This window comes from Vigna angularis, chromosome 2 (assembly GCF_016808095.1).
Source record: "Vigna angularis cultivar LongXiaoDou No.4 chromosome 2, ASM1680809v1, whole genome shotgun sequence".
Lineage (NCBI taxonomy): Eukaryota > Viridiplantae > Streptophyta > Magnoliopsida > Fabales > Fabaceae > Vigna > Vigna angularis.
Genome location: NC_068971.1, coordinates 33,709,786 through 33,781,874, shown reverse-complemented (window position 1 = coordinate 33,781,874; position 72,089 = coordinate 33,709,786). Strand labels below are relative to the sequence as shown.

Sequence of the window (72,089 nt, the reverse complement as noted above, 5' to 3'; positions counted from 1 at the left end):
TTATAAAATAAATGGGAAAATGAAAAGGTCAATGTAGTTGGTGACTTCTTCAGTATTTTCTTTTTGAAATAGGACTTTGTCGATCTTACACTAACATATACTAATATTAAAATAAGCTATTTCTTCTGTATTTTAATCACCAACTTTTTTGCAATAATCTCATTGTGTAGGTTTAAAATAAGCTATTTCTTCTGTATTTTAAAATTTTAATTGTACATTTAATTTTCTAAAATTTTCTCATTGTTGCTAATATGTTACAGCTTGTTAAACCTTATTAATTAAGTAATTGATTTGCTATCATTTATTTCTGATAATAATAATAATAATAATAATATGGGATAATATATTAATGGTGGACTAAAATCACTCAGTGTTAATGAATGAAGAAATGTATAATTAAAATTTCATTGGACTCAAAATTATAGCTGTAGGAAAAAAATAGTTTTACTTTATAAAAAGAGGTTTTTACTTATATTTCTAAATTCGTCGTTCCATACAATAAACAATTTTTATCATTTTTAAAAAAAACTATATATTTTTCTCCAAATTTCTTGCTTGAAACACTTTCTACAGTGAAACTAAAGTTACTCTTCATAAATTTTTGGACATCTATCTTTTGTACAATAGATCTTCCTAAAATTATTTTAGGAGTATAAAAACTTCTTGTTATATAGGTCTACAAAATTTTTAAAGTATTAACTATATAAAATATATCAAAATTAATATATATATATATATATATATATATATATATATATATATATATATATATATATATATATATATATATATATATATATATATATATATATATATATATATATGACCGGATCCCTTAAAAAAGTAAGGTCCGCCACCACTCTATCTTTGACTCTGGGCTTTTTAAAATATTAAAAATACATTTCTAAAATATTACAAGAAAATAATAATGAATTTCGTTTTTTTTTTTAATTTAGACCTATACTCAGAATTTTCGTATGAGAGTTCTATCATTATAATTATTTAAAGCAAATCTGCCGCAAATAGAGGAAACTGTGAACTATGGCTATTTTATTTTGTAACTTCTGACTTCACTCCAAACCATTCAAGAAATTTTCTAAAGAGGAATATCCATTGGATATTCTTGCAATTGAAATGGATTTTGATCGCACCGAAATATTCCTTTTTCGCAGCAAGATATTCATTTAAAATATGTACAATAAAATATTATATTTTATTCTCAATAGCATTTCACATGAAATTATTATTTTAATCAAAACATACCATGAAATTTTTAAATTTGATTTAAATACAAAATTAGGTCTCAGAATTTAAAATTTACTGTATATTAACGCCGTTAGATCGCTCTGTTTCCTATCTCTATATATTATTTTATATTAATTATATATAATACACATTAATATATGGGTAATATACAGGTAACACATGATAATATTATGAAATACTATATAATTACTAATTGGTCTATTTATAGGTTTATTTGGATAAGAAGACTTACTATCCTTTTGATTAAGACTTGTTATAAACTATAATTTTAAGCAGATTTATATTTTAGTAAGCAAACAGACATTTGACATATAAAAATAAGTGACATTATCTTTAAAAAAGAGACTATAACATACAAATAGGTTAACTTTAAGTTTATATATATATATATATATATATATATATATATGTATGTATGTATGTATGTATAACTTTTACCAAATAACAAAGTCTATTGAATCTTTTTTTCCTATTTTCTTTAATATACTATCACTATAAAGACGTTAATAATTAGCTACCATAAAATATTGGTGGAAGTGGATGAATGGTTGATGAGAGAGATATGCAAAAACAACAATTTGATTATATTTCCTTTTATCTTATTTAATTTACTTTATATTCTTCGTAGGAGTTTCAGAATTTATGTTTTATGTTTGTTTAAGGAGTTGTATCAACAACATCTTTTTGAATTTTTGGTTTTGTTTGACATTATTGGAAGAGGTGAGCCATGAGAAAGTTGGACCATGTACTTTCTTTGTTTTTTATTCTTTTTTTCTTTTATTTTTTATAAGGATTGGAGCAAAGACCTACGCTAAAGTTTAATAAATTTTAAAAATAAAAACAAGAAGCAAGTGTGACCTTGCGAGATGCATACACGTGGACAGAACAACCATGACTTGAGGGTTACTCCCTATACCATCCCAAAATGCTTTCTGTACCACCACATTTTTTAAAAATTCCAAAATTAACATTTGTATTTTAAAAAATCCTATACCCCTGTTTCTTTTCTTCAATGGATATGCCACATCTGTCAACGGATGTGTTCACATAGGCTTTATTTTTTTTAGTTTTTAGTTAATTAATTTATTGTATTAATAATAATTATTTAATTAAATAAAATAAAATTAATTTATGTAATATATTATAATAATCTATAAATTAATTAAAAAATATTATTTAAATAAACTAAAAATAAAAACAAATAAAAAAACTTAAACAGATGTGACACATCCGTTGATTATAATTAATTAAAAAAATTATAATTTAATTTAATTAATAATTATTATTTAATTAAATAAAATAAATTAATTTATTACGTAATTTAAGTTAATGGATGTGGTCACATCTGTAACATCTCCAAAAATATAGCTTTGAACTATACTTAAGAGTCCTTACATTCATAATGAAATAGAACAGTTTACAAGAAGAATAAAGTTAATTTACAGCTATCCTAGAATAACTATAAATTTACAACTTTACAGAAACCTATACTAACACAACTCATAAGATCAAACTGATAAGTCATACAAGCAACGTATTAAACCGAACGGTCTTTTACTAATACAAAACCAGCACTAGACTGAACGGTCTTACCCTACCAAGAACCATCTTTTCCTGTCATCGCCTGCTCCAGAAAAACTTTAGCTCCTTCTGCTTACACCCACAAGGTGATCATTGCAAGGACGAGGACGACCGAAAGGACAACCAGACAAGACAGGAAAATAAGGGTAAGCTAGTGTAATTTAATTAACAATGTAAACATATTACTCACATAAATCTGATATAAATCAATCAGTCCATCATGTAACAAACAATCATACATGTCCACCCATAATCATACCACAATGCATGCATTGACTGTTCACTTTACTCTGACTGCCCAGACTGTATGAATTATGCAGATACGACGTTCTTGCACTCGTGGAAAGGTAATATGGAAAACCATCAGAATTACCATAGCTGGAAACCCAAGCCGCCACACGAGGTTAGCCCTTCATCCCTCATTGTAACTGGAAACCCAAGTCTACACGTGAGTTTAGTCCGATAGCTGGAACCCCAAGCTATACGCAATCAGGCCTCTTGCTATTCTCACCACATGCGCCACCATTCTCTACTTGAGACTCGGTGACCATTAGAATGTCAGGATGAACGACAACTTAGTCTGACCATATTCATACTTTACCATTCAATAACCAATATTGAGATATTCCTGCCTGGAATACTCTTTCATGCCCATATGATTTCATGTGTATCACAATTTAAATACCATACTTCATTAACAACATATTTTCTCATTCGTCATATCTTTAAATACATATCACACATCACAGTGAAACAATAATCCCACCTTTAAACCAGACCGAACGTGAAAGTTCAACATAACCTATGAACAAGAACGAACAGGAGAGCACTCCCAATATGAGAATATGACCGAATGGTCATTTTAAGAATAAGACTCAAGTAGGAGTCGAACATTTGAACTTATATCAAGCACTTATGATTTGGAACGAATAATATCGGCTTAGATCGAACACTGTTAACTTAGTATAATTTACGATATTGAGCACCAGTACATGACCGAGTGCTATCACTAGCCTAACGGCTAGTTCAAGACTGAGCGCTATCACTAGCCTAAGAGCTAGTACAAGACTGAACGCTATCACTAGCCTAACTACTAGTACAAGACCGAGCGCTATTACTGGCCTAACGGCTAGTACAATACCGAACACTCTTTAAGAAACCGAGTATCAGACTAAGATCGAACACTCTTTAAGAAACCGAGTATCAGTATAAGACCGAACACTCTTTAACTTAGACTAATCATTATAGGCTTAGGCTGAACACTTAGGGCTCATGCCGAACACTAAGAGCTTCGACCGGACATCAATACCAACCAAGTACCAATACAAAACCAATCACTACTGAGACCGAGCGGAAGTACATAATAAGCACTACCGAGACCGAGCGCTACTAAGGCCAAACGGTCATGAACTGGGAGGACTTCAAACACACCAAACCCAATTAATAACCGAACACAGGAGAAGACCAAATGGCCAAATCAGAGCATGGCCGAGCGGTCAACCCCGAACCCTTAGTGAACTACATAATTCTGCAGAATAACTGCAGAATAATGATCGACCCCAAACATTACCAATTTCACTATACTCGTCCAACCTCTAATCCTCCAAACATATATCAAACACTTCTTTATACTGGACTGATATGGGTGTCGCGACCCGTCAAATTTGTGCATAAAAGAATGCAGTATATTACTAGGAAGTGACTCCTAGGTCGTCTCTCAAGGACCAATTTTGGTGGTTCAGTCTCAGATTTCAAACACGAAGGGATGGGGGGTTGTTTGTGATTTTAGGTTTTGTGCGGAAAAATAAAATTAAAACTGGAATTTAAATAAAACAGAATTTAAAACCTTTTGAAATAAATTTTAAACACTGTAAAAACTGAACGGTAAAAAGACAGTAAAAATAGAAAACGTCTGAAAATGAACGGTAAAATGCAATGACAGAATTTAACGGTACAGAAAACCATAAACGGTAAAATAAACAGATAAAATAAAAACACTTGAAAATGAAATTCATTAAAATAAAATGACTGAACCAGTACAGATTAAATGAGTAAACTACACGGACACACTACATTTTTCTGAAATAAAATTTTGCACAGTGTTTGAATGAAAAACTAAGAGAGTTTCTACTGGAAAAGGGAAGAGGCGAGAGCCTTTCCCAAGGCCGTGTGTTTCTTACACTACACCTAAACTACACTAAAATCTCCTCCTTGCTTCTCTGATGCTGCTACCATTTATAGCCACTTCTCACAAACTCCCGTGACTTCTCCATTTCAGCCAATTTTTCCACCTTGGTTTTGTTTTGTTGCTTCCTTTAAATTAATTCCTTAATTTGCTTATTGTATTCCTTGGACGTGGGAAAAATCTTGTCTTCTTCTTCAATGCCATTCTGGCCGTGGGCTCCCTTCTCTTGCTACAGAATTACACTTCTCTTTTACATCAAAACGTGACAACACTGCTGGAACGTTGCACTTATTCTGCTGCTAGTTGCTGGTGGAGGACGCGGATGTGCTCCTCACTTCTTCACGGTGGCGCATCCACACACATCCCAGCTCTCTTCCGCGCATGCCATAGTGGAGGCCGTGCGTGTTGCCGCTGCTCCCAATGCATCCAAGCTTTGCTGCTGGAATGGAGAAGACTCATTGATTGTTGCTGCTTCTATCTTCAACTGGATTCCAGCCATGGCAGTGTGCTTCCTGAGGCCCACTGCTTCTGCTGCCGTGACATCTCTGCAGTCATCCGTGAGCTGCTGCCGATGGAGGTTTTGAACGTTGGAAAGTTGCAGCTGCTGGGATGCTTCTCTTCCTCTCCGCACGCCAAATCTGGATGCGGCTTCTCCCTGGGCCGTGTAGGTGTGTCTTCATCTCCTTGCTGCCAGCGTTTTTAGTGAGCATGGATGAAGAAATGAAGGCCTCTAAACCAGCTGCTGGATTGCCGAGAGATGCTAAGTGCTGAACGGTGTGAAGATGGTGATGCTTGGACGTTGTATGGAGGTCTGGACGGAAGCTTGCTGCTGCAATGGGGAACCGAGGGCTTGGACGTGTGCTGAAGCTGCTGGATCAGCTGGACGATCTCCATCGTGGTCCTGTCCCAGCACCTATTCTGGCTATCTTCTTCTTCTCCAGCCGAGTTCTTGTCCCCGTGCAGGTCCACTTACATTCTTTAAGCCAAAAATGATTCACTCATACCGCAGATCATGCAAAACCGTGGGCTGCTTCCCATTATGCCAAAGTGTATTTTGTTCTTTGCCAAAATAAATTCTGAATGGGTCGTGACACCTTTCCATTAATAATACTAAACCAATAAAGTTCAACACTTTCTCGTGAACTTTTACATTGGTGCCTCCCATTGCGTTGTCCAAAACATATGCTTAGCCAAATTGAATTTACCGAATTTAGTCTGTCGTGTGGTGTTGTAATTGCACCGATAATTATACTTTAAAATGAATGACTACCCCTTTCACATCTAAGACCATTTTCACGTCCAAACACATGTGTAATTTTGGGTTGCTGCCAAATTTCTTTGTAAAGGAAAATCCATTCCGAAAATAAAATGTGTTGTACATCAAAATAAATCTCCACCTCTCGATTCAATTGCCATTTTTTTCATTAAACCTTCAAATGTCCCAAATTGTATCTCCAAAAATTTCCTATAATTACTAATACAAATAATTAGCTTAGATAATTCAAATTAATCAAAATAAGAATTTCTAATCAAATTAAGCACAATTAGTAAAAATGGAGAAATATTGGACAATTAAGCATAATTCCCTAATTAAATCTAGTACAATAAACTAAATGAAGTGAAGAAAATATTCACTCATCATGGACTAAGATTGCTTAAACTTTTCTAACATTGCTAAGAGAGTTTCATCACAGATTTGAGAATCAATTCTGCAGAATCATAAACTCAATGACCGGGAATCAGATTTCCTATACAGACCAAACCCAAACAATTTCCCAATTTCAATACCAGACTACCTTTCAATTTCACTCGGCCACTGAACCATAATCATGCAGATACAAAATTATCATAATCACATCATCAATATTCCACACCAACAACACCGAACATCCAATTCATCCAATTTTACACTCATACCGCTTTATCCAGATCAGTTTCATACACATGCATAATTATCAAACAACATTTTCATACATCAAAATCAAGTAATTAAATTATCTAGCTTCCCTTACCTCTTGACCGGATCGAACAATGATTATTCTTTTCCAGACTTTGCTTCCTTCCCAAGATTATACCAAGAACACCTATACTTCACCGAACGGTGAAGAAATACCAACCCAAATTACTAGAAAAATAGTCAGAACTAAGAAGAAGGAGCTGATGAACACATGCAACCAGGAACTTGGTTTGCATGTGCCAGGAAGTAGAATATCTAAGAAGAGAATGAACTTACTTGACTCTAAACTTGATTTTGATCAGTGTGGATTGAAGATCTTGACTCCCAAATTGCTCAGACGGTGGCTGTTTGAGGAAAAAGTGAAAGGAGATGGAGGATTTCTAGAGAGAAGGAGGAGAAAAGGTAGAGGTTTGAGTTTTAGAGAGATTAAATTCAGAGAAATGGGATGAGCTGTGTTTTGGGAAAGCCATATAAAATACTCAAGCTCATTTTTTTTGAGACATCTGCCCCTTTCTTCCACATGTCATTTTCAGGGGTTTGACAACATCCGTTAAGTTTTTTTTTTTAGTTTTTAGTTTATTAATTTATTGTATTTTAAATTAATATCTAAATATTATTTAAATTTTTTTAATATTTTAAATTAATTTATAAAGTATTTAATTTTTTTGTTTTTTATAGTATATTATGTAAATATAAAATATTATTAAAATAAAATCTAAAATAAAAATAATAAACTTAAATATAAAAAAAGTTAAAATATGTAAACGAATGTTGACATCCGTCTGTTATAGGTGAAACAGATGTTGACATTCGTTTTATAGCAAGGATAAATTTAGTATGAGATGGTACAAGGAGCATTTAGTGGTGGTGGTGGAGGAAGCAACACTCCCATTACTTTCCTTGGCATGAGCTTGTACCAAATTGTTTCTTATTATTTTATTATGTTATGTATAAAAAATTACTATTATTACAATTAAAAAAGTAGAATATATGCATATTAAATCTATTATTATTAATTGAATTTATGCATTAAAATTAATTGCTAAACAATAGGTAATTATAGCATAATTAATGTAATGGGTATCTATATAACATAATTACTTTTTATTATTTTTAAAAGATAATTTGTAATATACATTGTTGAATAAAAAATAAACAAATATAAATACTATATGGTAATAATAATAATTTATTCCATGATTCAACTATGTTAAATTTGATTTAAAACTATCGGAAATTGCATGTATTCTTTTGAGATTATATTAAAGCACACTCGTCTCACTAATATTTTTAGTAAAATGATATTAATCTTCCTTTTAATTTTAAAATATTCCCATTCCTAATAGTTTAGATTGAATATTTAAAGCTTAAAATATATGAATTTGACATTTGCATGGAGTAAGTAGATGAAATTGGAAATGAATGGAGTTATGTATTAATTATGGAATATAACGGTTTATCGAGGATTTTGGTTTGATATAGTCTAAAATGTTTAAAAATACATCAAATCAATTTGAAAAATAAATTGGCATGCTTGGTAGGACGTAAGCAGTTTTACAATAGTTATTATATTAATGTATTTTTCTTTTATTTTAACTTTAGTTTAAGTGTTAGAAAGGATGAAAACAGATAATTCAAGTGTAAAATAAATGTGACAATGTGATTACAACTTAAACACTTTTAGATAGTTGCAAATATTAATGACAAATTTAGTTATGAGTGTAGCAATTTACATAATTGATTTCATAAATTTTCTTTACTGCACAACAAGATATAGTAAATATACGGATGAAAATTTAGATTTATTGATAAAATGCAATTAGTAAGAAAAGTTATAGATGGATTTTGATAATTCATTGAAGAAAATTAGTTAATGACTTAGGTTATTGTTGATCAATTATTCGTTATTAAATTTCTTCGATAAGTTTGTCAAGATTTTTTTATTGATGGATACAATTTGTCGGTAATTGAGTAGGAGAATTAAAATGAAATTTCAGATTCAGAGTTTTATCTATCCTGAATTCGTGAGGTCTTCCTTAAAATTCTATGTTTAATTCTTCTCTTTCCGAAAATTCTCCATTTCTCCAAAAACCTCCTTACGTCTAACCCTAAAGACAAGGTGACATTATATGACACCAAAACCTGGTTACCTGCATTACTATTGTTACTTGATTTTGTCATACCTCTAAAAAGGATGACTACTTGATCTTGGCAGCATTGCAGTTCTCTCATAAGCACACATGATTTCACAACTCTTGTAAAAATTTTGTGGAAAACTTTGAACAACTTAATCTCTTACATATAGTGTGCTAGTGATGATTCAATGCTTTGGTTTCCTCATCGTTCCTTCTCTCAATGGCGACTCCTCATTCTTGAATCTTCATAACTCTTCCCAATCTGTTGCTTCAGTTTCCACAACCCACCTACTTCCATCATTCACATCTTATTAGATCTAACATCCCATCACTCAAACTTCTTCGTCGGAATTCTACTCAATACTAGAGGGCTACTATACTTATAAGGTTATCGCTAAAGATAACAAATTTTTTGTAATTTTTTTTTTTGCAAAATCATACATGTCGACTACTGGATACCGACACCATATTTCTACAACTTAACTACACATCGAATACTGACATTCTTTGCATGCCTTCAAGACATGAAAGACTAAGGTTTAGTATACTGTATGTGGTAGAAGACCCTTCAACCTTATCAACTATGACCTTATGATGATTGACTAACCAAACATAAACAAGAAACCTCATACCGGATACCTAATACCAGGTACCTTATGGCTAGTAGGGATTGCATGTCAATTACCAAATACTTTGTAAAGATTAAGGTGCCAACCTGATCAATCCTCTAGTTAGGACAAGCCAAATCTAGAAGGAAAAATGCCATGTAAGCTCACGGATGGAGGTGGCGAAAATGGATAGTGTGGAATGAAGTTTAAGTTTCTCAGCCATGGTGGATTGCATGGTGTTGGGTGATGTGTTTAAGGGTTCTCTAAGAGAGGTTGTGTCAACTCTTGGAGGAAGGTGGCTAGAGGAGGTCACTTGAGTTGCTCTAGCCTAGGGTGACCTAACAAAAAGTATAAGTGCACAAAATGACAGCATAATATTACAAAAGAGTCACCTTGGTTAGCTTTGAGAGCAAGGAGAAATCCTCTCCAATAAGACGAAGACAAGTGGCAAAAATCCTCTCCAATAAGAGGGAGACATGTGGCCACTACCTATGGAAAAACTCTCAATTCCTAGAGTGACATGCGACGACTAACTAGGTGGAAAAACTCTTCAATAGGTTGGAGACACATGTCTAGGACGAAAATAAGCTCATTGTCCTCCAAACTTGGCCAACAATGTTGACCCCTTGGTCAACTCTTCCCTTTGGACGTCCACCTTGTTCAATGTTGGGCTTTTGGCCCTTTGTTGACTTAGGTGGTCAAAACCCTACTCTACTTGACCCAAAATACAAGGCCCAAAATTATTCTTACTCTGTAGAGTCTTCATGATGGCTTAAGATGGCCTAAGAGAAAGAGTTTAGGTCCATCTTCCATAGATGACTCCAACTCTTCTTGAATGTTCTTAACCATGGCTAGGGAGTATGTCATCCTATTCGAAGACTCAAGACTACACCCCAAAAGACCAAGCTCAATATGTTATATAGTGGATAACAATGGATGGACACTGGGTATCGTGTTCCCCTAATCAAAGTCTAGGTGCCATCCGTTGAAAGACACACTCCTCACTAGAGCTGGGTGTCGCCTACCGGTACCTATCCCTACTTGCCGAATACACAAGCATATCAGTAACTTCGCCAAAACTGGTTGCAGATTGCCATAGGTAAAATGACCATTAAGCCAATGGGTCCAAAATCGAGATCTATCCAAGTAGGGCCCATGATTAGTAAAATACTCCTATAAATATTATTTAATTGAGTTTCGACTTTATTTTTGTATTAATCATACTTTAACTAAAATTTTTGATTTCAAATACTGACTTGAGCGTCTAAGAATCTTTTGAGACATTCCACCTGTTCATTTTGTAGAGAACGAGTACGAGAAAGACAAAGGGGGTTTGGAGAACTATTACTAGTTGGTTGTGTACGAGAGTTATAATGCTAGATAATATGTTTCTGGTCTCAATTTTACTTTTCATGAGAAACACCCGTGTATGTTTGGCAACACTACAACAATGAAAAGGTACCTGTGACTGTGAATGGAAGGGATAGCAAGAGATTCCCAAATGTCAGCATCATGAATAAGATCAAAAGCATGAAGAGAAACAGATTCACATGGTGGCGTTCAGCTAAATGACATGTATCACATACCTTGTTTATTAAATAGAATATACTAAAGGTAAACCTTTACAAATACGGTGGAAAATCTTATCAGAAGGGCGCCCAAGTTAATGGTGCCAGAGATCAATAATAGATTCTTTGTTATTACAATATTATTGACAAAAACAATTTTAGATGAATGTGGTATAATAGGTTCACATAGGCCCTTATGCAACTCAACTTGCCCAATCATCTTCAATGTGACAATATCTAGAAACTGACAAACGTTATGTAAGAATGAAGGATTTTATAGATATTAGTGGCCCCTTTATCCAACATCCAAGAATATTCAGTGGTTTTACCTTTTCCAGGTTATTGAGTGGAAGACTCACCAATGTACCCTTTAATCTAATTGATGCTGTGTGAAAAGTTAATCATTTAGTCTTGTAGCATTTCCAAGAGAAGTTGGACTTGTTTTGATTTTGGTTGGAATCTTGCATCCGAGTTTGTAGTAGTGATTTGTTGAAGCACCAGGGGAAAGACATGATTAATGTTAAAAGGATTTTCGTCTTGAAAGCAACAAACATTTCCCCAGGACTTTTCAAGAAGCATGACATATTTAGAATCTTTATATTTAACCATGACTTTTACAAGATCATGGTTTCATTTGGTGTTGCATGTGTAGTTTTTGGTATTGTCCTTAAAGATTCCAATTCTTCCCATAAAATCTTCAAATCGACATAAAAATAAGAATATTTCTTTCTCTGTATGAAGAAATGGCTTAAGTTTTAATATTTTATTCAGTAGGTTTTTATAGTGCCCTTTAGCACTGAAATATGCCAGCACTTAAATAAAATACATGAATGGATCAAATTTAGGCAATGAAGATATGGCTTCTATGGCAGTGCCTAAAGGCCATGCTGCTTCCACAAGTGCTTCCTGATATTCAATTTGATTTGCCATTGTGATCTCTTGCAATGGATCTAAGCCTGCCAAATATGAAAACAAAAATAAAATAAAAATTCAGTATATTAGGACAATAAATAAAGTTGCAACACATTTTGGAAAAAACTTCATTGGAGAAACCTACCAAATCCATCAGTAAACAATGCATACTGGTATGTAAGGTCCAAGCATACATATGGAAGTTTATCAGCTGAAAGAAGTGGATAAGTGTATTTGGCATCCTCAAATGTTGTTTCACAAGCTCTCTTTGCTTCAGTCTTCAAATCCAAAGGATGAATCTTGGAGTTGGGTTTATTTGGATTAAACATACCAATCTAATGTATCCAACATAACATAATTAAAATGAGCATGTGCAATAGTCAAAATAAGAACCTGTAGACACAACAAATTTGACCAAATATAATTAGATACCTCCGAAGGCAGATAATAGAAAGATGAAGTGCCGAAAAGAATGTTTTGTCCACTTCCCTTTCCACCATCCCATATCCCTCCAAAACTACAATTTCGGTGGGGGCAAAACTGGTTCACTTTCAGAGCTTGAAGAGCTATCTTTCTGCATTCATGGTAGTTGGATCCAGAAATGGGAGCAAAGGCCTTATAGTCTTCTCCAGAATATGTGTAGGTCCCTTTCAAGGAATAAAATCGTGTACTCTGTTATTGTCATGCATGATAAAAATATTGGAAGATTTTTCACCATCAATTAGCATCTGGGCATGTGTAAATGCACTTACCATCAAAGCCATATAAAATACAAGGGTTAGCAGAACCATCAGTGACCTTCAAAACCTCAGCACGAAATGCCTCTCTACCATAGCGCAAGTAACTGAAAGAAGAATGTTAAAACTACATATTAGATAAATAGGTACCTATTTATCTAGACTTCAAATTGAAACAACTCGGAAGGCTTGTCCATGAGGTTTTTCTATCAGAAGTTGTACTGCACAGCATCTACTCACACTTCAACACTTACTAGTATATCAATAGTTAGAAAGAAGAGAACCTGTGAACATAGAGGTCATATTTCTTTCCCTTGAGGACAAGTTTCTTTATGTAAGGTTCCTCTCCTTCTGGTGGTTGTGGAGCATTGTTTGCTGTGTTCTTTGAGACAGCATATGTCATTTGAACCGATCCACCTCCAAGATCAACTACTCCCACTGTCTTTGAAAAATTCTTCCCCAAATTCCCTAGTAAATAGTTTACTGTCACCTACAAAATAGTTGAATGGTAAGAGAGACGAAATATCATGTTACTAATGTTTCTTTGATGATGTTTCACAGAAATGGAATTATGTAAAATTTATAATTAACTATATGCTAAAAGTTAAAGTACCACCTACTCCTATTAATTTTTACACTAATACAATAAAGATACCTCCACAATTGGATGAATAGTAATATTGTATTTTATTGTAACCAGACTTTTAAAATGTGATTGGATGAACAGTATTTTAAAATAGCATATACCAATATAACCAATAATCATCAATAACCCAAAATTAGAAGAGTTTGTTTTAAAAGAGCTGTAAATTTTTTCGTAACTAAATCGTGTTATTCTGCAATATATATAATAATATAACGATAATCGATTTAGTACAATTAATTTGGTTAGTAAACACTAGAATAATTTGAGACATTGGTGCGTAAAAACAAGTCACATCAACATATGAAATGCTATATGACATTAAGAAGACAGAAAAACTATAAATATTATTGTAAGCTAAAATAAATTGACAGAATTTACAACGGGGATTAAGTGGTCAAAAATAAAAGTGATTAGTGCAGATTTTGATTATTTTTTCTTTATCACCATAACAGATATTGATAAGTCGTACCCATAGATAAGAACCTTCTTGGGTTCCATCAATTATAGCTACAGCATCTGGTTGAACGCTGAAGGTACTTCTGTTCTTGAGCAAATCGCTAACCTAATTAAACATAAGAAAAATCAAAACCTTAGATTTTGAAAGCCTACACGAGAAAAAGATAAAGAATTTAAGATCCTTTATTTAATTACCGCTTGCAATATCCTTTCAGAAGCATCCCCATCCAAAAGCCTTAGACCTGCAGTCGCCTGCATATATAGCATAAAGGTTACTCAAAATACAGTACTCATTACTCCCTTTACATAGTAACAAATAATTAGACATTTCTAATTATATTCAAGACTTAAACAAACATATTATGCATATATCTTGTCTACTCAAACAAGGTTTTCAATTACCGTCAAAACTTCAATTGCTGATGAAATATTTTATATGGGAAATTCTATGTTGCAGATGTTACATTCAGTACAATTAAATAAATTTAAAATATAAACAAATGCAAACTTTATTTTATAAATTAATTGTGTAATATTGAATTAGATTTACAATTTTTAAGATATATAAACTTATCTTAAAAAAATGTATATGGTCATATGTTGTTGGATTATTATTATTATTTAATTTTACATTTGATATACCTATGGTTCGACATAAGAGAAATATATTGGAAATTATGAGGAATGAGTGAGAAATAGAGAGGCATAACACGAACCCCAAGTTTAACAGGTGTGGTGGGGTAGAGGTGCTCAGGGACAACACTTTCAGCTTCCTCCAAAAGTGGAAGCAGAGATTTTGCTGCATTTTCAGGATTATCCGCATATGCACTCAAACCAGGTGTCACCTACACCACAAACATGCCAAGAAGTAATGAAGAGAAACCCATGATTCACATGAACATGTATAAACTATAATACTTATGAAGCTTAATTTTCACCTTATCATAAAACTCAATCTCGTTGCCTATGTGAAGAAGATCTAAGTTCTGGTCGAAATGAAAGACATGGACACGGCTACCAGTGCTACCGGCATCAAAGATCACAGCGTACGAAGTAAGTTCTTGTTGTTTGGGGAATATCTTGCGATGATTGAACAAGATATTGTTCCCAACATATATGGAAGAAGAGAGTGCAGGCAATAGTAACAAGAATAGAAGTGAAAAGAGAGTTAAGTCCATGTTCTTTGTCCCTTTTCTTGACCACACCAAAACCATTCTCAAACCAGTCAACTAACTCTCAACGCTGCAACATTCACTCTCAAACATATAAATAGACAAAGTCTAGGGTAATGTTTGTTTCAACGTAGAATCAGTTATCAACGTTGTCTGATGTTTCCGAGTAAAATATAGTTTAACTTAATTTGCACACAGTCACCATGTTTTTTATTAAAGCAAAGTTTTACCTGAGTTAATTTCTTATACTGCAATCCAAAATGTAAAACTTAAAACATCACTTCATCCTCTATATTTTATTTCTTCTCTTGCTATACCTATTTCATTCATTACCTTACAATTGGTCAAAATACCCATCCTTCAATTAAGAATGACAAAAAAAAATGTCAAATTCAACGTACTGGATAAAAGAGACAAGGCTGAGACAGAATTTTCAACTTGGAAGTCCAATTTATCCCAACTCACCAAGCTCGGCAATATCCGTCGATATATCTTAATTTTCGACGGAATTATCGACGGTGTTTTTAATGTTTTTTACTGACGGTCAAAACTCTTCGGTAAGGTCATCGGTAAGTGACATGCGCATTACTGATGGATTTACCGAAGGCTTTCGGCCGTCGGTAAGTGACATGCACATTACCGACGAATTTACCGAAGACCTTGGGCCATCGGTAAAAAGAGCGGGATTTTTCCCATCCATTATTTCGCGGACGACATTACCGACGGATTTACCGAAGGCCTCTGACCGTCGATAAAAAAGCGGAATTTTTGAGACCAGCTTCGCATCCAGTGCCAATATATGTGGCAAACACTCATTTCTCCTCTCATTTCTCTATATCTCAGTCTAATACTTCTTCCTATCGTTGCTCTCCACCGTCACTGCTCTCCACCGCCGCTGCCCTCCACCGCCGCTACCCTCTACCACCGCTGCCCTCCACCACCGCTGCCCTCCACCATCGCTGCTCTCCACCACCGCTGCTCTCCACCGCTGTTCTCCATCGCCGTTGCTCTCCACCATCGTTGCCCTCCCGTCGCTGCCCTCCCGCTGCTGTCCTCCACCACCGCTGCCTTCCACTACCGCTGTCCTCTACCACCGTTCTCTCCACCACCGCTGCCCTCTACCACCGTTCTCTCCACCACAATTTTACGATTAGGAACATTTTTTTTACAAATCTGAGAATTGTAGAAAAACTCTCCATGATTCCCTATAATTTTAACTATTGAAAATAAATTGGTTGTTTGATATTTTGGAAACTAGTTTGTTACTCGCGTGATGCCGTTTTGGTGGTGGAGTTAGTGTAAATGAAAAAACAAATTGACACAGCGACGAAGGAAGAGGAAGAAGATGAACCAGGTCGCGACATTTACCGACGGATTTACCGAAGGCCTAGATCCTTCGGTAATTACCGAAGGCTTTACCGACGGCCAAAAGCCTTTGGTAATTACCGACGGACGAAAAATCCGTCGGTAAAGTTTACCGATAACATTTTTACCGACGGTATGTTGGTCGTCGGTAAGCCGTCGGTAAATGCTAATTACCGATGGATTTTATACATTACCGACGACTTATGACCGTCGATAATTTCAATCATTCTTGTAGTGAACACAATAACTTTGACATCCCAAAAATCTTATCACTTGACAGTTCTTTACAACCCTGTATATATATATATATTATTAGATTTATGGTTTAATATCTTATTTGGTCCCTAGTTTAGGACAATATGTTCAAAGTGGTCCTATTCTTTTTCGAGAGTTTACTATTGTTCCATATTTTGTAAAAACGGTTTAAGTTGGTTTTTTTGCTTACGACGTTAAATACCTATAACGATATAATTGCTCATCTGGCCAAAAGTGGATGAGGTGTCCAGTTTTGTAATACGTGACACACCAAGGTCAATTGAGATGTAAATTTTAAAAATAAAAATTTATGAAGTGGAAAATTTGTTTAACAGAGGGTTAAATGAAATCGTGGTTGTACCGTTTTGCTACTGCTCGTGAAATTGTTGTTGTGTGCCATGACTAATTGTAGGGTGGAGGAAGTAAAGAAGTTCCCTTCTCCTTCAGCATGCCCATCATCTACCATTTCTTCACCTTCATCATCACCATAAGCCTCTATTCTTTTAACACAGATATTATCACATCTCACCTGCACAAATAGAAAAACAACAACCCATTACCCCTTTCTTCATCCCGAACCCACAATTAACACACTATTCCGGCACCATCATTTTTCAAGTTCAACGCATACACAATAACACTCTCAAAACCCACATGATCATCATCCAAAATCTCCATTCTCTTTCCCTATCTCCTCTGTCCATTCACGCATAGAGAATACAAAAAACAAAGAGGAGTCGCCATTCCACCACCACCTAACACATTGAACGCGAGAATCGCAAAGCAATTAAAAATAGGGAGCAAGGTAAGGAGAAATCCCAAATTGCAAGATAATGAACACCAAAACCTAAAACGCGAAATCAATCCAAGAAAAGGAAACTCAATTCGCAAACAAAGAAAAAAACCTCCACTACAAGAAAAATCGCGATTATATATGGCCAAAATCCGTATATAACGTCCAAAATCCGTATAAAAAATCGTATTATATACGGATTACATACGGCCAAAAATCCGTATATAAAAAGGCTGTAGCTAACATTATATACGGATAATCCGTATATAAATTACATACGGATAATCCGTATATAGGTTACATACGGATAATCCGTATATAGGTTACATACAGATAATCCGTATATAATTTACATACGGATAATCCGTATATAATTTACATACGGATAATCCGTATATAATTTATATACGGATAATCCCTAAAATCCCTAAAAACCCTAAAATTTGTAATATTTGACATAAAAATCAACTCTGATTCAAAACCCTAATATGAAATCCCTAAAATTTGTAATATTTGAAACACAAGAAAAGGAACCCCAAAACGCTGCAATCTGAAATCCCCTTCTTGCAAAACACTCTCGAACCACGAATCCAATTTTAACACCAATTTCAGCAAAATATTCAACCCCAAATTACCCCAAATCATCCCAAATCACGAATTGATTTTAACTTAAAGGTAATTTCATTTACTCTATTACAAGTAATCTACGTCATTAAGTTTTGTTTTTAAAAATTGACACCTTAATTCACCTCAAAGTTCCACGAAATGATAAACTGGACACCTCATCTAGTTTTGGTCAGGTGGACAACTCTGTCATTAACGTTTTTAACACTGTAAGCAGAAAAGAATCCACTTGAACCACTTTTTACAAAATATGAGATGTTTCTAAACATTTAAAAAAGTAGGATTACTTTGAACAAACCTCACAAACCACCGAGAAACCAAAATATGTATTAAACCTAGATTCATTGATAGAAATAAAAAATCAAAATTGGGATCAACTTAGCTTGGGACAAATTATAAATTTCAATCATTTTCAATTGATAGGCCAAACCAATCTAGTCTTTCTTATGGGTGAGTGCTTAGGCTTAAACGAATTGACCCATTTTACCATCTCACATTCATTCAATCATCTTGAACAACCTTCTTTTCTTGTTTATTTTGACCATTTTTAACTATTCGTTCCTTTTAATTTACCAACTTTTTATCTCTAAATTATTTTTTAACAATTTTAAAAAACTATTAATAGTTAATTTTACCCTAAATAAAATATTATTTTTACTTAAATTTAGAACAAACAAATACTGTGTCATCGTCATTTTCTAATAAGTTAAATAAACGAATCTATGCCATTTCGTGATTAATACATACCTATGTTTTGACAAACATGAAGCTCCATCCATTATTCCTTTTCGTGTGCTACCATTTTGGTTAACGACGGAATATTTTACATCATTAGACGTAGACTAGACAATATAAAATTATTTATTTTTACACTAAAAGTAGTTTCCAAGTCATGTGAAAGCTATGCCCTTATTTATTATTATGAGTATGATACATGATTGATGCAATAGTCGTATTTTAATGTTCAAAAACACTTCTTTAATATATCTTGATCTGAACGTGTTCCACGAGTTCTTATTATTTTAAGGCTTTAGAATAGGTTAATGATGAATAAAATAGAACATGATTAAAAAGTTTCATATAGTTTGATTACTTAAAAGAAAATCTCTAACTTTTAAATTTATTAATGTTTACTAGATTTGAAATGATTTTTTTTTCCATTAACTATTAGCATGATGTATAAATAATTATATATGTCCATATTGTAGGGTATAAAGCATCATGATACCCAATAAGGAATGGTGAAAGTGCGAGTTTCATTTTATTATTTCAATAAAGGTGCTTTTAAACATTGGAATTTTCCTGAATTCTCTAGAAGCTTAAATGAAATACATTAATCGATTAAATTTAGGCAAAGATGATATGGCTTCAATGGCAGTTCCTAGAGGCCATGCTGTTTCCACAATAGAATTTTGATATTCAATTCCTTCTGCCACTGTAATCTCTTGCTCAGGATCAAGCCCTGCCAAAAATTGAATCAGGAGTCAGTGCATAACACAAAAGAAAATATAATTTTATAATTAATATTTTTTTTTTTGAAAGAAATTAAAACATACCAAATCCATTAACAAGCAATGCATACTGGTATACAAGATCCAGGCATACAAATGGAAGCTTATCTTTGGCAACATTTGGAAAAGTGGATTTGGCTTCCTCAAATGATAGTTTACAAGCTTCTTTAGCTGCAATTTCCCACTCCACAGGACGATTTCTGGAATTGGGTGGCTTCACAAAACCAACCTAAGACCATAAACAACCTAATTAGCATGGATTAAAGATTTAATGAAAAAAAATGTAATTATTTTATGAAGATTAAACTTTAAATTTAATTATATATATATATAAATTTATCTCTGACACAATATTTTTACTAAAATTAAATATTAATAATGATTTGATAATTGTTTAATAACATGTGTCACCATATGTTGAATAAAATAACAAATTTTGTTAAAAAAAATTTTGTATGATTCTAATATCATTTTAAAATGTGTTTAAATATAATTTAATTTATAAAATAAGATTTATATTTATTTATATACTGAAAATTCATCAATGTGATCTTCAATATTGAGTATGTTTGTATTATTTATCTAAATACCGCAGTTTCTAAAATAAAAATTACATATATTAAGAAATTAACATTAAATCTAATTCTTGTTACTTTTTAATGTGACTTACTTTTCATAGTTGAAAATTATATATAAAGATTAAAATAGACTAAGGAGGTTGTGTAGAAATTAAAATGGATACCTCTGAAGACCTATAGTAGAAAGATGAAGTAACAACAAGGTTTTTCTGTCCACTTCCTTTTCCACCGTCCCATATCCCACCAAATGTACAATTTTGATGGGCACATGGCTCATTCAGTCTCAGAACCTTCAGAATTGTGTCTCGGCATTCATCAAAGTTGGAAGCAGAAGTAGGGCCATAGATCTTGTATGTTTCTCCAGAATATTTGTATATACCTTTGAAGAAGAAGAAAAACTCACATGTTATCGTCAACAGTGCTGAAAAATAGCCCTATATAACATTGAACTTGAAATAATTAGAACTAATTAAAATAGTGACCAAACAGTTAACATGTAATTTTTAAAATATTAATAAGGGTCGTTTAGTATCTAAGAAGCATTATAGGGTTTGTGAAAAAGAATGCTTTATTTACCTTCATAACCAACTAAAAGGCAAGGACTAGCAGCACCATCAGTGACCTTGAAAATCTCAGCACGAGCTGCATCGTTACTATAACGCAAGTAACTACCAAAATTAAGACCTCTACATTAGCCATTGCATCACTCATGTATATATTTATATCAGTTATACTAACTACATATCTAGAATCTATATTTCAAATTAAGGTGTGAAAATTATTTTTCTCATAACTGAGGCCTATAGAGTTTTTTCCTTTATGATATTAAAAGCATGCATGCTTAACCCTACCATCTTTTGATATCGGTAATAAAGTTAGATAAGTTTTTAGTTCTTCGAATTTAGAAAATATATACCTCTCTGGCTTCTAGAACTAGACATTATGATAATTGAAGCTGAGTGTATATACCTGTGAACATAAAGGTCTTATTTCTTTCCCTTGAGTACAAGTTTCTTGATGTAAGGATCCTCTCCTTGTGGTGGTTTTGGGGCATTTTTAGCTGTGTTTTTTGTGACAGCATAGGCCATTTGAACTGATGCACCTCCAAGATCTATCACTCCCATTGTTTTTGAAGCCTTCTTTCCCAACTTTTCCGAAAGATAGTTAACTGCAACCTAGACAAAATTCTCAAAATATCATAAGACAAGCTAAATAATAATACTGCTTCACATGCATTTGTGGTCGTCTCATGAATGGTGAAAGTTGATGTCAAAAATAGAAGAATAATGATACTTTTAACTTAATTATATTAAAAGAACTATATCTATTATTTTTAATTGAAAATTAAAATATATTAAAATTCTGCTAAAAATGAATTTTAATTTTAAGTCAAGGTTTAGAACTAAAAACATATATAATTATATGTTTTAATGTAATATTTAGCTAATCCCATCAACAGATAAAAAACATAATGACTTTAATTACTTGTATAAATTATAGTCGAGATTCATCGTTCGGAACATACACATAGAAACAGGGTTGCATGTTTAAAAATATTATGATAATGATGAATATCTAGTATAGCCATGGATATCTTTTTCACATCATGCTTCCAGTATATATAATAATTATTTATCAATTTTTCAATTTATTAAAAACAATAGCAGTTTGTTACCATGAATACTTTCATAATTGATAAAATAATAATGTATTTAGTATGCCGTGCATTAATTGTCCAGATATATATTATATATAGCATGCTTTTCTTGTTCTCATTTTTCTTTTATTTATGCAGTGAACCTACCAAAATGAATCCATTTTTTGCAATATAGAAATGTGAAATGAAATTTTAGTTTGGCATCATACCCATAGGTAAGAACCTTCTTGGGTTCCATCAATAACAGATACTGCATCTGGTTGAACGTTCAGTGTATTTCTGTTCTTGAACATTTCCCTAACCTTTGACATAAGAAAACGAACACTTAAGACATTGAAAGCATAGTTAACAAGATAAAAACATGAATTAATCTCATGGTTACCACTTGCAATATGTTTTCAGCAGCATCTCCATCTAAGAGCCTCAAACCTGCTGTTGCCTGCATTTCACATTCAACATTGAAATGGGTAATGCTTATTTTATTTATGTTTTCACCAAGATATTTCCAAATAGTTAGTCAGAGATTAATTGTTTTTAGAATATACAGAGTTTATCAAAGTGTGAGTTTTTGTCTCCACTGATATTGTTTCCTTAAAGCAGTGAATATTACTGTCAGAACCATGTTCTACATCATATGAACATGTTTAAAGAGCTTTTCATTTGACTTTGTTTGTGGATAAGGGTCCAAACCAAACCCTTAATAATGTGGATAAGGGAGATGAGAAACAAACACTCACCCCAAGTTTAAGGGGTGTCTTGGGGTGCTGTTCCTGGGGAACAACCCTTTCAGCGTCCTCTAAAAGTTGAATGAGAGATTCAAATCAGGTGTGATCTGCACCAAATTAACGAAGAGGAAATGTAAGAGTAAGAAATGAAGAGAATAGAGGATCATGATTAATGTTTGAGATGAACCTTTTTAGCAAACTCAAGGTCATTGCCAATGCGAATGATCGAGAGTTCTTGTCAAAATGGAAGACTAGTATAAAAGATGGCAACATAAGAGGTAAGGAGTTCCTGTTTGGGGAGTATCTTACGATGATTGAGAAAGATAGTGTTCCCAACATATTGCGGAAAAGAGTGATGGCAATGAGAAGAGTAGAAAAATGATGAGGGATAGGAAGCTCATGCTCTTTGATTTTGGAATCACCAAATTCATTTCTACTAGCTCCTTGTACTACTCATAACTCTTGTCATTATTTATAGATGTGCAACATGGCCATTGAGATCCACATCGATCAGAAGATCATGTGAGATACTTCATTAAATATTATTTTGGGAGTGAATTAATGTAAGAACAGTCTCTAAATAGCAAGATTTTCTTTTCAAAAATAATGTTTTCAATATTTCTCGTACCTATGTTCACATGTGGAGGGTAGATGGATATTAAAAGAAGAAAGTAGAAAAAAATATAAATAAATAAGAGTTGACTTAATGTTTGGTTAAGTTTTAAAATTTTAATAAATTTAGATATTTTTAATTATATTTTTATTAATATGTTTCTGTCTTTTGAATTTTCAAATTTATTTTTTATAGTTTTTAGTTTATATAAAAAAGAGAAAGTAGAAAAAACAGAGTTGATTTAAAGTTGAATTAAGTTTTAAATTTTTTACAAATTTAGATATTTTAGTTGAATTTTTATTAATTTTTCTATTTGTTTTCAGTTTTTTTAATATTTTTTAATTAAGTATTTATTGGACTTTCAATTTTCTTATATTTTTTAATTCACTTTTTACTGTTTTATTTTATGTTAACTAAGTAAGGTAATTTATAATTTATAATTTTATGTGTAAATCTTTTTATGTTAATTATAATTAAGAAATATAAAACTTATGTAATTAATAAAATAATCTTGCAAACAAAAAGTGCAGTATAAAAACCTGAAAAATAGAGTATTAGAATTGATAGATGTTTTAAATAACGAGACCCAATATTTTATTTTAAAATAATTTAATAATATAAATAGAATTTTTTAAACTCGTCCCATTATTTAAAACATTGTCTATCTCTTTAAAACTCTTTCTTTTTTCTTTCTCTCACATCTCTTTAAGATTTCTCAACCTTTGATCATCTATTTGATAATAAAGAAGTTCCTAACACAACTGAGTTATCTCCACATCTAACCATCAATTCCTGTCATTGGGCAAATAAGTTTCGACTCCTCTTTCCTCTTTAATTTTTAGAAGAAGCAAGTGTCGTTGCATGTGTAATCATACTTCTTCTACTCGTTCTTGGTTAATCCAAAATCCTAAGGACTTTGTCTGCTTCCAAGTTGGTGTTTCGTAGGTTCGTCTAAAAATCTCTTGTGTTTCAAGCAATAAGTGAGGCGTCGTTAGAGTTGGGTTGTTCGTTGTGAGGTAGGGGAAGCTAGACTTTTTCTTTAATTGATGTTTGTGGTGTAAGTTTGGTGTTTGTATGAGTATTAAATTGATTTAGTGTGATTTATGTTGTTGTGCTAGTGTTAACTCATTTAAATGGGTGCATTTGAGTATTTGATTATGAAACTCTGATGTGAGATATCTTGGATGATAATTTGGTCATGAATTGTATGTGAATATGTTGTATTACTTTTTGGAATGTGTGTTTAAAGTTTATGGAATAAGGAGTTAAAAATTTAGGAGTTTTTGTAGTCAAAATGGAGGTTTTGATATGCACTTTAGTGAAGATGGAGAAATTTGGTATGACAGGTTTGTTTATATGTCATTTGAGGATTTTTAGCACCATGAGTTGGTATAAATATGATAGAGAAATTGGTATGGGTCAATGTGATGGTTTTAGAAGGTTTTAAGTTCAAATAAGGGGGTTTTAACATGTGAATTTTGATACAAGAGTTAGGAAGAAAAAACAGAGGTTTGAGGGTTAGTTATTTGGTCATTTTGAACTGGTTTTGATGTTAAGATGGGAAATCTGATGTAAGAGTGTTTGGTGGTTAATAGGTGGAGTTTAGCTTGGTTTTGAACTAGTTTTTGGGGGGTTTGAACTAGTGAGAATTTGAATTCTAGGTTCTGTGTCTAAATGTTTATTTTGGAAGGTGTTAATAAGTCATTTTTGACATGTTGGAATCCATAAGTTGTTTAAAAATAAGCTATAATTTGTGGAATTCAATATTTAGGTCTCTAAAGTGAGGTTTTGGTTAATTTTGGATTGAAATCTTGTGGCCAATCAGTTTAAAATGAGTTTAGGTTGCTTTAGATATATTTTGTTAGGTCAATTTTAGTTTAGAATACAATCTAAGAGTGTTAGAAGATGTGAAAGATACATAGAATAGGTCATAAGTGGTTGAGAGGTGCAAATTTTGCAGTTTTGGTGTTGTAGAATTATGCAGTCTAATTGAGCGAGTGTATTCTAGTTGAGCGAGCATAACAATTCTAGCTGAGCGAGTGTAGTCACTAAGCGAACATAAACCACTATTTTTGTTTTTGCATAACAAGCTTGGGTGCTGAGCGACCAGTTTAGAACATGTTTTGATTCTTTCTTTCTTTGTTTTCTGATAACTTTGAGCTATGCTTTGATTTTGAGGATGTTGTAGAAGTATCTATTGTATTATATGATGATTTATTCTCAAGGTTATGTATGTATTTAATGTATTATCAGTGATGTTATATGTTGGGATTCAATGTGAACGTATATGGATATATGTATGACTTCAAATGGTTTCACTATTAGTAAAGTTAGTTCCAAGGAGGGACTCTTCGATGTGGTTTGAAGTATCTTTAGAATAAATGCAGGTAGCTCAGTCTTGGGAGTTTTTCTGACATTCTAATGGTCATATATTCCCAAATAGAGAGGTTTGACACATGTGGTGAGGGTAGTAAGAGGTTTTAGTCTAGGTGCTTAGCCTACGACACAGTAACAAACTAACCTTGTGTGAGTGGTAGGGTGAAATTCATTGGCAATGACTTTGCAAAGCAGTAGAGGCCACCATAAGGACATAACCCGCCATAGCTCGACATTCATTCTAAGTCTGGAAAGTCGGTTTAGGTCTTTGCATATTAAGATGTTTGGATTGATATATGTTATATATATTATAAATGGTGTATGACTTGTTTTGTAATCTAACTTACCATTTTGCTTTTATTTGTGTTTGTATGTGTTGTGTTCTTTTCTTTTTTATGATCATCCAGTAGGTGTGAACAGAGGGAGATCAAGTTTTCTTGGAGTAAGCATTAGATGGAGGAGCAACTGATGTTTAGTGATTTTAGCTGGTTACCTTGTAAATAGTTTTGTTTAATTACAAGTTTACTTTATAGTTATATTGAAATAACTATATTTTTTTTGTTTTGTTAATATTGGAATTGTGATTACTCATTTATATAATTTAATACAATTTAATACTATATTTTGGAATGTTAACAAAAAAAATAGTTTTCTTGCAAATAATATTGTTTATATTAATCATAATATCTCACTTTTTTATATTTAGAAACAAGAAATGAGATAACACATAAGATTAGATTTATGTAATCTAATTATAAATAAATAAAAATCCAACAAATAAAAAAATATTAATAGAATCTCGATTAAAACTATATAAATTTATATGAGATTTGAAGTTTAATTAAGTTAAATTTTTATTATATTTAGGATTTGAATACTTATTTGTTAGAAGGATTTATAATAGTAGTTTTTGTAAAAGTTATACTACAATGGAAAAGCAATCCAGAAAACAGATCCTCTCGTGGCAAAGAATTTGGGTCCCAATTTCGTGTCATCGATCTACACCAACGACCAAAATCGTTTATATGAGCAGGCCATTAGCACATGAATCATTACTTATTTATTTATTCAGGATAATGATATTTTGAAATCTAAAAATTCATTTCATACCATTTTTTAATCTCTCTTTTTTCTTTATAAATATAAAAATTTAATTTTTAAATAATCATTTTAGCTCTAAAACTAAGATGTCAAATAGATGTTACAAAATCATTTTCCATTCATTTCTTTATGTGAAAATAGTTTAATACTATTAAATTTATAGGAAGAGTTTGTTTTCACATACCATATTAATTATCTGTATCTTAAAATCACATTATTATTTAAAAATACGTTTCGCTATTTTCTTTTTATTTCTAAGGTTTTTTCAAATTTTGAAATGATTGAAAAACAAAGTTATATGTAGTTAGGAATAATTTTTCACATTTCTGTAAAGCATAACTTATCCACTACGTTGTAGTGTAGGGAATAAAAATGGTAAGAAACTTTAATGAAATTAACAATAGATTGCCGGAAAGAGAACATAGATGCTCAGATAATTTTTAATAACATTTTAATAAATATAGAAATATATATTCCATTTTTACATGTTTAAGAATAAAATCAGAGAAATAATATTTATCACTTTTTTCAGATAAAATTATGGTTAGGTTTGTAAAGTTCAACGACTTATCTTTTAATCTGATAGTTAAGAAGTATTCTTTCTAATCCTTAAATATATTTAGTATGTTTTTAGTTTCTAAAATTTTAGACACTAAATATTAAACGAAATTAAACAAAGTACGTAAAAAAAAACTATAAGAGATTAAAATTATCTTTGTAGAGATTTAATGGATAAATATTTATATAAGGGCTAAGATAAAGCAAAATATATGGAATTAAGATGAGTAATTAATTTCTTTAATCAGTTCCCTTTTCTTTCTTGCTTTTGTTTTTTCTATATTTTTTATTCCACTTACTGGGAATACCATGTGGGAAGAAAGGTACTTTCTTTATTATTTTATGGGTGGAGTTGTTGAAAATGTTTGATCACGCTTTAAGGAAAGTAATTTCATAAATTAATTTAATCCCAATAAAGTAAGTGTACAACTGTATTTTCCTATAAAAAATATATACTTTTACAATATTCTATTGCTCAGTATTATTATAATATCACGTGGAATTCGTGCATTTTCATTTTGCTGCTAAAACGGGATTCAGGATCAAAGACCAAACAATAAATTGACATTCGAATCTCATATGAAATTAATAAAGAGAGTTCGTCAACGTAGACATGTTAGTTATTTCATGAATCGTTCTCACACTAAACAAAAATTTGATTTACTGACATAACATATCAGTTGATAAATATTAAAATATAGTAACATGAATATTTTTGACAGATTATAAATTTGTTAAAAGTTGATAAATTTTTTTATCAAAAATATTTATTGATGAATTATAGTCGTTCTGATAAATAAAGTAATCAAATAGGTTATATTATCAACACAAATATGTAAGAAAATCTGTCAAAAAAAAAATTCAGAATAAATTCATGTGCAAGATCAATATTATTCTTTATTTACAACAATAAACCTGTCATCAAACACAAGTCATAATTTAGACAATATTGAAGATCATAAATTAAATTCATCTGCTTTAAAATATAATTGTAGTGTCATTAATTAAAAAACAAAGAAGTATTAAAGCAAATGCTGGTAAACTTAAAAAAGTCCTAATAATATGCATAATCATTTTAATCAATTTTTTTCTTTTTCATGTGGTTGAGGCGGTTGTTAGGGAGGTAGTTGTTGCTAGGATAGTGATAGGGTGGGTTGAGATTGTCCTTGTTGAGCTAACATTCTCATGACCAAAATTTTCAAATTCTCATAGCGCTTCAGTTTATTATAAATCTGGTCACGAACTTGTAGTTGTTGTTTGACGTGGACAATAGTCTCATCAGAATTGCTGGATACAGATGATTGGTGTTTCAATATGCTTCTTCCAATAGTATAATTGGTAGCAAGTCGTCCTGTTCCATATAGTCATCCTTTGTTTTTTCCACGGACAATGTCAACCCAACATTGTATCCTAATGATGTCATTATCATCAGGATTTTCTTCTAATGCATCATCAGGACATGATACCACCTCTAATCTGGTTTGTGAGAGTCTAGTTGAAAATTCTTCCTATTAAATAATATATAAACCGTCAGTACGAAAGGAGGAAATCTAAAAAGGAACAGAATAAGGAAAGTTTGAAGTTTGTAAAACAACTAGCTTACATGTGTCCTCCAAGACCATTTATTAACAAATAGGCCAATTCCCTTTTGAAGATGAGTTTGCTGAAACACCTCATCAATGTCGACAACTTGTCCCAGCTCTGTTGCCTATAAAATTATACAAGACCATTCATACCAAGTGTTTTGGAAGAGTCCTTGGTGCTTTTTCATCTCTTGGCAAGTTTCCTTTCTTTGTTTGAATTTCACATGGTTTAGACGGTGAGTGTGTCTTGTTAGGAAAAGCTATAAACCTCACCATATGATTCATCTTGCTTGTGTTTTTTTTTTCACGTGATTAGGAGTGACTTAGGCTACAAGAGATTAAAATCTAAGCCTTGTCACATTAGAAGTCCAAAATTAGGAGTCTAGTTGTTTTTAGCTTTTAACTTTTTTTTGTTTAAGTCTATCTTTTAAATTCAAATGTGATCTTATCTTGATATGGTCAAGTAAGTAGCCTAAGACATTTTGGCTAGGTAAGACTTAGTACTTAAGTAACCTTTGACTCTCCTCTTGATAGGTGTAAACTTTACTTGTTTTTGTTACTTAAAATGTTGTGTTTTTTAGTAAGTTTAAGTGTTTATTCTCATGAAAAGTATATAAATGTTGATGTAAGTATAGTTTTGAATGTTTAAATGTGTTTTGATGCTTTTGTATGTTTATATCGAAGTAGAATAAGGGCTGGATAATATCAAAGACTTGGAGTGCGTCACTTGCCCAGTCAGGAGGATCAAATAGCCCACCCAGCGAGAGGACGTTCGTTGCCCAGTGAGAGGACGCTCGTCGCCCAGCGAGCAGTGGTCACTCGCCCAGCGAGAGGAGGCTACTCACCCAGCGAAAAATCACTTAGAGCCCTTCTCTTTAAAAACGCGAACCAGAGGCAGAGAAGGCAGTTCTGGAGGGAGGAGATTAGAGGGGACTCTGCTGCTTACGTCCAAGCTCGTTTCTAGGTGCTTCCAAGGTGGAAAACCACCACTTTCCACCGTCCAATCCATCATTTATCGCTTCTTAGATGCATATGTGTAGCTAAAACTCCATTTCACTAGGGTTGAGAGTAAAGTTCTGAAACTCTTTGTAATTTTTCTATTAATGCATGATCTTGTATGAATTTTGTGTTCTATCTTTATTATTCATGCCTGCGATGGGAATCTGAGCTAATTGAACAGTTAAATAATTGGGAAATGTATGAGACCGCGGACCTAGGATAGAACAACTAAAGGATTTCAATTCCTAGACATAGGATGGAATTTTTAGTCATCTGTGACATTGTGTTTAAGACAAATCTGAGAACTGAATTAGCTAAGGGATTAGTAATTTAGTTTGAATGATTCAGAAACTGTCATCTGAGGGATCAGAGGCTGCATGCGCCTAGGATGTCGATGCTTAATTTTAAGGAATTGTGTTAGTAGAAAATTACCTGAGTGATGAACTTGAATTTCAACCCCAGTGAACTTTAATTCGACTGTTTTTACCACTTTATTTCACATCTGTAAGCTAATCTTAATTGTGTTATAAAAATACGTTTAATAATCGCTAAATTAGTAAACTTTAACAATCAGTGAATCTGAACAAATCTCTTGGGAAAACGATATCTGGACTTACCAGTTTATTACTTGAACGATCCGGTACACTTGCAGAGGTCTCAACAAGTTTTTGGCGCCGCTGCCGGGGATTTGTTTTTGTTTTCGTTGATTGTATGTTGTTTATCTGGTTTAGTTGATTTTAGCTTTCTTTTATCTCTGAAGAAGTTTTGAACTTTTCATCTCGTCAAGAAAAAGAAGAAATGGAAGATAATCGTACTAGAGAAGGTTCTGGGCAAGGAAGACGTACTCTTGCAGATTATAATACTTTCTCAGGACCTCTGCGCTTCAACAGTATTGCAAGACCAGTGGTGAATGCTGCTAACATGGAGATGAAGCCAACTCTTATTCATCTGGTGCAGAACAATCAGTTTCATGGATTATCCCACGAGAATCCATACACTCACTTGGCTACTTTCATGGAGATCTGTAATACAGTGAGGATTCATCAGGTTCCAGATGAAGCAATCCGACTCAGCTTATTTCCATTCTCATTGGCTGGTAATGCAAAAATGTGGCTGAATTCCTTTTTAGAGAATAGTCTGACAATCTGGGATGATGTAGTTGCTAAATTTCTGAATAAGTTCTTCCCTCAGTCCAAAGTCAATAAGGGAAAGCAAGAGATCTCTTCTTTCCAACAAGATGCTGATGAAACTCTAGGTCAAGCATGGGATAGATTCAAAGGCCTACTGAGAAAAACCCCTACTCATGGATTTGATGAGCCTACAATGCTAAATCTGTTTCTTGGAGGGTTGAAATCTCAAACAAAGTTAATGTTAGATGCATCAACTGGAGGTAGTATCAGATGGAAGACGCCTGAAGAAGCACATGATCTGATTGAAAACATGGCTGCAAATGATAATGAAGTTCAGAGTGAAAGAACTCAATTTCAACAAAAAGGTGTTCTTCAACTTCAATCTCAAGATGCTTTACTAGCTCAGAACAAGATTATGACTCAGCAACTTGAGACATTAATGAAGAAGTTATCTCAGCTACCTAAAGAACTGCAGAATGTTTCTCAAGCTCAACATCAGATGGTTCAAAGTTGTCAATTGTGCGGAGGAGATCATAATAATGGTCAATGTGTAGTGCAAAGCAAGTCTCATGAAGAAGTACATTATATGGGAAATCAAGGTCTTCAGATGAATTATGATCAACATCAAAGTTTTAATCAAGGATGGAGACCTCATCCAAGTATGGGACAAGCTGTTCCGTTCAACAGACCACCTCCACAGAACTTTCAGCAACAACCTTCTCTGACAGAAAGAACTTCAAAACTGGAAGAAACTCTTCAGCAGTTTATGCAGGTATCAATTTCCAACCATAGAAGTACAGAAGCCTCACTTCGGAATTTGGAGATTCAGGTGGGTCAATTAGCTAAGAAGTTGGAAGAAAAACTAGAGAAGGAATTTGGGGCAAACACTGAAGTAAATCCAAAGGAAGACTGTAAAGTTATTACTACAAGATCAGGAAGAATTCTGGAAGAAAGAGAGAATGAGAAAAAATTGAGTGAAGAAAAAGATGAGATGAGTAAACAGGGAGATAAAGAAGAAGAGAAAGAGGATAGAGAAAGTGAAAAGAAGAGAGAGGGAGAGAAAAAGAAAAAAACAGGTGTACGAGAAACCTCTTCCATATCCAAAGGTTTTCTCTAGAAACGAGAAGGAAAATGAGTTCAAGAGTTTCATTGATATTTTCAAGAAGTTGGAAATCAAGATGCCATTCTCAGAAGTACTGAAACAAATACCTTCTTATTCGAAATTCATGAAAGATTTGCTCACAAAGAAGAAAAAATATATTGAGGAAGAAACTATAGAAGTACAGGGCCAGTGTAGTGCTATCATTCAGAAGTTGCTCCCACCAAAGTTTAAAGATCCAGGCAGTTTTACAATTCCATGCACCATTGGTAAACTGGCTATTGGGAAGGCGTTAATTGATCTTGGAGCCAACATCAATCTTATGCCTCTGTCAATGTTTAAAAAGATTTGAGAATTAGAGTTGAAGCCCACACACATGAATCTACAATTGGCAGATAGATTGATCAAATATCTGCATGGAGTAGTAGAAGATGTTCTGGTAAAGGTAGACAAATTCTTATTTCCAGTGGATTTTGTTGTCATGGAAATGGAAGAAGATACAAAAATTCCTTTGATTCTGGGAAGGCCATTCATGAAGACTGCTCGAGTGTTGATTGATGTTGATGATGGGAAGCTTAAAGTGAGAGTTGAGAATGAAGAAGTAAATTTCAATGTTTTTGAAGCAATGTCTCACCCAAATGATGAAGATACATGCTTTCAAACTGATGAACTTGAGGAAGTCTGCATGATTACACAGAAGACGATGCATATATCATCACCTCTTGAAAGGACTCTTATTGATGCTTGTGAATTCTTACTTGCAGATGAAGAGAAATTAATTGATGAATGTATACAGAATCTAGATGCTTTAAAGGAGACTCCATCTGATGAAGAAGAGATAAAAGAAAAGAAGCTGGACTTGAAGTTGCTACCTTCACATTTGAAGTATGTTTTTCTTGAAAAAGATGATAATAAACCTGTGATCATCAACAATGCTTTATCCACTCTGGAGGAAGAGAAATTAATTGAAGTCTTAAAAGTGGACAAAGGAGCTGTAGGTTGGTCAATTTCTGATTTGAAAGGAATAAGTCCTTCTTATTGCATGCATATAATATTCATGAAGGATGATTTCAAACCAGTGGCTCAACCACAGAGATCTTCTTAGTGTCAAGCTAAAGACGTTAAACAAGCGCTTACTGGGAGGCAACCCAGCTTTCTAACTCTATCTTATTTTTTTGGTTTCAGTTCTTTTGGTTGTGTGGATTGAATCTGAATATGTTTGGTTGTGTGGATTGAATCTGAATCTGTTGTGGCTGTGTGGATTGAATTATGATTTTTGCATTGATTTGATTGTGAAATGTTTGTTGGAAGTGTGTTTATGAGTTTTGAATTCTGTCCATGATAACTGGCATGATTGTGAGATTGTTATTGCAAAATCTGAGTTTTAGAACTTGTGTTATGATTATATATGATTTGTTCTTGAATCTGATTGATTTTGACCCAGAAGTTGAATATCTGAGTGTACTGAGAAAGCTTTGAGAGCAAGTGAGAAGATATTATTGCTATGAATTTGGTTTTTGCATAATTCTTATTAATACATATACATTCTGGTTTAGAAATGAGAAAGGCAGTTTTGTTTGATGAAATTAGCTACTTGGCCAGATGACTGCCCATATGTGAATACTCATCCTTTGTTATCCTGTTTGATCCTTATATATTGTTGTGAACCCTGAGCATATTACAGAACAATCTACCTTATCCAACACTCTAGAAGAAGAGAACAAGAAACATATTTGTCAAGAGATAGGTAGAAATTAAGTTTGGGGGAAATTATAATCAGTTGAGTCTTAAACTGATGAAAAACGATGTATGAAAAAAAAAAATTTCAATGCGTTATGTGATGAATGAAGAGGTAGTTGATAAATAAAGTTCAATGTTGTTATGTTCTTGTTCTCCTATTCTTTAGTGTTGTTTTGTTTCCTTGTAAAACCATAGCCAAGCCAAGTTATAACCTGAGAAAGTCCTTTTGATTTAAATCAGAATGTTTGAATTGTGTATGAGATGACTTGCAAAAGTTGATGAAGTAGTTGATGACAATATGAGTGTGAATTAGAGTGTAAACACTTGCAGGTTGAGATAAACACTGGTTGAGCATAATTGTATTATTCTTTTTCTGGTTGTCTTATCATTTTGGATTCAAGAACTTGTTAATATAGATATTATAACATTTGATCTGAATATTTGGAGATGTAGGTACAATCCTTACTGTTGTGACAGAGATTATGTGATGGAATATTAACTCCTCTTTTGGGTTTGTTTTCTTTTGTTATTGTTTATTTTCATGAGGACATGAAAATATATAAGTTTGGGGGAGTTTGATAGGTGTAAACTTTACTTGTTTTTGTTACTTAAAATGTTGTGTTTTTGAGTAAGTTTAAGTGTTTATTCTCATGAAAAGTATATAAATGTTGATGTAAGTATAGTTTTGAATGTTTAAATGTGTTTTGATGCTTTTATATGTTTATATCGAAGTAGAATAAGGGCTGGATAATATCAAAGACTTGGAGTGCATCACTTGCCCAGTCAGAAGGATCAAATAGCCCACCCAGCGAGACGACGCTCGTTGCCCAGTGAGAGGACGCTCGTCGCCCAGCGAGAGAACGCTCGTCAACCAATGAAAGGACGCTCGTCGCCCAGCGAGAGGATGCTCGTCGCCCAGCGAGAGGACGCTCGTCGCCTAGCGAGAGGACGCTCGTCGCCCAGTGAGCAGTGGTCACTCGCCTAGCGAGACCACTCGCCCAGCGAGACCACTCGCCCAACGAGAGGAGGCTGCTCGCCTAGCGAAAAATCACTTACAACCCTTCTCTTTAAAAACGCGAACCAGAGGCAGAGAAGGCAGTTCTGGAGGGAGGAGATTAGAGGGGTCTCTGCTGCTCACGTCCAAGCTCGTTTCTAGGTGCTTCCAAGGTGGAAAACCACCACTTTCCACCGTCCAATCCATCATTTATCGCTTCTTAGATGCATATGTGTAGCTAAAACTCCATTTCACTGGGGTTGAGAGTAAAGTTCTGAAACTCTTTGTAATTTTTCTATTAATGCATGATCTTGTATGAATTTTGTGTTCTATCTTTATTATTCATGCCTACGATGGGAATCTGAGCTAATTGAACGGTTAAATCATTGGGAAATGTATGAGACCGCAGACCTAGGATAGAATAACTAAAGGATTTCAATTTCTAGACATAGGATGAAATTTTTAGTCATCTGTGACATTGTGTTTAAGGCAAATCTGAGAACTGAATTAGCTAAGGGATTAGTAATTTAGTTTGAATGATTCAGAAACCGTCATCTGAGGGATCAGAGGCTGCATGCGCCTAGGATGTCGAGGCTTAATTTTGAAGAATTGTGTTAGTAGAAAATTACCTGAGTGATGAACTTGAATTTCAACCCCAGTGAACTTTAATTCGACTGTTTTTACCACTTTATTTCACATATGTATGCTAATCTTAATTGTGTTATAAAAATACGTTTAATAATCGCTAAATTAGTAAACTTTAACAATCAGTGAATCTGAACAAATCTCTTGGGAAAACGATATCCGGACTTACCGATTTATTACTTGAACGATCTGGTATGCTTGCCGAGGTCTCAACACCTCTCTTACTTGGGAATTGGATGGTGAACACTTAAAACCTTTTCAACTTAGGAAAACTCTTGAAATTAAAAGATGTAAAAGAAAATATCTCACCATAGGGAAAATGACTCTGAGGATTCATTTAGTTTAAAAGAAATTTCCAAGCAACTTAGAGAATTTACCCAATGGCAATAAAATGAAGTGCAAGTGATGAAAGAAAGAGAGAGTGATAGAAAACTACAAATTGCACTCATAATTGATGAGCTTAAGGACATAAGGGAAAAATGAAAGAAAAATAGGAGTAAGGATGAATTGCAATCTAGAGTTGAGAGAGTTGTTCCTTTCTTTGGTGAGGATATCAATGCATTATCATATTTAACTTGGGAAAGGAAAGTTGAAGAACTGCAACCATTCTTTGCTAGAAATAGAAACTCATACATTCTTAGCATATGCATTTCTAGGCTAGAAAGGTATGCAAGTAAATGGTGGAGTGAAAGGAAATAGAATGTTAAGAGAGGTAGAAAGCTCCCCATTCAAGATTGGAAAGTTTTAAAAGTTTGCATGAGAAGAAAGTTTGTTCCTCCTTACTTTGAGAAACTCCAAGAGCTAATGAGAAAATTCATTAAAGAGGGAAAAAAATTCATTAAAGGTCTAGATGGATTCTTTCAAAGAAAAATTGAGTTTGAAGGAAAAATTGGAAGAATCTTGACTTAGAAAAGAAAAATAGAAATAGAAATAAAGAAGAGAAATTAAGAGCGAAAGAGAAGCTCTTAGAGAAAAAGAGATTATAAAAGAGAAATTAAGAAAGCTAGAAAAGAGAGAAAAAATAACTTTTAGAGAAAAGGAAATAAGAGAAGAAGAAGAGAGAAGAGAAGAAAAAGAGTGAAGAAAGGAGTAAGAGAGAAAAGAAAAGGAAGAACTTGAAAGAAGAGAAAAAGAAAGGAAATAAATTTCTATCAAGGAAGAAGTGCTATAGTGGACAACTTCGACTCCCACAATTATCATGGAACCAAGATTTTTAAGGGAAAGTTTTCAATCCTTCAATTTTTCTTCAATTATCCTTATGTTTTCAAATTTTAACTTCACTTTTGAACAAATTATCATTCAATCCTTCACTATGTTACATTTTTCCAAATATGGATACTCAAACCTTAAGTTAGTGTTATCTTTGTAGTTATAAGTAACACAAGACAAAAAAAAAGTTTCTAATGAATTAGAACTTTTAATTTTTCTTAAAATTATAAATCAAAATATAATCCTTATTCTAAAGTTGCTTTCCTAAATGAATTGTTTGTTGGAACAATATTAATTAGAGATATGCTTTATGCTTATTGCGGATTAAGATTTAATCTAGGAGGAATTCCTATGGATCCCAACAAAAATAAAGTCATTTCAAGATGGTATGCTCCTAAGACTATGACGAGTTTCTTCTACAATAAATCCATATTGATAAAGGCGACCTGTTAGATTTGAGGAAACCTCCTTGAGGACAAATCTCTATACTAGGAGTTTGACCAAGGAAAAATCAACAAGGTGGAAGAATGCAAGCTTAAAAAGCAATCCAAACATTTATGATATCATTTCCAAACTATGGACCATCTTGTCAAGCTCTAAGATCAAGAAAACAAACTTACACATGGTTGCCAAAGTCATTCCCCTCAGTGCAAACTCTTCGGCGCCTAGCGACAACGAACTGCTTCAGCAACTTCACAATTTTACTTTGATGCACGTGTCTTAAGCGTGTAAAACATGGTTTTTACAGATGGCACTTGATCTGTGTATAGCGGGGTTTGTTAAGCATGATGGGTAATGTGTAAAAAGGGATTCTCATCCCTATAAATAGCGAACTTCCCTCCTTTACAAAACACTTTTGAGATTAATGAGTTGAACCCCTGTCGAGATCACTCCAAGAACAATTCCTTCTTGAGAGTAATCATTAGAGAGTATGAGGGTATCTGTTAGCCTCTCTCCCTAGCTAGGCTTTTTGTTATAGCATTCTATCTCCCACATTGCACCATATGCACCTTCCTTCACGAGAGTCTTCATCCATTCATTCCTTACATCTTATCTTCATTTTGTTTTCATCATTAACAATTAAATTATTTCTGTTGCATCCTTTTGTTTACCTCATTCTCCAATTCCCTTTCGAAGTCAAAGGGAGTTGTAATTGCTATCCAATTCAGAGAAGCACCCCTGGTTCGTGGCTAATCTAGTAGAACAACTATGGAAGGAGTATATCAGGTTGTTTCCCTGTCCCCTAGTGACCCTAATTCTTCACACACACAAAAACATTTGTTCGTTTCTTTAATAAATGCCTCAAAAGTAGTAAATTTTAATTAAAAAAACGTGTGATTATGGAATTGAGGGAGCAAGTAATGTAGATTGAAGTGAGTGGTTTGTGTTGGGAATCCAAGTGTGAATCTAAGTCCCACATTAGACAAAAATGAGAAAGTAGAGCACCATATAAGGTTGAAGATCCATTAACCCTTTGTCTTAAGGTTTTGGATAGAGAGTGATGTAAATCCCTTATGTGGTTGAGCTCATATCTCATTGTTATTATATCTCCCAACTCCTCCTCAATAGATCCAAATGTTATAGCGTGATGAAGTAGTCTGAAGGAGTTTATATTATCCAACTTGTTGCCACCTTCAACTTGTGAAAGTATCATTAATTAGATACATAATTTTTTTTTATAATAAATGAGTCAATCCATTTAACCTCTTTTAACTTTAAATTTAGTGTTTAAGTTTAGTGTGTTGAGTCGGGTTATAAGAGTTTTAGCATACCAAGGAAGAAGTTGGATTAAACTTATTCATTTTTTTGTTTTGTTATTTCTCAACTTCTATAGTACCTTTTAAATTTAAAGATGGTGTTTGGACTTTACTTGGAATATATAAATCAAAGTTCAATTTTCATTAATTAATCGCTCTGTCAATTATATTACCTTAAACTTTAACTCAAGTGCAAGTTAGGACCATGATATGTTAACAACTTTTTTTAAGAATCTTTTGACAATAGACTATGTATCATTATTTTATTAGTCCGTATATTTAAAACGGACCAATCACGAGCTATGTACAAGATTATCAATTAATTTTTTACCATAAATAATGCATAGATAATTTTAACGAATGTTGACATTGGATAGATTTAATGTTTCTTATATAGTAAACTGAGTAAAATAAAATAAAATAAAGATTAATTAGTGAGATTGATATATGATTAACACGAGTGATCAGGGCATTTCTTCCACCACAACCTCACCTGCCTAATCTAATCTTTAAAGTGGAAAGTCTCATTTATTTCTAGTAATTGAGCATCATCAGTTATAGCTTTCACATAGAAGCTTACATGAAATACATAAGCCGTTCAAATTTAGGCACTGATGATATAGCTTCTATGGCTGTGCCAAGAGGCCATGCTGTTTCCACAAGAGCATCTTCATATTCAATTTTATCAGCCAGTGTAAACTCTTGCTCAGGATCTAGGCCTGGAAACAAACAAACACGTAATATTAATAACAAAATGAAAATAATAACCAACTTGTATGAACTTGAACTTGATCATACAGTGGAAAACCTACCAAATCCATCAACCAGCAACGCATACTGGTACGTAATGTCCATGCAGACAAACGCAACTCTTTCTTCAGAAAGAAGTGGATAACTGGATTTGGCATCTTCAAATGTTTTTCCACAAGCTCCCTTAACCATGTTTTCAAGATCCACAGGACGAACAATGGCATTGGGGGATTTTGGATCAACGATACCAACCTATACAACAAACAACGAAATTACTATCACTGTAGCCTGAGAAAGAAATCCAAATCAGAAACTCATGCTAAAATAATGCTCATACGTCTCTGGGCAGATAATAGAACGATGAAGTAGCATAAATAGTTCTTTGTCCACTTCCTCTTCCACCATCCCATACCCCACCAAATGAGCAATTGTGATGAGAACATGGCGCCTTCAACTTGAGAGCCTCAAGGACTATCTCTCTGCATGCATCATAACTGGGCCCTGACTTTGGAGGGTACACTGCATACTCAACTTCTGAATATGTATAGCTTCCTATAAACAATAACAAACTCACCTGTTGTTTCCATCTCTCAACGTATCATCAAGAAGTGAATGCCACAAAGCAATGACTTTGTTTACCTTCGTATCCAGCCAAAATGCAAGGGTTAGCAGAGCCATCAGTGACCTTCAAAACCTCTGCACGAAATGCTTCTCTACCATAGTGCAAGTAACTGAGACACAAATTATGGTGTTTAAAACTAAATATTCTACCATTCTGATGTCATTTATTCTGAAAATGAAGTGAATCCAAATTTGTCTCGTGTGTAGGGAGAATAAGAAATGAAACCTGTGAACATAGAGATCGTAATTTTTGCCCTTCGCATATAGCTTCTTTATGTAAGGATCCTCTCCTTGAGGTAGTAATGGGGCATTTTTGGCTGTGTTCCTTGAGACAGCATATGCCATTTGAACTGATCCTCCTCCAAGATCAACCACTCCCACTGTCTTTGAAAACTTTTTTCCCAGCCTCCCCAGTAGATAATTCACAGCCAACTACAACTCATAAAAGTTTCAATGTAAGTCACAAAATTATAATACTGGTATCAAAATTATTTTCCCAAAAATTGCGTCCAGACATCACACTGATAAATTATCATTCATCCATATGATAAAAAACATTATACTATAAATCTAAAATAATGTGATAAGTTTAATTTACAACAAAATAATTTAATTTTTTTTTTAATATTTTACTTAATTTTAAATGATGTTTTGATATTTATAAATAAATTATATATATATGTATATATATATATATATATACATTAAATAATAGTCTATCATAATAATAATTAATAAAATCACACATAATTTTTAAGTTAAAAATTCTTCGACCCAGAGGATCTCTCTTGATTCTCTTGTTAATTTCATGGTTGAAGTAGTGTGTCGTTGTGCTTTATATGATTTGTTGAGATCTATGTGAGAAAAGTATAAAATTTATATTTTAACCTTTCTTCTCCTTTTACTTAGAGAAAGCTTATTTAGCTGTATGTCATACGGATTGCACTTATTCTAATATATTATTTTTGCTTAAAAGAAAAGAAAAACGAAAGGTGAAATCAAATGATGGATAAAATTATGAATAATAGAGAAATCTCATATCATACCCACAGATAAGAGCCTTCTCGGGTTCCTTCAATTATAGCTACTGCATCATCTGATTGAAGGTTCAGAGTACTTCTGTTCTTGAACAAATTCCTAACCTGAAAGATAGCAAAACGAAAACACAAGAAGTTGAAAAGTCATGGTTAGCAAAATGAGAAAACGAGGCTCTGGTAATTAGTTACCGCTTGCAATATGTTTTCAGCAGCATTCCCTTCCAAAAGTCTCAAACCTGCGGTTGCCTGCATCATTAACAAAAGGAAAAGACATTATGTGGAAAACGTTGTTCAGATTTTCGACCAAACGTTGTATTCATGTAATAGAGAAGAGAAAGACCCACGCCAAGCATAAGGGGTGTCTTGGGGTGCAGGTCCTCAGGGACAACATTTTCAGCTGCCTCTAAAAGTGGAATCAAAGATTGGGCAGCTTTTTCAGGATCATCCGCATATGAACTCAAACCGGGTGTGACCTACAGCACAAGAACGAAAGTAAGGTTTTACAAAACCAAAGAGATACATGAGAACAATTATGAAGCAAAAATTAGCAGGCCAAATGACGTACCTTTGCGAGAAATTCAAGATTATTGCCAATGCGAAGGAGATCTAAGTTCTGGTCGAAATGGAAAACGTGCACTCGAGTTCCAGTGCTACCAGCATCAAAAATCACAGCATAAGAGGAAAGGTTTTCTTCTTCTTTGAGGAATACTTTCCGATTAGACAGAAGGTTGTTCCCAAGATATTCGGAGGAAGAGAATGTAGGCAGTAACAAAAGGAAGAAACTAAAGAAAAATTGAAACCCCATTCTCAAATGACTCTCACCTACCAATACAAAATTAACATGTGCCTCCTATCTAAAGAGGGAGATGATATGTACTTTATCAGATATCAAAAACTAAATTTAATATATAATACTTCAATAACTTTTCTTTTTGTTTAATAATATTACAAGAAAGTTGTAAATTATTTATCAATTATTGCCCGTTTGTCGAATGTAGATATTAGTCACGGATAAAAGATGTTCAAATAAGATCTCAAAACATGAATGAAGTCATTAAATGAAAAATCTAATTATATTGAGTCTTTGCATAATCAATGTGAATGTATCGTTGATAATTTCGTCTCCTCATATAGTAAAGGTTCTTACAGTACTTTATTGATTTTGTAATTATGTCGCTGATATTGGTAACAATAATAATTAAAGCTTGAAATGTTTATGCACCGTGTACATTATCATATTCTTCAAAACCCATGCATGCTCCCTCCCTCTTCATCATTCTCTCTTCTTATGGTTATCTAAACTGAAAATTGTAGTCCTCATATAATTAATATTACTACAATATGAATGGACATAATCCTTTAATAATAAAAAAAATATATAAATAAATATTATTTATTCAACAGATGAAATATATTGATAGACTTTATCGAGAGATATAAGTATTGATACTTATAATTTTGTCTGGATATGATTAATATTAGTTGATAAAATATATATTTAAATGTTCTTTTTTCTATTCCTTTTACATAATTTTTTTTTCTTGTCATCTGTCTATCGTCACGCCACCTCATTAGTCTAATTCATTTTAATTCTTTGGGATCTCACTAGTTAAACAAAATCAAATATTTTATCAAATATTATATGATGATTCTTGATTCTAGCTATTCAAAATATTAATTTTTATTATTGTGTAATATCATAGTAATTATTATAATCATTCATAAGCATTAGTTTAGAAAAGTATTTGTCTTAATTAACATAACTATAGGATCTTGATTATATATTACTTCTTGTATTTAAATAATACATGATCAATGCAAATTATCACATTCAATACCATTTCCTAATGTGGTATCAGAGCACACAAACAAACAACTCTTGATCCATAACCAAAACTATTGATAGAGGGAGCAATATGAGTGTTGAACCCACTCCTTGATGTGTTTGTTTTTTATGATGACAACACATTGACTGTAACAACACATATGTTGTCATGTCACTACAAAAATATGTTTCTATGTGATGAAATACATATGTGAATATGGAAACGTTTATTGCTGATAAATGCATATGTTAACATGTTGTTGGTTGTGCATACTACTGCTTATGATGTGTTTATATCTTTGTATGCATATTGTATGTTATCTATGATTAAAACCACAAGCACAAAAGCATATTTGCATGACATAATCGAATACAGTTTTGTTGTAATCAATTAAGGTCATCAAACAGCTTATGTTTTGAATTGTGGCAAAACAACAAGTTTGAATCGATTACATTAGTTGTTAAATCGATTAAAACTCGTGTTTTTGCTTATATAATTTTCAAATGTTCTATGATGAGTTTTTGAACAGAAAAAGTTTTCAAAATTTGTTTAAGTGCTAAGCTTAATCGATTACACATTTTATGTAATCAATTAAGTCTATTATCTTTTGAAAACTGTTTTCAGCTTAGTCATAATTGCTATAAGGGTCATATTTTTAAATATGTTTGACTAGCATTAAATGCAAATCAATTACATTAATTGTGCATTTAATTAAGAGTTGTGTTAGTTGTCATTCTGTTACATCTGGTTTTTAAGTAACCGGTTACATTACTAACATAATCGATTACTTTGCGTCTGATATGATGAAAACTATAAATTGACGCATTGCTTGTAATTAAAAAGACTTTTGATCATTTGAACATATTCATATATGATAGTTTTGATCTGAAAAAGGTTTACAAATTACATAGACGCTCCAAGAATCAAGAAGCGAAGATCTTGAAGAAACTTGAAGGATTCTTGAGAGGAAATTTGAGAGCTTGACTGACTAATCTTATATTCGCACTGCTGAGGTGTATTTGCTCTGATCAGAAAAGGGTTCTGCACTTGTTGATTTTGCTGTGTCCCTGGTCATGTGCGACAGGAAGAAGAATGAGAAGCTCTTGGACTTTGAGAGGGATTTCTCAAAGGGTTTCTGCAGCAAGAACGTGTGGTTCTATGTGTGAAAGTGTTTTCTTTTCTATATTTGATTGTGAGTTGGAAAGGTGTTTACATTGTGAGGGTGTGTTCACTGTAAAACCTTTGGTGTAATTCTCAAATCATTATAGTGAAATATCCTTCAATCTAAGGTTGATTGGAAGGGTACTAGATGTAGGCATTAAGGCAGAACTAGGATAAAAATCTTGTGTTTGTACTTCTTTCCCTATCTTGTTTACTTTAAATTGCATACACGTTTACTTACATAACAAGAAAGTTTAAAGATCATTCTAACTTTGCAAAAAGATTTGAAAAGCATTCATTTTTATAAATCACCAATTCACCCCCTCCCCCTCTTGGTGTTGAGAAACAAGCATCTTTAATTCTAATAATTGGCACCAGAGCTGGTTTTGAAAAGTTATTTGAAAAAAAAAATTGATTGTCCTTTAATTCAAGTCATCCTTTCTAAATGGGGTGCTCGAAGAAGAGATTTATGTTGAATAACCAAAAGGTTTCATCAACAAAGGCAATGAAGGCAAAGTACTAAGATTTAAAAAAGTGTTATATGGCCTTAAGCAAGCTCCCCGAGCATGGTATAACAAGATTGATAAATACTTCATAGATCAAGGATTTGGGAGGAGTAAAAGTGAGCCAACACTATATATTAAGGAACAAGGTCAATACCATCTCATTGTCTCTTTATATGTTGATGACCTTATTATCTATACAAGAAACAATATGGAGATGATGAAAGACTTTAAAGAAGACATGATGAAGACATTTGAAATTATCAACCTTGGCTTGATGAACTATTTCCTCGATCGGTATAGAGGTGAAACAACAAAAAGAAGGTATATTTATCTCTCAAAAGAAATATATTAAAGCTCTACTAAAGAAGTTCAAGATGAATGGTTGTAAACCTATCGTTACTCAGTTTGTGGTAAACAAGAAGCTACAAAAAGATGATGGAGCACAAGAGGTAGATGAATCGCATTATAGGAGTTTAATTGGAAGTCTCTTGTATCTCACAACCACACGACTATACATTATGTATGCTACAAGTCTTCTATCAAGATTGATGCAAAAGCCAAGCCAAATTCATTATGGAGTAGGAAAAAGAATTTTAAGATATCTACATATGGTACAAAACCATGACTAACTCAAGGATGATTGGCTACACAGATAGTGATTGGGCAGGATCAATGAAAGACATGAAGAGTATGTCAGGATACGCTTTTTCACTAGGATCCGGTATTTTATCTTGGGCATCAAAGAAGCAAAAAATTGTGGCACAATCAACAACAGAAGCAGAGTATGTAGCAGCTGCTGAAACCACAAGTCAAGCAATATGGCTACGAAGAATACTTGAAGAAATGGGTGAACCACAAGATTGACCGACTATTATCTATTGCGACAATAAATCGAAAATAGCAATAAAAAAAAATCCAATCCATCATCAAAGAACAAAACACATAGCTATTAAATATCACTTCATTCGAGATGAAGAGACAACTAAAAAAATTCGACTAGAGTACTGCCCAACAGAAGACCAAATTGCAGATATTTTTACGAAGGCATTACCAAGACCAAGATTTGAACTACTACGCACTATGCTGGGAGTTACCGAATTTGCATTAAGAAGGAGTATTAAAGTGTAATGTCAATTCTAGAAGAATGTAGAAACTCCTTAGATAGGAGAATTGAAATGTAATACAAGTTCTAGAATATTGTAGAAAAACCTAAGATAGGAAGAAAAATCAAGAATATTCTACATAGCTAAAAATCTAGAACATTCCACATAAGTTGTGACTAGTATGTTCTAGAATAATCTATGGGTCTATAAATACCCATGAACTCTACCATTTGATGCATGTAGCCAACATCTAGTATGTAAGCCAACATCTACTACAACCAAAGATAGCTACAACACTTCTTCCAACTACTACTTCTACATTCCATTATCTCCATATTTTCTCTACATTCAACTATCTCTACATTTTCTCTATCTCATCAATTATTCCTTTCACAACCTCAAAATACTAACAACGAATATTATTGTCAGAACCATGTTCTACATCATATGAACATGTTTAAAGAGCTTTTCATTTGACTTTGTTTGTGGATAAGGATCCAAACCAAACCCTTAATAATGTGGATAAGGGAGATGAGAAACAAACATTCACCCCAAGTTTAAGGGGGGTCTTGGGGTGTTGTTCCTGGGGAACAACCCTTTCAGCGTCCTCTAAAAGTGGAATGAGAGATTCTGCAGCTTTTTCAGGATTTGTGTAAGAGCTCAAATCAAGTGTGATATGCACCAAATTAACGAAGGGGAAATGCAAGAGTAAGAAATGAAGAGAATAGAGGATCATGATTAATGTTTGAGATGAACCTTTTTAGCAAACTCAAGGTCATTTGCTAATGCGAATGAGAGTTCTGGTCAAAATGGAAGACTAGTATGAAAGATGACAACATAAGAGGTATGGAATTCTTGTTTGGGGAGTATCTTACGATGATTGAGAAAGATAGTGTTCCCAACATATTGCGAAAAAAAGTGATGGCAATGAGAAGAGTAGAAAAATGATGAGGGATAGGAAGCTCATGCTCTTTGATTTTGGAATCACCAAATTCATTTCTACTAGCTCCTTGCACTACTCATAACTCTTGTCATTATTTATAGATCTAGATGTGCAACATGGCCATAAAGATCCACATTGATCAGAAGATCATGTCTGATACTTCATTAAATATTATTTTGGGAGTGAATTAATGTAAGAACAATATCTAAATAGTAAGATTTTCTTTTCAGAAATAATGTTTTCAATATTTCTCTTACCTATGTTCACATGTGGAGGGTAGATGGATATCAAAACAAGAAAGTAGAAAAAAATAAATAAATAAGAGTTGATTTAATGTTTGGTTAAGTTTTAAATTTTTAATAAATTTAGATATTTTTTGTATCGGATGACCCCTGGACAGTCCCAAACATAGCATGTGGGATGTCCAGCCAGACTCGAGCACTCAACCCGGACGACCATGACAGGTAGGTTTGCAGAGGTGATTAAGGTAAAACACCGATTAGAGGGTTGAGCTCGGGATTGGGCCGTGATTAAGGCCCTGCTAATCCTAGACCCACGACCAAAACTATAAATACAAGTCAAAGGTAAGAGGTAGGCAAATTCATTAATTGCACATTTATTGCGGTACTAAAACAACGATTGAACCTTTTACTGACTTAAGCATCGGAGCACCTTTAACAGGTACCCTCCCAAGCGCATGGGACGGACAGACAGAGACTAGCCGAAGGACAGATCGTGAAGAGACCGGACGAACATGACTGAGAGCCCACGGATTTAGGTGACTCGACACATACAGGAACATTTTTAATTATATTTTTATTAATATGTTTCTGTCTTTTGAATTTTCAAATTTATTTTTTATAGTTTTTAGTTTATATAAAAAAGGGAAAGTAGAAAAAAGAGAGAGTTGATTTAAAGTTGAATTAAGTTTTAAATTTTTTACAAATTTAGATATTTTAGTTGAATTTTTATTAATTTTTCTATTTGTTTTTAGTTTTTTTAATATTTTTTAATTAAATATTTATTGGACTTTTAATTTTTTTATATTTTTTAATTCAGTTTTTACTGTTTTATTTATGTTAACTGAGTAAGGTAATTTTTAATTTTAATAAAATAATATTGCAAACAAAAAGTGACTTTTCTTGCATTAGTATTTTTTATATTAATTATAATACTTCACGTTTTCAATATTTGGAGAAAAGAAATGAGATAACAGTTGAAAAATGATAACTTTTTTACACATTAATTTTTTATATTTATTTGGCACTATTTTTTTTTTCTTTTTTTTGTATTTTAAATTATAAAAAAATTACTTTTTTTAAATTATTTTATCTTGTTAAGACCGTCAAATGAATGTAAATGTTTTCACTCATATAAGATTAGATTCATGTAATTCAATTAAAAAAAATTCAACAAACAAAAAAATATTAATAGACTGTCAATTAAAATTATATAAATATTTATGAGAGTTGAAGTTTAATTAAGTTAAATTTTAATTATATTTAGGATTTGAGTACTTATTTGTTAGAAGGATTTATAATAGTAGTTTTATTTTTGTAACAGTTATACTACAACGTGATTTCTGGCCTTTTATAATACAGTTAATGTAGAACGGGCCATCCGACCCGACCCGGCCTATCACGGGTTGGTCACTTAGTAAGCCAACCCAATCCGGTTCATTTATTAGTAAGTCAGAAAAATTCGAACCCGAATCCACCCACCACGGATTGGTGGATAAACATATTATTGCCTCAGTGGCACACTTAATTATAATTTTTTTAAAATAAAAAAAAAATTGCAAACTTTCTAATATTCAAATCTAAACAAATTTCACTCCCAACAAGAGTTTTTAATTAATTTTGAAAATAAAAAACTTAAATAACTTTTTCAAGCAAAAAAATAATAATAAATATTTTTTTATAAAATTAAAATTAAATTTTAATAAAATAAAATTAGATAAGTGAGTCAATCTGGCTCAACACGGGTTCAACCCGCATGAGACGGGTTTAAATAAGCCGGATTGAAATCTGACCTGCATAAAAAAAATACAATTTTTTGAAACCCAATCCGACTCAAATCTGTGGTGGGTCGAGTTGGCCCGCGGGTTATGACCCATTTTGACAGCTCTAAGTGAATGTAGCCTTCAAAAAGTTCAAAATTCTTTAAATTAGGATGGAATTAGAGTGATGAATTTAATCTCTTTTTTTTTCTTTATAAATATAAAAATTTAATTTTTAAATAACCATTTTACCTCTAAAGATGTTACAAAATCATTTTCCATCCATTTCTTTATGAAAATAGTTTAATATTATTAAATTTATCGTCTAGGAAGAGTTTCTTTTCACATACCCTATTAAGTGTATCTTAAAATCACATTGTTATTTAAAAATACGTTTCGCTATTTTTTTTTCTAAGGTGTTTTCAAATTTTGCAATGATTGAAAAAAATAGTTATATGTAGTTAGGAATAATTTTTCACATTTATGTAAAGCATAACTTATCCACTACGTTGTAGTGTAGGGACATAAAAATTGTAAGAAACTTTAATGAAATTAACAAAACGATTGCCGGAAAGAGAACATAGATGCTCAGATAATTTTTATTAACATTTTAATAAATATAGAAATATATATTCCATTTTTACTTGTTTAAGAATAAAATCAGAGAAATACCTCCTTAAAAAATTATATTTATCACTTTTTTCAGGTAAAATTATGGTTAGGTTTGTAAAGTTCAACGACTTCTATCTTTTAATCTGATAGTTAAGAAGTATCTTTCTAATCCTTAAATATATTTAATATGCTTTTAGTTTCTAAAATTTTAGACACTGAATATTAAACAAAATTAAACAAAGTACGTAAAAAACACTATAAGAGATTAAAATTATCTTTGTAGAGATTAGAGGGGGGAAATTTATATAAGGGCTAAAATAAAGTAAAATATATAGAATTAAGATGAGTAATTAATTTCTTTAATCAGTTCCCTTTTCTTTCTTGCTTTTGTTTTTTTCTTTAATCACTTACTTGGAATACCATGTGGGAAGAAAGGTACTTTCTTTATTATTTTATGGGGGAGTTGTTGAAAATGTTTGATCACGCGATAAAATTGTTTAAGGAAAGTAATTTCATAAATTAATTTAATCCCAATAAAGTAAGTGTGCAGCTGTATTTTCCTATAAAAAATATATACTTTTACAATATTCTATTGATCGGTATTATTATAATATCACGTGGAATTCGTGCATTTTCATTTTGCTGCTAAAACGGGATTCAGGATCAAAGACCAAAAATTAACATTCGAATCTGATATGAAATTAATAAAGAGAGTTCGTCAACGTAGACATGTTAGTTATTTCATGAATCGTTTTCACACTAAACAAAAAATCGATTTACTGACACAACATATCAGTTGATAAATATTAAAATCCATTAGTAGTATGTGTTTCAGGTTGAGACTGAGATTTCTTATTCAAACATTCAGAGTTGTTCTACAGATCGACTGGATTTTCTAATGATCTTTGACTATCCAAATTGTATTGTTGACTTTCTCTTCCTTATTCAAGCGTGTTAGAGATATATGTTAAAGGTATTTTGAGGCTCAAATGAGTGACATTGTGTAACAATATTTAATAAAAGTGAATACAAAATTAGTCACTTAACCTTTCTGTCAAACATATATTTATATATATTAAAATGAGTTTACCCTTAGGTCTGATGCATTATCAATAAACGATTTTCATTATTTTCTCCATTATTTGACTTACAGATGGATTAGTCCATCGGTAAATTCTTTAATAAATGAAATATACATTATCAACGAAAAATATGTCGATAAAACAAGGAGGAATTTTTCCGTCCATTTCTCCTCTTTGTTCGCAAGCCAAAATCGTTATATATCTCTCACTCCACTAGTACAAAAACAACATACAACGTCGAATATTTTTGGCCTTTCACATCAAATTCGAGAACGACGTCATATTGAGAGACATTAAATTGACATCGAATTTAAAAAATTCGACATTAATTTAATGTCGAATTTTGTCAATATACGACGTTAATCAATTTTTTTTATTTTTTTAATAAATTGTAATCCTTTTTTACAACTCTACGAGACCTGAAAAGCAGAACTATGAACGGTAATATAGAATCAACAACAAATAACAATAACAAACAACAAACAAGTTCAATCAAATAACAAACAAGTTCAATAAATAAGTTCTTCAAACGAAAACGAAAACGAAAACTAACCTTCAAAAGGTGAGTTTATCGGAATAAAGTGTTGCCACCAGTGAGAGAGAAATCAGAATGCGCCTATGAAGGACAATAACACGAAAATAATCGGTGAAAACAAAACGAAAATTATACTTAAAGTAGTTTATTAACATGCATTTATATCAAATGAAAGAAAGATTACATGTGATGGTCGTTAAACTTCGTTCGAGAAAAATTTGAGCAGAGAAGAGGGTCTCGCGCGCTGAGATAAATTGAATGAATTTTCAATCTCCCGCTCAAATTTTTATTGAATTTACTAACCTTTTTACGTCTAACGTTGAGGCATTCGACGTTTTATATCCTTTTATGTCGAATTATAATTCTGAACGACATTTAATAATTGCATTTATTTACAAAATTGACACCGGTCATTTTTAACGTTGGCTATTGAGTGGTTAGACGTTGAACGCGTGATGTTATACGCTGTTTTTGCACTAGTGATCTCACATTTCTTCCTCATTTTGTTGAGGAAGTTTCTTTTTCTCCGACTTCTCCATCTTCCACTCCATCTTTTTCTTCTCTTCCACTCCATACATCTACAAATCAAGAGAGGCTCTATCTCCGTTCAGTAAAGTCGATGCTTCGTTCAGTCAAGTCGCCTCCATCGTGCTTCAGCTAGGTCGTCCCTGCCACCACCGTGCACTACCACCACCGCGCACTACCACCACTACACACTGCCACCACCACGTACAGCCACCACCACCCACTGCCACAACCACACGCTTTGCTCTAAGTTCGGCCAACACCAAATTTTATCCCTACATTTAATTTATTCAATCTTCTATATTGGTAAAAATAAAAAAATGAAGAAACACAACGGAAGACGGAAGAAGATGAACTGGATTGGTAATAATGAAAGAAAGAAGGAGAGGAAGAGGGAGAGCAGAGAAGAAGATGAACCATATCGACGGAATTTTTCCTTCGGTATTTACCGACAGATTTCTTCCTTTGGTAATTATCGACGAAATTTTTCCTTCAATAATTATCGACCGATTTTTCCTTCGATAATTACCGAAAAATTTCTTCCTTCAGTAACTACCGACGGTTCGCCCATCTTTTGGTAATTACCGACAAAATAAAAAATCCGTCGATAAAATTTAAAGACGACACTTTTATCGATGGATGTTTGACCGTCCGTAATCCGTCGATAAATTCAATTTACCGACAGATTTGCGCACTACCTACGGATGTTCACTTAGAACGTTCCTTAAGTGAAAGAGACTCATGTGAGAGTTCACGAAGAACGTTCGTTACCAAGCGGCGAACTCTAGGAGTTTTGTTTGTTGGAACAATACTAATTAAATATATGTTTGATGCTTATTGTGGATTAGCATTTAAACTAGGAGGAATTCCTATGGATCCCAACAGAAATAACGTCATTTCAAGATGGTTTGCTCCTAAGACTAGGAATAGTTTCTTCTGCAATAAATTCATATATCTTCATATTAAGGCGACCCGTCAGATTTAAGGACCAATGCTTCTTAAGAGAGAGGGGATGATAGCTTGGGTAAAAGCCATAATCTATATACTAGGAGTTTGACCAAGAAAAGATCAACAAGGTAGAAGAATGCAAGCTTAAAAAGCAATCCAAACATTTATGATATCCTTTCCAAACTATGGACCATCTTGCCAAGCTCTAAGATCAAGAAAACAAGAATACACATGGTTGCCAAAGTCATTCCACTCAATGCAAACTCTTCGGGACCCAGTGTAATGAGCTGCTTCACGTTTCTGCTTTGTTGCACGTGTCTTAAGCATGTAAAACGTGGCTTTTACAGATGGCACTTGATTTGTGTATAGAGGGGTTTGTTAAGCATGATGGGTAGTGTGTGTCAACACCCAATTTCGTCCGGGTTGACTAAATAATGAGTCTCTTTTGATTTTGCCTTATTTTTATTTTCTTTATTTTTATTTTTTATTTTATATTATTTTATTTCTTTAGTTTACTTTATTATTTTTTATTATTTTATCTTTTTTTCTTTATTGGTTATTCTATTTTATTTTACTATTATTAAGTTATTTTACTTTATTTTATCTTCTTATTTTAATTTTATTTTACTATATATATCATTTCGTTTTATATTATTATATTAGTTTATTTGACTATATTTTTATTTAGTCTTTTCTAAAAAAAAAGAGAAAAGGAAAACTTATAAGAAATAGCAAAAAATCAACAAAAAGAAGTTTTACTTAACCGTTTGCGTTTCCAACATTGTCAATTTTTTTTTTTGCTGAAATCTTTTCCTATCAACTACTTTTGGAAACAAATATTTGGCCCGATCATTTCCAATGGTAAAAAGCAAAGTTAGTTGCCGTAAATGCGGGTGGTCGCTGTAAAAGAAAGGTCATGTTCGCAGGAGGCAACAGAGTGTCAGTTGGCAGCCCCTGATTTTGGCCTCTTCACGCAAGGCACCAACATCATTCAACTCTGACCAAAAGATCCACCTCCACCACGTTTCCTAAAACAAAAATCAAAAAATATCCATTCACTCCCAATTCCTCATCTTCATTAGCATCCATCGTTCACCTCTGGCCATTCTTTATTGCCTCCAACACCCATCATTTTCATCCGAGGCCTCCATAACCTTGGAGCGACACCTCCGTTCTTGACACACAAGACTTCATTATCACCCTTCATAATTCCTCACCAAACCAGGATTCACCACACATACTCCTATCCCATTCACTCCACAGATTCATCTCCGCATCACACAACACTCAATCCTCCTCCATTCTCTATCAATGCTAGCAACTCATATACACCCATCACCATAGCCATATTCACACTCACGGCCATCACCGAAACCCATTTTCCTTCAGTGCATACTGAACTTATTCTTCTTATTTACCTCCACAAGCATTTTATCATCGAAACTCTTGAAGCATCCAACCTTCTGCTTCCATTTTCATCACACTACAACATGCCCCAAGTTGGAGGGAACACATATCTCACAGAAAAAAGAAGGGAGCAGCATCACCGGTTCTAGGAAGCGCCAGTGGCTGCAAGCTCGAAAAAACGTGCCGACAGGGCTGAGGAAAGAGCCATCACTGAATTGGGACAAATTGAACCGGCGAGTGGAAGCGTTCATCAACAAGTTCAACGCGAAGAATGGTGGAGTTGCAGGCAAACTGACTAAGGCCGGCATTCATGAAGAAGAGAAGGATAGAAGGGGGAAACTGATGGAGGACCATCTAAGCTTAACATAGGACCTTTAACAAGAGCCATGTCCAAGAGAATCCAAGAGGAAGAGGGAGCACTCACTACCTTACTCTTATGGAGTATTATTTACTAAGTTCTCTTTCTCTTTGCTAAATACTTTTACATTGCTTTTGTAGAATATTAATAAAAGGGAGGAACCATGTCTATGCAAATTAAAAGGGCTGCCACGTAAGAAAAGCAAAGAAGCACAAATGGATGGTGCCCACGGCTTTTGCATTACGTTCAACACCAAAGACAACAACTCCATCTTCTTCAATTGCTTTGCTGAGTTGGCAATTATAGCTTGCTGCCCAAGCTTCCTCTATCTGTTTTACAGCATGTGCACATTTAAAATAACTTGCACAATACGTTTTAGAAGCTCTCCTTCTTCTATAAATAGAGAGCTTCATCACTTGTAAATGTAACTTGATTTGTAGTAAAGAAATGCTGCCAATTTTCAGCTTTCACTCTCAAGTTCAACCTTGTGCATTGTTATCTTGCACCTCCTCTAGCTTCTTTCCCCTTTGGAAAGCTTGCTGAGCTAGAATTCTACCAAACACAACCACTCAAACACATCCAGCATCTTATCAAACACCTTCCATGCATCCAGAAATTCCACTGCATTCTCTCAATCCGCTGCCACTTCTCTATGTTTTGGAGCTTCCTCTGCATATCCTGGAGTAGCTTCCATCAGAAACCCATTGGCTCTAGGTAGCACTGGCGGCAGGCTCGACCGTGGTGGCGACGCGATGGTGGTGGAGAGAACCTCTCGCGAAGAGAGACGAGAGAGAGAGGCAATGGCGCCGCGGTTGGAGACGGTTACGATGGCGCTTGGGGTTGCCGCCGACGCCAAGACTAGAAGAAGTGGTGGCTGGTTCGGAGAAGCTTGGCGCGGCAACCAGTGGGGTCTGTGGCGGCCAATCAGCGCACGGGTGACGCCCTGGTTTGCGGCTAGCGGCGGCCGGTCTGGCGGAGGCGGCGGTGTGTGTGCGGAGGTGACGCCCCTAAGCCTCTTTGGTCCTATGCGGAAGAGGAAAACCCTAAGCGTGCAAGGTCTCTGAATGAAAAATGAGATGAAGTTGGGGAACCCCTAATGGGTTTCTGATTGGGATCAAGAGGCCTTGGGCCTGGTGTGGGTTGCTTCCTTTTTCTTCCTACTGAGAAGCAATTCCTATTCACACCCCCTTCCATTTGGGCTGAAGCCCATTCTGTTTCTCCAAACAAAAATTAAAAAAAGAATTGGACCTGGACACACATTTCGGGATGCACCACCATTTTCATCTTTACACCTTGGCAGATTCAAAGTTGGAGAAAAAGGACTTTGACCCAAACCAAAGGAGCCTCAACTTTACTCCGTACCTCTGGTTTTTATCTCTGCACCCCTATTCTTGTTGGGTTGTTCTCTTACTTTATTTTTATGCTTTTGTTTCTTTATTTTCATTATTATTTGTTTGGTAATTAATTTTTATTGCATGTAACCCCTTTGTATGATAGCCCACACCCCTTTGTTTTATTTTAGACTTGTTTGTTTCGTTCTCCATAAAAATTACAAAAAATATTAAAATTATATATATTTTAAATTAAGAAAAAAAAATATTTTAAAGGTTAAGCACACGTGTGACCGCTCGCGTCGTCCTTGTGCTAAAAACCTTTTCTTCTTTTTCTAAAATAAAATTACAAAAAATATACGTTTTGAGGGTTAAGCACACGTGTGACCGCTCGCGTCGTCTTTGTGCTAAAAACCTTTTCTTTTTTTTTTTAAAATAAAATTAGAAAAAAGAATATATACGTTTTAAAGGTTAAGCACACGTGTGACCGCTCGCGTCGTCCTTGTGGTAAAAACCTTTTCTTCTTTTTTGAAATAAAATTACAAAAATACGTTTTAAAGGTTAAGCACACGTGTGATCGCTCGCATCGTCCTTGTGCTAAAAACTTTTCCTTCTTCTTTAAATAAAAATAACAAAATATGTTTTAGAGGTTGAACACTCGTGTGATTGTCCGCATCGTCCTAGTGTTCAATGCCTTTCTCTCTTATTTAAATAATTAAATAATGGTATGAGTGCTCGTGCGATCGTCCGCATCAGCCTAGCACTCAATACTCTTAAGTCTTCCTAAATAAGTAGATAACGGTATGAGTGCTCGTGTGATCGTTCGCATCGTCCTAGTGCTTAATATTGTTATTTCTCTTTTAAAAAATAATTAAAAATATTTAAATACCATTCTAAAGGTATGAGTACTTGTGTGAACGTTCGTGTCGGTCTAGTACTCATTACCTTCTTTTTCTCAAAAATGTCAAAAACAAATATATAAAATCTTCAAAAGCTAAAAACATCAACACTTTCAAACAAACAAACAATCTTTCGCTAGAACTACGTTACCCTTGATTCTCCATCAAAAGTGGAGATACGTAGGAGCAAGGCTAGTCCTTGTCAGGTTCATTTTCCAAAAATACAAAATCATTATCCATAATCAATTTCTCAAACAAAATTCTCAAACAAAATTTTCAAGCAGTTTCCAAAAGAACTACGTAACCCTGATTTCTCATTCTGAACGAGAATACGTAGGAGCAAGGTCAATCCTTGTCGGGCCCAAAAAACTAAAAAATATATTTTGTTTATTTAGAATTTTATTTTAGGGAATAGTCAAACATTTTGAAAACTACATCATATTCGTGCATTTAGTTAAAGGTACTGCCTTAGGGCAGGCGTTGTAGGGTGCTAACACCTTCCCTACGCGTAACCGACTCCCGAACCCAGAATATGGTTTTCGTGGACCGTGTCTTATTATTTTATGGTTTTTTCGTAGTTTTCCAGAATAAACTATGGTGGCGACTCCAAAATCTCTTTTCAAAACCCGTTTCTTTTTGAATCGTCGTCCCGTCGCGATTCGGGTTGCGACAATGTGTAAAAAGGGATTCTCATCCCTATAAATAGAGAGCTTCCCTCCTTTGTAAAACACTTTTGAGATTAATGAATTGAATCCCTGTTGAGATCACTCCAAGACCAATTCCTTCTTGAGAGTCACCATGAAAGAGTATGAGAGTATCCTCTAGCCTTTCTCCCTAGCTAGGCTTTCTGTTTTAGCATTCTATCTCCCACACTGCACCATATGCACCTTCCTTCATGAGAATCTTCATCCATTCATTCCTTACATCTTATCTTCATTCTGTTTTTATCATTAACAATCAAATTATTTCCATTGCGTCCTTTTGTTTACCTCATTCTCCAATTCCCTTTTGAAGTCAAAGGGAGTTGTAATTGCTATCCAATTTAGAGAAGCACCCCTGGTTTGTGGCCTATCTAGTAGAACAACTATGGAGGGAGTATATTGGGGTGTCTTCTTGTCCCCTAGTGACCCTAATTCTTCAAAAAAAAAACATTTGTTCATTTTTTTAATAAATGCCTCAAAAGTTGTAAATTTTAATTAAAAAAATGTGTGATTATGGAATTGAGCGAGAAAGTAATTTCGATTGAAGTGAGTGGTTTATGTTGGGAATCCAAGTGTGAGTCCAAGTCCCACATTGGATAGAAATGAGAAAGTAGATTACCATATAAGGTTAAAGATCCATTAAACCTTTGCCTTAATGTTTTGGGTAGAGAGTGATGTTAATCCCTTATGTGGTTGGACTCATATCTTATTATTATTGTATCTTTCCAGTGAATCTCCTCCTCAATAGACATAACAGTTTATTGTAGTGTTATTGTTTGAAGGTGAGATTATAAAGAGAAGGGTTATATTATCAACTTGTTGCCATCTTCAACTTGTGACGAAGCAGTATGAAGGAATTTATATTATCAACTTGTTGCCATCTTCAACTTGTGAAAATATCATTAATTAGATACATAACTTTTTTTATGAGTAAATGAGTCAATCCATTTAACCTTTTTTAACTTTAAATTTAGTGTGTAAGTTTAGTGTGTTGAGTCGGGTTATAAGAGTTTTAGCATACCAAGGAAGAAGTTGGATTAAACTTATTCATATTTTGTTTTGTTATTTCTCAACTTCTATAGTACCTTTAAAACTTTTAGCCTTTGTTCACTCGGGAGAGAGGAATTGGGGAAGAGTGAGTGGATGAATTTGAGAGAATTTGAGGGTGAATTAATTGTTGTTTATTTGAGTGGATCTGGAAGTAAATGAGAGTGGATATGGAAATAAAGTTTATGAGAATTAGTGTAGGATTTGATCAATGTGAGAGATAAAAAAATTTCTTTAATTGGTAGAAATTGAAGATTACCAAAATCTCTCTAGTTATTAATGTAATATAAAATGATAATTGTTAATGTTATATTTAATTCTAAAAAAATTTATAAGGAATAAAAAATTAACATTAATTATTAAAATTAATTTTAATACTGTAAAAAATTATTTTAGTAAAATGAATTTATCTTTAATTGTAATATTTTTGTAATAATATTTGTAACTTTTAATTTAGGTTGTGTGAAACTTATACAGACAATACAACAAAACACAAACACCATTATCCCACAAAATAAAATAAGAAAAGGAGAACCATTGTCGTTAACCAAAGGAGAACCGAACAAACCAAAATGTAAAATTATGCAAAAGAGTAAAAGGGTATCGAAAAGAAGAATCAGTCTATCGAAAAGGATATCGAAAGACACTAAAACAATACCTTTCCGGTGTCTTGCCATGCGACTCCAGTGAGAGCCTCAACGGCCAAAACACTGAAAGCACCCAACATTGCCCACCTTCTGTAAATGACTTCGCACTCGCGAAACCTCTGAATCCTAAAAACCTCCGTGTAGGGCTGAAACAGCGTCGGTTTGACCTCTGCAACCTCCACCCATGGTGAAGCGAACGCCTGAAACCGAATAAGACAAACTTGAATCGAATACAGTTTTCGTCTCACACTACAGCGCAACTGAATACGCACATCCCATAACTGAATACAACAACTGGTTTTGTCTCACACTGCAGCGTAACCGAATACAGACACCCCGTAACTGAATACACCCTTTACCTCAATTTCTTCCAAGCAATGGAACTGGATAAACACTTCTGGAACCGAATACACACATGCTTCAAGCTTTGCTTCTCCATCTTCAACGCATCTTCCTGCTTCAAGCTTTAGTTCTCTGTCTTCAACGCATCTTCACTTTCAAAATACGGCAACAAGCACGTTCCAGGCATTATGATATCTAGGAAGGGCAAATATGACATTTGCCTTCAATTCACTCCAAATCATCGCATATTTGCGAGTGATACAAAAAAGACGTATCTCAAAAATCCGCTCCATTTCGTCTTTGCAAATCGTCCAAAGCGAACACCAGCTATCTCTCAATTTTGTCTTCGCTTTTCCTTCTCAACAGTACCATCCACCAAAGTGAACACAATGTTAAATTTAAAGATGATGTTTGGATTATATGAATCAAAGTTCATTAATTAATTGCTATGTAAATATATGTTATATTACCTTAAACTCCAACTGAAATGCAAGTTAATTAATATGATCTTTTTTTTACTATCCAAAATCTAAACCCATAGAACATGAACACTTAATTGGTGGTTGACATAAATTAAATTTGTATGTATAAGATTATCAATGAATTTTTTTACCAAAAATAATGCATAGATAACTTTGATTTATTTACGAATGTTGATATTAGATAGATTTAATGTTTCTTATATATTAAACTGAAGTTATAAAATAAAATAAAATAAAATAAAGATTAATTAGTGAGATTGATATATGATTAACAAGAGTGATCAGGGCATTTCATCACCACAACCTCACCTGCATAATCTAATGTTTAAAGTGGAAAGTCTCATTTATTTCTAGTAACTGATCATCATCAGTTATAGCTTCCACAAAGAATCTTACATGAAATACATAAACCGTTCAAATTTAGGCACTGATGATATGGCTTCTATGGCTGTGCCAAGAGGCCATGCTGTTTCCACAAGAGCATCTTCATATTCAATTTTATCAGCCAGTGTAAACTCTTGCTCAGGATCTAGGCCTGGAAACAAACAAACACGTAATATTAATAACCAAATGAAAATAATAACCAACTTGTATGAATCTGAACTTGATCATACAGTGGAAAACCTACCCAATCCATCAATCAGCAACGCATACATGTACGTAATGTCCATGCACACAAACGGAACTCTTTCTTCAGAAAGAAGTGGATAACTGGATTTGGCATCTTCAAATGTTTTTCCACAAGCTCCCTTAACCAAGTTTTCAAGATCCACAGGACGAACAATGGCATTGGGAGATTTTGGATCAACGATACCAACCTATACAACGAACAACGAAATTACTATCACTGTAGCCTGAGAAAGAAATCCAAATCAGAAACTCATGCTAAAATAATGCTCATACGTCTCTGGGCAGATAATAGAAGGATGAAGTAGCATAAATAGTTCTTTGTCCACTTCCTCTTCCACCGTCCCATACCCCACCAAATGAGCAATTGTGATAAGAACATGGCGCCTTCAGTTTGAGAGCCTCAAGGACTATCTCTCTGCATGCATCATAACTGGGCCCTGACTTTGGAGGGTACACTGCATACTCCACTCCTGAATATGTATAGCTTCCTATAAACAACAACAAACTCACCTGTTATTTCCATCTCTCAACGTATCATCAAGAAGTGAATGCCACAAAGCAATGACTTTGTTTACCTTCGTATCCAGCCAAAATGCAAGGGTTAGCAGAGCCATCAGTGACCTCCAAAACCTCTGCACGAAATGCTTCTGTACCATAGCGCAAGTAACTGAGACACAAATTATGGTGTTAACTAAATATTCTACCATTCATGTCATGTTAAGAAAATAAAACCTAAAAATAAACTATCTTAAAAATAAAATCTACTTAGTCATAAAATAATATTATACTTAAATAAACAAAAAATCATAACTATCTATTCTTATTTTATTTTTCACAAATTCACAAAATCAAACTAAATATTACTGTACCCAAAAACTAATAAAATAAAATTTAAAAAAAATTATTAATAAAATCCTAAAATCTTAATTTATTTTGAAATGAAGTGAATCCAAACTTGTCTCCTGTATAGGGAGAATAAGAAATGAAACCTGTGAACATAGAGATCGTAATTTTTGCCCTTCGCATATAGCTTCTTTATGTAAGGATCCTCTCCTTGAGGTAGTAATGGGGCATTTTTGGCTGTGTTCCTTGAGACAGCATATGCCATTTGAACTGATCCTCCTCCAAGATCAACCACTCCCACTGTCTTTGAAAACTTTTTTCCCAGCCTCCCCAGTAGATAATTCACAGCCAACTACAACTCATAAAAGTTTCAATGTAAGTCACAAAATTATAATACTGGTATCAAAATTATTTTCCCAAAAATTGCGTCCAGACATCACACTGATAAATTATCATTCATCCATATGATAAAAAACATTATACTATAAATCTAAAATAATGTGATAAGTTTAATTTACAACAAAATAATTTAATTTTTTTTTTAATATTTTACTTAATTTTAAATGATGTTTTGATATTTATAAATAAATTATATATATATGTATATATATATATATATACATTAAATAATAGTCTATCATAATAATAATTAATAAAATCACACATAATTTTTAAGTTAAAAATTCTTCGACCCAGAGGATCTCTCTTGATTCTCTTGTTAATTTCATGGTTGAAGTAGTGTGTCGTTGTGCTTTATATGATTTGTTGAGATCTATGTGAGAAAAGTATAAAATTTATATTTTAACCTTTCTTCTCCTTTTACTTAGAGAAAGCTTATTTAGCTGTATGTCATACGGATTGCACTTATTCTAATATATTATTTTTGCTTAAAAGAAAAGAAAAACGAAAGGTGAAATCAAATGATGGATAAAATTATGAATAATAGAGAAATCTCATATCATACCCACAGATAAGAGCCTTCTCGGGTTCCTTCAATTATAGCTACTGCATCATCTGATTGAAGGTTCAGAGTACTTCTGTTCTTGAACAAATTCCTAACCTGAAAGATAGCAAAACGAAAACACAAGAAGTTGAAAAGTCATGGTTAGCAAAATGAGAAAACGAGGCTCTGGTAATTAGTTACCGCTTGCAATATGTTTTCAGCAGCATTCCCTTCCAAAAGTCTCAAACCTGCGGTTGCCTGCATCATTAACAAAAGGAAAAGACATTATGTGGAAAACGTTGTTCAGATTTTCGACCAAACGTTGTATTCATGTAATAGAGAAGAGAAAGACCCACGCCAAGCATAAGGGGTGTCTTGGGGTGCAGGTCCTCAGGGACAACATTTTCAGCTGCCTCTAAAAGTGGAATCAAAGATTGGGCAGCTTTTTCAGGATCATCCGCATATGAACTCAAACCGGGTGTGACCTACAGCACAAGAACGAAAGTAAGGTTTTACAAAACCAAAGAGATACATGAGAACAATTATGAAGCAAAAATTAGCAGGCCAAATGACGTACCTTTGCGAGAAATTCAAGATTATTGCCAATGCGAAGGAGATCTAAGTTCTGGTCGAAATGGAAAACGTGCACTCGAGTTCCAGTGCTACCAGCATCAAAAATCACAGCATAAGAGGAAAGGTTTTCTTCTTCTTTGAGGAATACTTTCCGATTAGACAGAAGGTTGTTCCCAAGATATTCGGAGGAAGAGAATGTAGGCAGTAACAAAAGGAAGAAACTAAAGAAAAATTGAAACCCCATTCTCAAATGACTCTCACCTACCAATACAAAATTAACATGTGCCTCCTATCTAAAGAGGGAGATGATATGTACTTTATCAGATATCAAAAACTAAATTTAATATATAATACTTCAATAACTTTTCTTTTTGTTTAATAATATTACAAGAAAGTTGTAAATTATTTATCAATTATTGCCCGTTTGTCGAATGTAGATATTAGTCACGGATAAAAGATGTTCAAATAAGATCTCAAAACTTGAATGAAGTCATTAAATGAAAAATCTAAGGTTTAATGTATCTGTAGGTCCCTATTTTGGTCATGAATTTCAAATAGGTCCTCTTTCTTTTCGGCATATCAATTGAGTCCTTGATTTTGTAAAATTAAATCAATTACAGGCCTGCCGTTAAATTGGACAAACAACCGTTACAGTATTGGTTACGTGGCATGGTCATTGCAGTTACTAAGCAGACGTGGCATTTAAAAGCATTTTTGTATTAAATAAAGAAGAAGGAACAGAGGTATAATCACTTTTGGGTAAAGGCATACTAGGAAAATTGAAAAACTTTAAGGGCAGCCCCCTTTAATTGAGAAATGCAACTGAGATTGGGGAAACAAATTGGGGGTTCTTACTAGTAGGGTTCCCGTGAGGGAAAAAATCCCATTCTTTCTTTGATTCGAAGCGCCAGTGTTCGTGGGTGAAGATTATGTAGTTGGAAGTGGGAGGGTGCGCATTCTTTCTTCGATTCGAAGTGATGGATAATGAAGTGCAGAAGTCGCATTCTTGTTCATCTTCGACATGCAATGGGTGGCGGAATCAAAACTCTGATTTCGTTTTTCGTAGTGGTGGAGTATCTACGATTGATGGTGTATCACCCCTTTGCCTGTGTGGAGAGAAAACAGTGGTAAGAACAGCTAGAACTGCTAAGAACAGAGGGAAGCAATTCTGGAGCTGGCCGTCCTCCCTCGTCTACTGCTCGTCCAACTACCTCCCTGCTCACGATCGTTCGGTCTGGTCGTCCACCCTCCTCTATCGCTCGTCCAACTACCTCCCTGTTCCCGACCGTTCGGTCTGGTCGTCCTCCCTCTACCGTTCGGTCACATAGCTCCTCACCTTCTACCGTTCGGTCCCCCTCTCTCTCCCTCCTACACCTTCTTCTCTTGTACACTTTCCAGCCCCTAACATGTGCTCCCTGCCTTCCAACGTTCGACCTTTATGATCGATACCGTTCGGCCTCACTTCCCTCCTACCTTTCTTCTCCTTCTCATTACCTCCCACCTTATACCCTAACATATACAATATCAGATATAAGACCTGCAAAAATTTCTAAACATAACTGTGCCCACCAAATTATTAAAAAACAGTACTTATGCTTTAGTGATACAGCAATGGAAATACAGTTCCTGGTCATTGTAATATATAAGACGTTAAAGAAGGAAATTCTAATATATCCAAAACATTGTAATACATCCAAAACCATACATAGTTGGCATCATTATCATTCATTAAATTACATAGTAGTAAAACCATAAACATTGTTCCTTAGACTATTACATAATAAGATCCTTAAACTTGGCATCATTGTCATTTATACACACATCTATAGTTGAGCTTCCTGGTCATTCATACACACTTCAGATAACTGTGATGATGGCATGATTGGTTCTTGGGTTGCTTTGGGGGACCACCACCGAATATTGTAGTTTCTCATCAATAAAGGACCCACACCTGACCTACCGAGAAACGAACCCCTGCATGCACTCTGCCGCTTCCAACTACTTCTTCTTCACCGACGAACCTTGCCGCTTCAGCTGGAACAAAGATCGCGATTTTTCTTCCCTCACGCGAACCCTAATAATAAAAACCCCCAATTTGTTTCCCCAATCTCAGTTGCATTCCTCAATTAAAACGTCTTGCCCTTTAATTTTTTCTTTTTTCGAAGTATACCCTTACCCAAAACTGATTATACTTTTGTTCCTTCTTCTTTATTTAATACAAAAATGCTTTTAAATGCCACGTCTGCTTAGTAACTGTAATGACCATGCCACGTAACCAATACTGTAACGGTCGTTTGTCCAATTTAACGACAAGCCTGTAATTGATTTAATTTTACAAAAATAAGGACTCAATTGATATGCCAAAAAGAAATAGGACCTATTTGAAATTCATGACCAAAATAGGAACCTACGGAGACATTAAACCAAAATCTAACATTAAACCAAAATCTAATTATTGATTGAGTCTTTGCATAATCAATGTGAATGTATCGTTGATAATTTTGTCTCCTCATATAGTAAAGGTTCTTACAGTACTTTGTTGATTTTGTAATTATGTCGCTGATATTGGTAACAATAATAATTAAAGCTTGAAATGTATATGCACCGTGTACATTATCATATTCTTCAAAACCCATGCATGCTCCCCCCTCTTCATCATTTTCCTCTTCTTATGGTTATCTAAATTGAAAATTGTAGTCCTCATATAATTAATATTACATGAATATAATCCTTTAATAATAAAAAATATGTGAATAAATATTATTTATTAAAGATAAAAATCTATTAATAAAGTATTTGTTAATAAAATTTATCGAGAGATACAAGTAAGTATGGATACTATATATGATTAATATTTGTTGATAATGAATATTTGAATTTTCTTTTTTCTATTCTTTCTACATCATTTTTTCCTTGTCATCGTTCTATCATCGGGTCATATGAAAACATTGAAGGAATGCAATGTGAAAACATCATCTAGTGACTCATTTACATTTTTTGAAGCTTGTCAATTTAGAAAATTACATGTGTTGCCTTTAAAAAAACTCTTCCTCACATGATAAGGAAATTTTATATTTGATTCATACTAATATTTGGGGTCTTGCCCCAATTTTTTCCTCCATCTCAATTCAAATATTATGTTTATTTTATTGATGATTTTCATAGGATCACATGGATTTTTCCATTAAAACAAAAATTAGAAACTATACATGCCTTCACTCATGTCAAAACTATGGTTGAAAACCAGTTTAACACCAAAATTAAAGTCGTTCAGTATGATGGAGGTGGTGAATATAAACCTTTCCAAATGATTACTTAAAAATCTCGAATTATTTTTGTTAAAAAAGGAGTGCTTAGTTTCTCACACCAAAAGGGGGTGAATTGGTGATGCGCAAAAATGTTTGCTTTCAAATTCTTTTTTGCAAAGTACCGTCTTTGGACTTTTCTTGAAATGCAAGTAAATTTGTATGCAATAAAACAGTACGCTTAATCCAATGCAATAACAAGTTAATCGACTATATGCAGAGATAGGGAAGAAAGAATTCAAATACTGCTTTTTATACTGGTTCGGTCAAGCCTACATCAAGTGTCCTTCCAATCAACCTAAGTTGGAAGCCAATGCACTATAAAGATCTAGGCTTTTGCACCAAGGTTTTTACAGCAACCTCACGTCAAAATGTAAAACACCTCTCTAACCCACTAATCTAAATATAGGCAATACAACAAACAAGACACGCAGTAAGAACACCCTCTTCTGCTGTCAAACCCTTTGAGACACTCTCAAAGTCAAGAACACAGTTCTTCTTCCTGTAATCACCACAGGGAATACCAGTCAATCTTCATGATTGCAGAGTTCCTGATCAAGTAAAATAAACCTCATTGTGCAGAGAGATCAGACGTTCAAACACAGTAAACCTTGCTGCGCAAGAAACCTTCAAGATTCTAAATCACCACGGTAGATCTTTGGTTCTTGGAGTTTTTCTTTCCTCTATAAGATATCACGTTTTTGAAAGATATGAAAGTGTAATAGATTAAAACTTCTTCTTACAGAAATCAAATCATGCGTCAATATATAGTTTTTCACAAAATAGACGCGTTATAATCAATTAAGCTATTAATGTAGTCGAATACAATTGACAGTTATAATAGAACAATTGCAGTCAAATGCATTAATTGAAAGCGCAATTGATGTAATCGATTTGTCATAAATGTTTGGTCAACATATTTAAAAATATGACCGTTGTGACAGTTATGTCAAGCATTTAAAGAGTTTTCAAAACAACAACAAACTTAGTCGAATACAAGTTGCATGCAATCGATTAAGTAGAAAAACTTAGCAAATTTTTGAAAACTTTTCTTCACAAAATTCATCACAGCACACTTGAAAAATATTTGTGAAAACATACGAGTTTTTTAATCGATTTGAACAATAATATAATCGACTTAAAACTGTTGTTTTGCCACACTTTTAAGTTCAACCATAGTGCTTGTGGTTTTTCATTTCCGAAACCTTATGTTATGCATACACAGATAAAATCACATATCAATCACAGTGGTATGCTATAATCAACACAATAATGTTCACATATATGCTTTTACAGATATAACAAAGTCAGCATAAGCATATGACATGTATAACACAATACACACATGTGTTATTATTAATTATGTGTTGTCATCATCAAAAACACAATTATCACTAAGATTATGGGTTCAGCTAAACCTGTGCTCCCCCTATCAACAATTTTTAGAATGTCTTGTCCCTACACCTCTCAACAAAATGACAAGGCTGAGAAAAACATAGACATGTTGTTGAACTTGGTCTAACCCTGTTAGCACAAGCCAAAATGACCTTACACTATTGTTGAAAAGCCTTCTGAACTGTTGTTTACCTATTCAATAGACTATAATCATCAATAAATCCAAACAAAACCCCATACTAACTGATTTACAAGAAAGAATCTGACTATGGAAACTTGAAACCATTTGGTTATGTTTGTTTGTCTCAAACCATATAATAAAAATAGACTTCAATTTTATACAATTAGGTGTGTGGTCCTAGGTTACAGTAATTCATACAAAGGATTCAAATGCACTAACTCTCATAGGAGAATTTTCATATCAAAATACGTGATTTTCAATGAGAATCACTTTCCCTTTCATGAAGATTTCATTGACACAAGAAATCCTTTAAAATAATTAGACGAACCTATGTTAGTTTTTCTTCCTAATTAGTCTACAAGTACACTATAAGCAATACTCTTAAACCAGATAACAATACTACAAGTCATTAAGAAGAAAACACAAGTGATAGTCCTGCCAACAATTATTCAAATGAATGAAATTTTGGTGAATCTTTTGTTGATAACAAATCAAGAGAAAGTGAAGAAGATAATTCATCATCAATAGAGTCAGTAGAGAATAACAAGCAGACTTAAACTAAAAGAAACCAAACTAAAACCAAAACCATTGGATGTTAACCAGAAGCAAAGTTGGAATTTACAAGCCTAAGCAACCATATAGGATTGCTAGAGGCTTGTGAAGATGACAAAGAACTAGGGAATGTTAAGGAAGCTCTAATTAAGCTAGAATGGAAAGAAGTCGTGGATGTATAATTCAAGGCTTTAATGTCTAATCAAACTTTGACATTCGTATCATTCAAGGGTTAAGAAAATATCATAGACTCAAAATGGATCTTCAAAATCAAGTATAAAGCAGATGGTTCAATTGAAAGAAGAAAAACAAGACTTGTTGCAAGACATTTTTAGCAAACAAAAGGCATAAACTTTGATGAAACTTTCAATCTTGTGGTCAAGTCCAACTCTACTAGAATCATATTAGCCATTGCAGTGCCTTTCAATTGGGATGTTAGGCAACTTGACATAAACAATGATATCTGATATAGAAATATGAAGGAAACAATTTTTATGCATCAACTTGAAGGCTACATAGACTCAACCAAACAAAATTACAAATGTAGATTGTCCAAGACCATATATGGTTTAAAACAAGCACCAAGGGCTTGGTTTGGTAGTCTAAGAGACACTCTTCTAAATTGGGGCTTTCAAAACACCAAAAGTTATTCATCTCTATTCATTCTAAGAGTTACAAATCATATCACTTTTCTTCTCATTTATGCTGATGAAATTATTGTAATAGGAAGTAACCGTCAGTTTTTAGAAACATTCATCAATCAACTTAATGTTGTTTTCTCACTGAAAGACTTAGAACATATATATTACTTTCTTGACATTGAAGTACATAGGAATGACAATCAAATGTATCTAAGGCAAACAAAATACATAAAAGATATTTTGAATAAGTTCAACATGGAGACATTTCAGCCTGTCCAACACCAATGGTGACTAGTAGAAAATTTACTACAAAAGGGGAACCAATGACCAATGCTACTTTGTACAAACAAGCCAAATGTGCATTGCAATATTTCACCAACACAAGACCAGACATTGCCTTTGCTTTTTTCAAACTCAGTCAATACATAAGCACACCTACCATGGATCATTGAAAAGGAATAAAAAAAATGTTGAGATATCTTCAAGACACAATGAACCTATGTTTGCACATAAAACCCTCAAATGATCTTAACACAATAGGGTATTCTGATGCAGGTTGGCAACTAGTACTAATGACGAAAAATCCATGAGAGGACAATGTGTGTTTCTCATAGAAACTCTAGTTTCTTTATCCTCAAGAAAATAAAAGGTAATGTGACGATCAAGCAGAGAATCAGAATATAGAGCCTAGGCTGATCTTATAGTGAAAGTAGCTTGGATTATATCACTACTAACATATGTTTACATCTGTTGTATGCATTCTCATTATGGTCATACACATGTTTACATATGTTGTATGCATTCTCATGTTTTCATATGTTAAAACCACTTGCACTGAGTAAATATGTATGAAGTAATTTATTACAGTATTTATGTAATCAATTAAGTTCACCAGATAGCTTATGCTTAAAATTATGGCAAACTCACAAGTTTCAATCGATTACATGAATTGTAAAATCGATTAAAACTTGTGCCTTTGCAAACACCTATTTGAAATGTGTAGTGATGTGTCTTTGAGAAGAAAAAGTTTTCAAAATTGTCTAAGTGTATAACTTAACCGAAAACACCGTTTACGTAATCAATTAAGTCTCGTATACTTTAAAAATTGTTTTCAAGCTAAGTTTAACTGTAATAACGATCATATTTTTAAATGTTTTGACTTACTATTAATATGTAATTGATTACATTATTTGCTTATTCGATTAAATTTGTTTTAATGTAATCTTGATATAACTCTATTATAAGTGTAACCGATTACATTATTTTTATAATCGATTAATAGCGTCAGACATAAGGAAATCTATATATTTATGCATAGTTGTTTACACTAACAACTTTTGATGATTTGAAATTTTATATCTGGTATCAGTGAGTTCAAAAAGAGTTATTACAAGCGCACAAGTTCTCCAAGAATCTAGATGCAAGAGATTTGAAGATTTTGAAGAATTCTTGAAGGATAACATTGAATGTTTGCTGGTTGATCAACCTCTGCACAATTAAGGTGTATTCTTTACTGATCAGACTTTCTTTTGCAATCAAGAGATTGTTGTTCCCTATGCGTGTTGCCAGTAAGAAGAACGTTAGGTTCTTGGTGTAAGATCCTTGAAAATATTTGTAAGTCAGATACTAGATTAAAAAAAATATATATTTTTGGAAGGGATAAGTATTCCACGTAGCTTTGAGTCATAAGAGATCAGAATTCATCAAATTGTAAATAAAAAATTATTTTTGTAATAGTAAAATGAATAAAAAAAAATGAATAGTTAAAATGAATAGTAAATTTTTTTGCTATAAATAGCCAAGGGGGGAGGCTGAAAATTTACACCAAAAAACTTAGAAAATTTTGAGAGAAGAGAGTTGGAAGAATTTCTAGTTGCAAAAGGGATATTTTGGAAGTTTTCAGAGAACGAGGAGATTAAGTCTGTAATAGAGGTAAGGGGAGCTAACCTTGAGTATTTCGTTTTGTATTATCTTGAGTCTTGAATATGCAACATTTTGCTCTTGTCTGATGTTCAATCTTGAATATGAAGTATCTTGTTTCTGTATGATCTTGAATTTTGAATGAGAACATGCTTCTACGTTTAGATCCAAGTGTGATAGTTGTAAAATATGATTTTGATTATGTTATGCCATTTGTATGTTATTAGTTGTTTATTTTTGTATTTTTGGATGGATTAGAAGTTGTCTAACCGGCTATGCCAGATTCAACTTCTTTTTTCCCCATACTTTTTATTGTTTTCCTTATTCGTTTTATTTTTGGAAGGATTAGAAGTTGTCTAACCGGCTCTGCCAGATTCAACTTCTTATTTCCCCAGACCTGTTATTGTTCTTATTATTTAATTACATTGTATTTTTGGAAGGATTAGAAGTTGTCTAACCGGCTCTGCCAGATTCAACTTCTTATTTCCCCATACTTTTTATTTCTTATTTATATTGTATTTTTGGAAGGATGAGAAGTTGTCTAACCGGCTCTGCCAGATTCAACTTCTTATTTCCCCTGAATTTTATATTAAGATTAATTTGATGGTAAAGGGGAGCTAATTATTTTTGTATGAAATTATTTTATAAAAATATATGCATGTGAATGTTGAACTGGTGTGCTCTTGTGAAACTGTTTTATGACTTTTATTATATTGGATGTTATAACTAAAACTGTAAAATAGTACATGTTGTCATGTGATGAATTTAATCTATTTTGAATGAGTTTGTTGGCTGAAATTGATCTTGTTGGAAGGTCTGGAGTAAGGGTTCTGTAATAGTTTGTATATGGGTATTAAATAGATGTATAGATACTGTTTGAGGTTGCTGTGAGAGGAAGTGAAAATATTAAAATTTGGCATTTCAGATTTAGAGCATAAGAGAACAGGGTAGATAATTTAAATAAATCAATTGTTAATTATTGAGGGCCTTTCTTTGTTGGTAGGATAGAGGAACCTTAAAAACCTGAGTTGGCACATCCCTGATCATAGAGCAGCCCTAGCTTGGTCCAGTCAGTTGTGACTAGTCATATGTGCTGGCGTCGAAGGTGAGTTTGATGCGTTCAGACATCTGGGTCCTCTCCGGTGACCAATTGGGGTAAAGAAAGATCTCTACTAGGATGAAAATAAAATAAAACAAGTTGTTTGTAGATGCATAAAGTTATCATGGTAAAGACTTCATATATATTTACCGCTACATTGAGCCCAAATTTTAATATGTAGTTCCTAAGACATGTTGATGTATTTTGGCTGATCTATGACCTTTGATTGGTGAAAATATGTTGAGTTATACTTGTTAAAAAACATAAGTTTATAATATGAAGTATGATATCTGGCAATAGGTTTACTTTATTTTGGGTATTGACATCAAAATGGGTTATTGTCAATTTATAATTAAAGAATGAACATGATTGAGTTAGGTGGATAAGAGGGTATGATTTGTTGATTTTATGAAATGTTGGATTGGATATGAGAAATCATTACTTATGAAATGATGTTTACTACTAGGAGTAGTATGTTCGGTTTATACCATGAGAGCTAGATATGAACAAAGTAACACCCGAGGTTTATGAAAGCAGGCAGAAAGTGGTCTGACCATAAGGCTTTGACATAAATATATGGTTCATAAGTTTTATAGAAGCAGGCAGAGAG

At 33.3% G+C, this 72,089-nt stretch overlaps 3 protein-coding genes, 1 non-coding gene and 1 pseudogene across 4 annotated transcripts; all 5 read right to left on the bottom strand.

Annotated features, from left to right (window-relative positions):
- Window positions 1–12,036: 12,036 nt before the first annotated feature.
- On the bottom strand, window positions 12,037–15,298 carry LOC108328030 (nucleoside-triphosphatase). Its single transcript, XM_017561805.2, has 9 exons — window positions 14,990–15,298; window positions 14,768–14,896; window positions 14,247–14,303; window positions 14,065–14,157; window positions 13,234–13,439; window positions 12,965–13,056; window positions 12,645–12,859; window positions 12,358–12,547; window positions 12,037–12,256 (listed from the first exon to the last, which is right to left on the bottom strand). Exons 1-9 carry the CDS (start codon window positions 15,263–15,265, stop codon window positions 12,114–12,116), a joined length of 1,401 nt encoding a protein of 466 aa, XP_017417294.1. The 5' UTR covers window positions 15,266–15,298; the 3' UTR covers window positions 12,037–12,113.
- Window positions 15,299–19,536: 4,238 nt separating this feature from the next.
- Window positions 19,537–23,162, bottom strand: LOC108328411 (nucleoside-triphosphatase-like; annotated as a pseudogene).
- Window positions 23,163–31,164: 8,002 nt separating this feature from the next.
- On the bottom strand, window positions 31,165–31,271 carry LOC128195686 (small nucleolar RNA R71). The gene has a single exon (XR_008247483.1). It is a non-coding gene; the product is annotated as a small nucleolar RNA R71 (small nucleolar RNA).
- A 7,772-nt stretch (window positions 31,272–39,043) lies between these two features.
- LOC108327837 (nucleoside-triphosphatase) lies at window positions 39,044–41,800 on the bottom strand. Its single transcript, XM_017561558.2, has 9 exons — window positions 41,509–41,800; window positions 41,288–41,416; window positions 41,133–41,189; window positions 40,953–41,048; window positions 40,133–40,338; window positions 39,925–40,016; window positions 39,623–39,837; window positions 39,348–39,537; window positions 39,044–39,254 (listed from the first exon to the last, which is right to left on the bottom strand). The coding sequence occupies exons 1-9, from the start codon at window positions 41,746–41,748 to the stop codon at window positions 39,112–39,114; spliced, it is 1,368 nt and encodes a 455-aa protein (XP_017417047.1). The 5' UTR covers window positions 41,749–41,800; the 3' UTR covers window positions 39,044–39,111.
- A 17,830-nt stretch (window positions 41,801–59,630) lies between these two features.
- LOC108327508 (nucleoside-triphosphatase) lies at window positions 59,631–62,690 on the bottom strand. The gene is made up of 9 exons (XM_017561204.2): window positions 62,391–62,690; window positions 62,170–62,298; window positions 62,015–62,071; window positions 61,835–61,930; window positions 61,017–61,222; window positions 60,603–60,694; window positions 60,301–60,515; window positions 60,026–60,215; window positions 59,631–59,932 (listed from the first exon to the last, which is right to left on the bottom strand). The coding sequence occupies exons 1-9, from the start codon at window positions 62,628–62,630 to the stop codon at window positions 59,790–59,792; spliced, it is 1,368 nt and encodes a 455-aa protein (XP_017416693.2). The 5' UTR covers window positions 62,631–62,690; the 3' UTR covers window positions 59,631–59,789.
- Between the last annotated feature and the right edge of the window lie 9,399 nt (window positions 62,691–72,089).

What these genes read in the sequence shown, in the direction of transcription:
- LOC108327837 (XM_017561558.2), bottom strand. Translation starts at nt 41,748, where the DNA reads ATGGGGTTTCAATTTTTCTTTAGTTTCTTCCTTTTGTTACTGCCTACA. An exon ending in ATCTTGAATTTCTCGCAAAG is followed by an intron (nt 41,417 to 41,508) that starts GTACGTCATTTG and finishes CTTGTGCTGTAG; the next exon opens with GTCACACCCGGTTTGAGTTC. An exon ending in TACGATCTCTATGTTCACAG is followed by an intron (nt 40,017 to 40,132) that starts GTTTCATTTCTT and finishes TTTGTGTCTCAG; the next exon opens with TTACTTGCACTATGGTAGAG.
- LOC108327508 (XM_017561204.2), bottom strand. Translation starts at nt 62,630, where the DNA reads ATGGGGTTTCAATTTTTCTTTAGTTTCTTCCTTTTGTTACTGCCTACA. An exon ending in ATCTTGAATTTCTCGCAAAG is followed by an intron (nt 62,299 to 62,390) that starts GTACGTCATTTG and finishes CTTGTGCTGTAG; the next exon opens with GTCACACCCGGTTTGAGTTC. An exon ending in GAGAAGGCTCTTATCTGTGG is followed by an intron (nt 61,223 to 61,834) that starts GTATGATATGAG and finishes TATGAGTTGTAG; the next exon opens with TTGGCTGTGAATTATCTACT.
- LOC108328030 (XM_017561805.2), bottom strand. Translation starts at nt 15,265, where the DNA reads ATGGTTTTGGTGTGGTCAAGAAAAGGGACAAAGAACATGGACTTAACT. An exon ending in CCACACCTGTTAAACTTGGG is followed by an intron (nt 14,304 to 14,767) that starts GTTCGTGTTATG and finishes CTATATATGCAG; the next exon opens with GCGACTGCAGGTCTAAGGCT. An exon ending in TATGACCTCTATGTTCACAG is followed by an intron (nt 13,057 to 13,233) that starts GTTCTCTTCTTT and finishes TTCTTCTTTCAG; the next exon opens with TTACTTGCGCTATGGTAGAG.